Source organism: Centruroides sculpturatus, unplaced genomic scaffold (assembly GCF_000671375.1).
Source record: "Centruroides sculpturatus isolate CEXI.00-Female unplaced genomic scaffold, Cexi_2.0 scaffold1776, whole genome shotgun sequence".
NCBI classification, from domain to species: Eukaryota; Metazoa; Arthropoda; class Arachnida; order Scorpiones; family Buthidae; genus Centruroides; species Centruroides sculpturatus.
Genome location: NW_019386362.1, coordinates 43,947 through 110,493, shown reverse-complemented (window position 1 = coordinate 110,493; position 66,547 = coordinate 43,947). Strand labels below are relative to the sequence as shown.

The following is a 66,547-nucleotide window of genomic DNA, read 5'->3' as shown; positions in this document are numbered from 1 at the left end:
ATTAACAATGGAAGTGCTAAGTAACAATGGAAGTGCTAAGTAACAATGGAAGTGCTAAGTAACAATTGAACTGCTAAGTAACAATGGAAATGCTAAGTAACAATGGAAATGCTACGTAACAATGGAAATGCTACGTAACAATTGAAGTGTCAACAATGGAAATGCTACGTAACAATGGAATTCTTAAGAGAAAGCGACGTGCAAGACGCAGATGCAGTTTTTTCGTTTTTGCGGGAAATCGAACATATTTTTAGACCCATCTAAAAATTCTCTAATTAGTCTGGAAACAAGGGGACCCAATTCTTGCATTCTGTGAACACGGGTAAGGTATACTGTAACGTAATAATCTTTATCTTAGTTATCGTTACTTTTGCCCGAGCAACACTGGGCCCACCTGCTAGTTTATTATAATTAAGTTATAGTTTTAAGACCCAAATTGAGAAATACGCTCTTTATAATTGATTGTTGTTTTTGTACGTAATTAATGTAATTTGATGTTTGAATATTTGAAATATATTTATTACTGTTAACTTCTTGTTTTTAGATGTTTGAATATATGTCTGTTATTTATATATTGTTGTTGGACTTAATGAATAAATATTATCGTTAGTTTTGCTTGAATACCTGTCGTTTTCGATTTTTTGTACTTTTAATTTTTGAAAATAAAATAAAATAAAAAATGGTTGAAGGATTCGAAGAATATGGAATATGAGCTCATGGCTCCGATAACCCAGCTATATTGGACAACGTAATAATCCAGTTTCTTTGGATACAGTCTAATAACGGCCTTAGAATACAAAGGGACTTGGAGATGGACTTGGAGTCGGGGAAGAGAGCAGACACCTATATCGAACAAGCTATTGACAGGTGTTTCTGCATTACCATAAACGTAACAATTTAATTAATATTTATATATTATTAAAAGAATATATTACTGTACTAACTGTGCTAGAAAACAGCAAGTTTATTTTTAAAATACAGTAGAGCGTCGTTTTATTCGAAAGTCGGTTATCCGAAAGAATTCCAGTCGGCCTAAAGTATAATTTTTATTTGCTTTTATATTTTTCAATGTATTTATCTCGTTTGTAAAGCATAAAGAAATCATTTTTAACGATACAATAGCCACGATTATTATTTTAAAAAGTTTACGTTAGGCTTAACATCGACGAAAATTCAACGCAGAGCGACACGCAACAAAGAAAAATTTCAACACGGGATAGGTTAATATATTTTTTCGCACATAACCGGTTATCCGAAAAATAAGTTATCCGAACAACACCAGTCCCCAATTGATTCGGTTAAACGACGTTCTACTGTAATAAGTAAACTAAAAGCATTACTATTATTTGAAATGTAATTTAATGCAAGTATATATTGGATTTTATTAGAATAGATATTTTGAATGAAGATTACATCATCGCCATAACTATTTGATTTTCTTATTTATTGTTTTTAACATTTAACTCTATCTATATATATATATATAAACATGTATGTTTCTATATTTCACTTTTTCGCACTTTTTCGCTACACATCGCACGTGAATGGTGTTTGTATGTGGTGGTAGCCCCAAGTCTCCATTCGTGCATAGGGGTGGTTGCGTCTCGATAGCTATAGGGGTGCGGGAGATATGAGGCTGAAAGTGGTTGAAAGTGGCTGTCTATTTCGAATGTTTTGTTCGAATTTCTTCGAATTAAATTCGAACATAAAATTCGAATATTGGTTCGATTATAGAACGATTGTAAACGCTCCAGAAACGTTGAAAATAGTTCGTTTGACCGGACGTGAACAGGAGACGTTCAGAAATAGAATCGGGACCAGGTCGCTAATTAGTCTGGAAACGGGGGACTTAATTCTTGCATTCTGTGAAAACGGGTAAGATTGGCTATAATGTAATTATCTTAATCTTCACTATCGTTACTTTTTAAAAACCCAGCGAAGCGGGTCCTTGCAGCTAGATTCTAGATTACTTAGAAAAACAGTCTTTTATATATAAAAAAAAAACTATATTACATACAAATAAAAACCCAGCGAAGCGGGTCCTTGCAGCTAGTTCTAATATAAAATAACATTCCATCTTTATTTCTTATGGAGTTCGTATCATTGAATCATTTTCTCAAGATGAAAATGCAAATAATAAAGAGACTAATCTGTCAGTCGATTTGAAACTTTGATAACTGAATTAAGAGTGCGAGAAGAAGAGATAAGTTTATCAAAATACTTCTTGAAAAAACGTCAGTTTAATGTGTATTGTATTAAAATAGGTAGCAATATAAGGTGTTTTACCGGCTTTACTGAAGAATAGTTCTATTCTTTTATTTATTTTTTAAGTCTACAAAATGATTTTCGGTTGTTCTTTGTCATGATTAGATCAATTTTTTATACGTGATAAAAGTTAGAATTAACAGAGCTTATGAAATTATTGGCTTTTCTTTTAAATTTTCGTTTTACAGAACGTCGAACTTTCAACAAAGTAAATGAATAACGTTAGTTTGTAAAATATTGTCCAAATTGCCGTGCAATAATTGATTTTACAAAATTTCCTGTTCTCAAACCATCTAATCACACCGAACAATAAGTAATATTTATTTATTATAAAAACACAAATAATCATAAAGCATTAATTAGTTTTGGTCCTTCTGATGAAACTTGTTTTCTTTATGATTTATAGTATGATTATATTTCTGACAAGTAATTATTTATAAGGATTGAAATACTTGATTTAGTAAAATCTGAGGATACAGATACTAGTAGAACATTTTTAATTAAGAAAGATGTAGAGAAAAACATTGTAAACTGGTTATTTTATATTATATTAAATGTACAGTCGGGGATGATTCCCACACTGCTAGAAGAGAAGTTATGTGCAGTTCGGAAAACGGTGATTTTCATGGCAAGAAGCTCATCTTGGAAGATGTGCAGGTAGAATTTGCTGCAACGAAACTGTTGGAAGTGTGTTTCAGTTTCATAGACGTAAACAACGATGCTACAAACCATTGATATTTACAGACATCCGTCTGTAAATATCTCCACATCAGCAGAATGTAGCACGATATTGTCAATGTCTGTAAGGTCTATGTCAGCTTAGGAAACTTCATCTCAACTCAGTTATCTGTGGGGAATTTGCACCTTTGCACACGACGAAGAATGGACGATTTTAGTCAGTCGCCCTCCGTTCTTCAAGCTTTTAAGATTTATGCCTGCTGCCATTACCACTCGGTTCTGTTTGTCCGTTTCATTTGGATTTCTGTATCCTTTTGGTTTATTTTGTCATTCTAGTAATGTATCAATACTTTCCAATATTCGAAAGCTTCGCCTCAACGAGAAATGTTAGTCGATGTCAATTACTGATTTCCTGATCTTCTCGTGGTCGGATTACTACAACAGACTCAAAAGTACGAAAATTTGCAATGCCCAGGATGATAACATCCATAACTCCGAATTGTATATCTTATTAAATGTGTAAATACTGTACAAACTTTCATGGAGTCTAATAAATGTTTGGATGTAGTAGATTGTATCGAGCGACTCATTCCAATTAAATCTCGTCATCTCCTATTCCATCCTTTTATCTTTAGTCTCACGTACGAGACAGCGTTATCGCCTTCCAAAAAAACGCTAAAAACACTAGTAGGTGTGAACTACTTGGTGTCAAAAATTTCCGAGTGAAACGACTTACATTCGGCGATTAGAAGACTTTTCGAATCTTCTTATAATAGTAGAAATAGAAAAGTTCTTTTTATTCGTATTTCAATCAATCAAAACAATAAAAACAGACATTACCATTACTTGTAAAATATCATGAAAATCCTTTTACCAGTATGAATAAAAATAGAAAAAAAATCTTCTACTTGTGAGCAGGAGGAAAATGCTTTTGAATGAAGGCTTTGCTTTCGTAATAAGTATTTAAAAATAAAAGTAAGCATTTACTTAGAATTTCAAGTATATCCTTTAAAATACATGCATCTAATAGTGACTTTATACACTTTAACATTAATTTTATTTTTTCTTATTAAATTTTAAATTAGTATTTCTTATAAGTAGAAATGAAACGTACTCCAAGGTATATCAAGCCACTTCCTGATATTTTCAAATATGGCACCAAGAAAATTGATTTAGATAACACTATTCCCTATTGAGATAGACTCAACTGCAAGTGTGGTTTATTGTTAATTTTTTGTTTAAGTAGTTAATTTAAAAATGCTAAATATTATGAACGTCATAATTCCATACAAGTCAGTGATTACAATGCGTTATTCCTTCCTCCTAAAGATTTTCTGTAAAGAGTATATAATAAATTTCAAATAAATAGAATATCTAAGATTTTATTTACAAGATACGATATAAATAAATAAAATTTTAATTTTTACATAATTAATAAGTACAGCCAACAAACTGAAATATTGATGTTGCTGTATTAGATATTATGTGTTACTTCATGCAATTTCTAACAGTCACGTCGACTCGGTCGTTTGTTAGAATTTCATAATTTCTGTAATGTGATAAACGGCAGTGAAAGACAAATCAGACTTATATTAAACTAGCAGACCCCGCCATGCCTTGTTGTGGCTCAAAATGTATCTATTATAAATGTATAACACTTCCCCCATGGGAGAAAATTTTTCGAAAAATTTCTTCTTAGTGTACATTCTCTTGAGGTACCCTTTTAAAACGCAATCAAAAACGCAAAATCCGCATCTAAAATAATATAATAGAAGCCAAGTTTTTCACAGTAAGCCTTAATCCTGTCCCTCTCTTCCCAATGGGGTAATTTCGACATGTATTCGACAGCCTATGTCCACCCTGAGGTTCCATTCTAAATATTGGTGAAAGAATTTTTGAAATCGGATGAGTAGTTTTGGAGATTACCTGCTGCATACAAACTAACATACAAACATTACCTCTTTATTATATTAGTATAGATGAGTTAAACTAGTATACTTATAAACAATCTTCGTAACAAAGAAAAAACATATGAATATTTCCTTTGATTGTTCTGGATGTATTACAACTCGAATAGATAACGTGAAAGACTTTTCTTTAAATCTTACAAAGTTACAAATTTATTTTTTTACCACTAGCTTTATAAACTAACATTTAATCTAGACTGCAAGTTCGAAAGTAACAATTATTGTTACTGTTCCGGCTGTTGTAGATAACACAGGAAAAGTGTATTGATTAATCAAAAAATGAACCCACGAGATTTTTGCATTTTTGGACTCAGGATTCCTTGAATTTACACACATACAAATAATATGTGTAAATTTGTGCGTGGGAATACGATTTTGTTCTCTTTTCACGCTTAATATCTGTTGTGCTTCATCTGAAAAATTTCTGAAAGTTTGCAGGAAATATGTTTATTAAAACGATTGATAATATTAAATTTTGGTGGTTAAATGACGAGGGAGTGGTGAGATAACGACAAAACGTGTGTCCAGTTTCGAGTAAGGTCGGAATTGATGACAATTTTACTCCTTATAACCCAGAAAACTCCTAACACGTAGTTTCAAAAGGTGCCATAGAAGTGAAACTACTCTTTGCTAGCTTTTTAGTATGTTTCTGATGACAGATATTAACTGTCTGCAATTTCTAAATGTTTCCTCAATAGTTCAATAAGAAATAGATCAATGAATTGGTGTAGCGTAGATTCTAAAAGAGATACTTCTGTTTTTTCAGCTTTTTTGTTGATGTGGAGAGTGACTCGGTCTTATGATCCGATATCAAAGTATTAAAATATTACAAATATTACGATTTATAATTAATAATATATAATAGTAATAACTATATACAGTAAACTCCGTACGCATTGTTGAAAATTATTTTTTACTATAATATTTTTGTTATAATAAGAGACATTAAATGGCATTTACGATATCACCCGAGTATTCGCATAATGAGTCTGTTTAAATTAACCATTGTTTTAGAAAAAAAGACTTTCAAAGAATTTTAAAAAGCTTTATTATTAAATTTTATTTTACTTGAGATACCAAGTATGAACTCATCAACAATTGTTAAAATAGGGAGTACAGTAGAGCGTCGGTTATCCGAAAGAATTCCAGTTGGCAAATTTAAATTTTTGCTAGTGCTGTGGCGCTGCAATCTTTGGCTATGTGTTGGGCTACTCAAATATTTTACATTTTCGATACTAAATTAACTTCTGAAGTATATATTTTTATTGTTTTTATATTTTTCAATATATTTATTTTGTTTGTACAAAATAAAGAAATAATTTTTAACGATACAATAGCCACGATTATTATTCAAAAAAGTTTACGTTAGGCCTAACATCGACAAAAATTCAACGCGAAGCGACACGCAACGGAGAAAAATTTCAGGATGAGATAGGTTAATATATTTTTTCGCACATAATCGGTTATCCGAAAAATAAGTAATTCGAACAACCTCAGTCCCCAATTGATGCGGATAATCGACGCTCTACTGTATTTCAGATGTTGGTGAAGAAATATTGAAAACTTGGAAACCATTGCTGAAGAGTATGACATTCTTAGGACTGAATTACAGTCCTAAGAATGTCATATTCTTTGTGGGCTTCCTTTTGGCCAAAAACTCACGAGTTTTGAGGGACAAATGAGCCGACGCGTTGTCGTGATGAAAAAACCACTCGCTACTCCTCCAAAGTTCGGGTTGTTTTCGCCTGATTCTGTTTCATAACTTCCTGGTTGACTGTCTGGCCTTTTTGTAGGTATTAGTGATGCACAACCTCATTTGCATCGAAAAAACACTCAACATCACCTTAACATTTGAGCGAACTTGTTGAGCTTTCTTGGGGCGAAGGGGGTGTTCCAACCGCCCGTGGGAAGTCTCCGTGAAGGATTTCCCACGGACAACAATGCTACTCCTTCGAAGAGCTCATTTCCGCAGATCCGATTTCTCGCCGAATCCAACAAACACCCCTTCACATAAACGGCCGTAACTAATCACCATAACAAAATATCAACAAACAGTTTGAAGGAGGTTACCCGGGAGGTTTCCGATGACACAACGCATCCAACACAACGTTGGTTAGTTTTTAATGCGCTTGCATTAAAAAAATAACCAACAGGATGCGCGCTATTCAAAAAGTTATGTGAACTCACGTAGTTTTATTTATTCCTGCATAATATAAATAATTATAGAGAACTTGATGGTTTTTAACATCAAAATTACATAAGAATTAAATGAAGATAGAATATATACAAGTCTAGAATGTGCCAGTTTAAAGTATACAATAAGTAGTGTTTTATCCTACACTTAATATACTATCTATCAACGTAGAATATATGTTTTTATTTGTAATACGAAGTGTATAATAATATTTGTTTAATAAAAGAGCGTTAAATATTTCTGATATCTTAAAAGGTGTGCATAATTTCTCACGACATAGTCTTGTATAATGTTATAACAACGAAACCTTGAGACAGGAAGAAACCGAACGTCTGTAAGAAAAAAATATCAATATATAATGTACTTCTACATATATTTTACTTTGTAAGCTCGATATTTAAAAATACACTCACCTTCAGAATAAATATTTTTGTTATAGGAAAGTGATTGAGAAATTTCAGTGTTAATTCTGATCCTTGGCGTTGATTTAACATATTGTACAGCTGTAATATTTAAGACAATAGTTACTACTTGTTAATAATGTAAATTATGTATAAGTCAATTACTTACCATAATCAAATCCGTATTACTATAATAACAAAAATATAGTTTATATATTCTTGAATAAATATGCATTCCCTGCTCGAAGAAACAATGTGTTATTATTAATAATTAATTCAATAAAGATACTTTCTAAGTAAATATAAGACATTTTTATGATTACAATTCTTTATGAAATTCGTCCCTACCCTTAAATTAAGTTTTATGCCATTTTATAATGAGTAAATATGTAAAAAGCTTTTAAAATAAAATATAATAACAGATAGTGCTTGACACAGTATAATGGTGCCGGGAAAGTCAAGCAACTCTTTCCTGGATTTTTTACAAACGATTTATTTGTTATGCTCTATAAATTAATTAAACAATTTTACTTGATTGAATACAGTGAGAAATATTGTTTGAAAAAATATATTTTTGACTTATTGAATTATATATTTCTTAATATTCCCATTAATTAAATATGTATATTTTGATAGTTTATATGATATTCTGCCCAATTATAAACAGAGCAGAAACTCAAATTTATTCATTCCCTACATATATAGAACTTTAAATGATACAGGCATATATATAAATGATATATGTTTCCTGCACATATGACATTCTTCAGAAGACTGAATCGTGCAGAATGTTGTATACAGGAAAGCCACTTCTTTTCTTGGCCATCCCATTGGGTAATTCTTTGAGAGTATAGTCGGAGTAGTAGAAACTTGTGTGGTGATTGAATTATAATCGACAACAAAAAGACAATAGCCTTACGTAACGTCTTAATGGACATTTCTGTATGGGACATTACGTAAGGTTATTGCATGATTCAAAATGTTTTAAAACTTACTATGCACACAGTACGCTGTGTTCTTGTGAAAAATTTCTCAATTTTAGCGTGTTTCCAACAATGGAAGGCACCATATTGTGAAATCCGGAATTTTTACCGATTATTTTTTTATTAAAGTTCTTATTTTCCCAAAAGCCTCAATTAAATTTATCTTTAAACCTAAACAAAAACCTAACTTAGAAAAGGGAAAAATTCTGATCTTCCCTTCCGTTCAAAGTAAACGTTCGTCCACTTCGAAAATAATCTCACATTTTAACTCCAAAGTTAATAGTTAGCATGGTCCCAGGGACAACTTTGACTCATCCTCGTACCTTTTACCTCACAACAATTAATCACGTGACCATTCTCCTACCACGAAACTATAAAAGCCACTTGCTTCCCCTTCAATTACCTTTAATATTGTGTCCTATCCATATATTGTGTCCTTCCAATACTGTTTCCTGGTCTTACCGCGTTGAATAAAATAATATTTTCCTCAAGGATAACTACCGATATAAAGAGGTATGAAACAAATTTTTGTGAATAATCTCTTCGCGTTTTAGGGACTCAGAATTTTCCCTCGATAATAGTTATTGTACCGTCTATATAGATAGCTAATAAATCGTTGTTTCCTTGTTAAATTGGTGTCCTCTTTTACTCGTACATCGCCTGTCACCTTACCGACGGCACTCCTCCCTCCTACACTGGACCAGACCCGAAAATAATTAGTCCCGTACCCTCGGGTTAAAAAACGGTAGCACAAACTATCATAAAGAGTATTTCTGCATTACAAAAGAAGCTTAAAACTCTATAATTTGACGTTAGATTAGCGCTCCCACAAAGTGTTGCTGGTTGCACTTGGGTCTAAACGAATGGGTTTAGGTTAAGATACGAAAACGTTGCATATGTCAATAGACAAATATCGTCCATTATGTGAAAATTCAGGGGAGGGTCATTCTGAAGATTTACAAGGTCTTCGAAAAGATTAGAAAATTAATAGAAAAATACAGTAGAGCGTCGTTTATCCGAATCAATTGGGGAATATATCCGAATCAATACGTTAATATATTTTTTCGTACACAATCGGTTATCCGATTGTGTACGAAAAAATATATTAACCTATCCCGTGTTGAAATTTTTCTCCGTTGCGTGTCGCTTCGCGTTAAATTTTCGTCGATGTTAAGCCTAACGAAAACTTTCTAAAATAATAATCGTGGCTATTGTATCATTAAAAATTATTTTTTTTATTTTGTACAAGCAAAATAAATATATTGAAAAATATAAAAACCAAAAAAATATACTTTAGAAGTTGATCTAGTATCAAAAACGTTCGATTCAGCAGGACACACAGTCCTCAGAAAAAAACACCACACAAAAGTGCCAGTGCTGCCAGCTAAAACACACACACCAACAAAAAAAAAAAAAAAAACATTAGAGTAGTCCAAGATATAGCCAAATATTGCAGCGCCACAGCACTAGCGAAAATTTAAATTTGCCAAATGGAATGCTTTCGGATAACCGACTTTCGGATAAACGACGCTCTACTGTAATATTTTTCTAAGTCAACGTATTTTACAAAAAACGGATGAAACTTTCGATTTTGAAAGGAAGTTGATTTCCTTTCCCAGGCCCACTCACGATGAGTTTCTGCACACGTTACCGGAGATCAAGTAAAAGGGACTTTTTTCCGTTACTCGAGGCAGTCCGTCAAAGAAGGAATTGCCATACGTAGAAATCCGACATACGAAAGGCAGTCCGTTGGAAGAAGATATTGCCACACGAAGAGAGCTAGATATACGATAGAGGCAGTCCATCGAAAGAAGGTTTGCCATAGGAAGAAAGGTATCGTCATACAAGGCTAATTTACGAATCCAAAAAGAAATCATAAAAATATCATTATAGAGTACTACATTCGAAATATACAAGATTATTAACAGAGAAGATTTAAAAGAATTGTCCATAGAAATTATAAGAAGAGAAATAATCAAGAAAAAAAAGACCCTCATATAGATACAGAAAAAGATACGAAAGACCTAATTAAATTTCCTTCGCTCCTCCCACTCGCAAGTTAGAAATAAAGCGTGTTAATCCGCGTGTAAAATAACTGATTAACTGGTATTGGGAATCCTGACGAGGAAAAGGGTGATTACGCGATCATCTAATTCCCCTTTAAATTAACATTCAAACTGTAAGTCCCTCCGCACTCAATTTCTTCAAATAGAAAAACCATTCTTCTAGACAGACAGAGGGCTATTCGAAAGAATAGCTGCCGATTAAGTGATACTTAAGTCATAGTTACTACATATCCCCGGCTAGCTCCTCACAATTAGTTTCGTTTCTATATTCAGAATAAGCAAGAATTCATGAATTTTCTGTTGTTTAGAGCAATTTTGGGAATTGGAAATATGGGACAAACGAGAAAAAATGGAAACACATGCCAAATATCTTCTCGGTTTCCCCATTGCCCCATTCCAACTGCCCCAATGTACGTTCACCCCTACTCGTGCCCATTGAGAGTTGATCAGCTAATTAGATAAGAACTATAACTAAAATTTCAGCCAATTTTATTTTGAGTCTAAATTTATAAAGAACATTCAATGTAGTTCAAGAATGAAAATGCGAATTAAATTTTATTTTAAGCTTAATTTCGTGCAGAATAAAAATTCCGTTATTTTAAAATATATCAAGGAAAGGTATTACTCACCTTATCGACACTCGATAAGTAAACTAAATACATGAAAATTGAAAGAAAAATGACCATGAGACAAACTTTAATTACGATTGTTTCGTTCTCGTCCGATTTGGAATTTCTCAAAATACTTTTTCCTAAAGATATTTCGATGCAGATTACCAAAGTTAAAACAAAAACGGTTTGTCGATTCTGAATGAAATTGCAGAATTCCAAAATATCTTTCAAATTTTCTACGCATTTCCAGATACGTTTTAAAGGAAGGATTGTTCTTTGTGTACAATATTCGTGTAAACACGAAAGTTGCATTTTTATCAGTTCGCATATCGATATAAGAAGAAACATAGAAGAAGCATACACGGAACACAGAAAAAAAGTATTTATGCTGAAAGTGAGTAAACAAAAACTATCGGTAAGAGTCCATTTGTTTTCATTCAATGATAAGTAAAGTACGCCGTGTATATACGGGTTGATCACATTATTTCCCAAAATCAAAATTGTCCAAATCATTATAAGTATTTGTTGAAATTTTAGAAGTTTCGATAATTGAGTGTATCTGAACAATATATCATTGATTAAGTCTTTTAAGACAATCCCACACGTTTTGAATTTCTTTCTATAATCTTCAGAATTCCACATTCGTAGAAACTGCCAGTTAACTATATTAATTACAAATTGCATAAATGTCATGTTGCTAGCGTGTTGCTTAAAACACGCGGAGAAATCACAAAGAACCAATGCTATACGTTCATCTTCAGTGTGGAAACTTACGAAATAAGTCATGGCTTTAACGAGAAATAATATTTTCACCATAAAGATGTAGACAGATATAAATTTACTTTTCTTTGTTTTTGAAAAAGAAAGATCGCAACCAGAAATTCTTAACATCAACAATAAAGGAGAGAAAATGACGTCTGGTAAGATTTGCTCGTCGTCCATTTTTGTGTTTGTTCTTCGATCTCTTTTGAGAGAAATATACCTAATAAAAATAAAATCGATAAAATACATTAACTTCTAAGTGAAATTACTTCCACGTAAGAAGAAGAACGTAAACAATAAATGCAGGAAAGATCGATCAAATTTTCAATGATGACAAATATCTATTACATTATAAACTAATGGATTTTAAAAATTCCATTAGTTTCCATGGTAATACATATTTATAATTGAAAATTACTTATTATTGAGGTATATTCTGCAGAAATGTTTGTAATGGAAAATTCAGAAGGTTTGGTTGTTATCTTTCATATAATAGAAGTATATTGCTAATAATGTCTTCTATATTATATTTACGATAATCTTACCGTGTTTGGAAATTAACGGAAATAATTCTAAATATCTATTTTATATGAATTTATTTATTAAAAGCGTACACTCTGTTGATATTTTGACAATGTTTTTTTTACGTCGGTTAATTTCCTGTTTTTGTATTTTATTTTTTTCTTATGGTCCTTCTTATTTATTAGAGAAACGATCCGCTGTGTAGCGACATTCCTCACGTACTTGAAATAAATAAATAAATAACCTATTTTTATCAATATATAACTTGATTTCCGATGTATTCAATAGAATCAATAAATCAATCTAAAACTTTCTTTCGTGCTATCAATGCTAAACGTTTTTATTACTCATCGTTCGGCAACCAATGTGACGTAGTCAGGACCGTTTTTATTATCTCCCAGACTTTTGCAATAAATTTCATATCAAGTGAATTTTTTACTCAAATGAATATCACAATTTCTTTATCTAAATAGATTTCTTTCCTGCCTTGGAAGCGTGTAAGATGCTAGATCATGCAGGAGAAAACACTTGTCAAGGAAATATACAGAAGGAATTGTTATTATGTTATTTAATGTACGGATATCCTGGGCGTGCAAAGATAAATAAAATTATATCGTGGGACAACAGTTAACAGAGCCTCCGATATAATTTTAATATATATGATATTCAAGCCATTCGAGGTAAAATTTATATTTTTCAATAATATTAAAATTCTTTATATGATATATATTTATACTTAAAGTTATGTCTTCTCACAAGAAAGTATGCTGTTTGCAAGAAATCAATCCTGATAAACAGTAAAAAATTTTAAACTTATGGCAAATTTATTGACCTTGTGGAACTTTTCCTAATTTCCTGGCGCTAAGACGGTTTACAAACACACTACAGATTAAATTACGATTATATTAAAAACAGTAAAATAATGAGAGAGTATCTCACACATTATGTACGGAAGAATCGATAAAACCCGAAATGTTTCCTCGTGCATTTTAATGTATATCCAGTTTTTTTTTTCTTGTATTAATATTAGAATAAGATCTGATATTAGTAAGTAATGTTTAGAACACCTGTATGAGTTACCTCCTCTGATATCACACATTATCCAATTCAATTCATTTATACATAATGTAAGGAATAACTTCATTTATTATAATGTAGTTTAATACTCAACCATAAAAAATTAATTTATTACTATGTAATAAATTGTGCATAACCAAAAAGCAGTGTTTCTGAATGACAACATTTTTGCAGTAAGTTAATACTCTTCTTATATCTAAAGTTTTAAACTGCTCTTTCCAGTACTGATTCTACTATAAATCTTTTACAAAAGTAATGACAAGTAAGTAAACTTACAACTTTGTGAGATCTAAAAGAGAGACATTTATCTTACGTATTCAAATTGTAGTCATCCGGAACAAAGAAAGCGAAAAGAACTTTGAAACTGTCTTTTCCTTTGTCTGATTCCAAGAATTTAAAAAACTTTATTCATTCTTTTTAAGCTCATATTACAGTTCAGAGCTTTCATTTTTTTGTTGGATAACTTCTTTTTTTTATTCTTCAAAAAACATAGCTAACCACACACAAAAGAAACGACGAACGTCACACAAAATTTACATTCCAAAGGGGTGTCAGAGAAATTATGAAGGAAATGGCCAAACAAAAAGAAAAAAAAAACACAATAGTTATCTTCAGTAAAGCCCTAACATATACTTAGAAATAACAATAATTGATCCAATCGAACGTACTGTTACCAACCGCATCACATAGTTAACACGTGATATTAATTACTGCAACATCAATATTATATTTTGTTTACAAGTATTCTACTTATTAGATTTTTTATTAATTTTAATTATATAAAATATATGTGATGAATATTTAAATAAGAGAAGTGAATGGAAATTTATTTATGTATCTCCTATAGTTTAATTAAAATGATGAATAAATTGCTAATAAATATATTAGCAATTTATTTATTAGCAATATATTAGCAATTTATTAGCGAAATATTTTTTAAAATTATACTATTGTTTTATAACATAATAATTACCTGATATTTTCAACGAAAATTTGTCTGCTATCTTATAGTACTGCGAAATAACATCACGTTTACGTATGTTTATATGATTGGAAGTAAAATAGAAACAAATTTCTACTGTATTGTTGTTACAGACAAACTGCGAGAAAACAAGGAGATTTACGCGGGTCGTCGGTATTATTGCAATAGTGTTAAAAGTTACCGTGTCTTCAAACTGTAAACCTATGTTTAAATTTATTCTATTATTTAAGGGCATTTTTATTAATTTTAGATTGTTTTTAAGATTTTTACATTATTTATTAGTTGTTCACGCAGTCGCGTGTTATCGATTTTTATTATAAATACAGATAGAGCCCTTTTGATTACACACGACGATAAGTAAATTCTTTCAAATTATATCTATTATTTTGAAATAATGTTTTGACATTTGTATTATTATTATGGTATATATTAGTATTGATTTAAGTACAATTTCAGCAACATTCCTATTCATAATCCACTTAAGGAGTGCAATCGTCTTTAGGTACGACCATAGTCGTAATTAATCGCCTTAATAAAAAATTCCCGTGCAAAATTTCTGTAACTGTTGAGAAAAGACACTGTAGATATTAAGCTTCAAAAAAAAAAAAACAAAACCTACTCCCACGCAAACATACTCTACATACACAAATTAACACCGATTTTTTTTTAATTTCTCGATTTTTCAAGGAATTCTGAATCCAAAAATGCAAAACTCTTGTGGTGTCATTTTCTGACCGATTGATATAGTTTTCATGTGTTTTGTAGAACAGCCGGAAAAAGTGACGATAATTGTTGGTTCCTAATTTTCAGTCTAGATTAAATGTTATTTTATAAACCTAATGATAAAAAAAGATAAAGTTACAATTTATATCCAAAGCAAAGTTTTACACCTTATCTAGTCGAATCGTAATAAAACCAGAACAAACAAAGAGAATATTCAAATGTTCTGTTTGTGTTACGAAAATTATTTATAAGTAAGTATATTTATCTCATGTAATCATTCGGTTAATAGCAGCATCTTCGGAGAAAGGTATCCGAGAACTGGTACTAACTCTAGAGAGGGTAAACTGTGACGGACGAACTCTCATTCGTCATAAAACTTTGTCCTTTATTTGGGTGTCTTTCCCTGTCTCTTCTATTGCCCGTTTTTCGTAAAGTAAATCTCCATGTCCAATATTCATTTATTCGTTAGGTTCGTTGTGACACATTCGATATATCATTTCGAAAAAAGCATCACACAGTACTTCATATCATTAAATTTTAATTCAAATTTTAAATACAAGTAACTGAACTAATAAAGCTTTAAATTTAATTAATCCTCAGTCATAATTAAAACGAAAAGTGGCAAAAACACTGACAATTTCGTGAAATTTGAGTCAGCGGTTTAGAAGAAAAGGGTAAACCCCTATCTATTTTGTGATAAACGATTGAAAAGGTTAACTTTATCCATTCTGCAGTTTCGTGGTAGAAGAAGAAGGTATGTGATACACCTTTAACGTATAAAAAAAATGTTTGAACTGACATTTCTCAACATCTTCATTATGCTAGTTACCTTCTTTTCCCTTTATGCCATTCAATTATTTAACTTTTTATACTAGTGTCAATTATGTAACTTAACAAATTATAACCTATTTAATTATAACGTAACAAATTATATTGTACAATATAATATTACATATGCTGTAGAAGAAAAACAAACTTACCTGTTAAGATACAATAATTCTGGGAAACAATGCTTTCATATTCCCGGTTATCTTGCTTTAATTCAACAAGCCGTGCTTTCAATTCTATATTTCCTTACCTTTTAAAATGCCAGTAATTTTGTGTGAAACACATGTTATAGCTGATGTTTGAACATAAATGCATAAATATGTATTAAATGATTCTGTCGATTAGTATCGGTAAATCTACGTGTCTCGCTTACAAAAGTTGCTTTCCTTCTATAAAATTTTTGACAAACAACTAAAAGGGCATTTATTGTCATAACAGACAGTAACATTAGCTTAATTTTACCAGTGGCCAAGATGAAGTTTTTTTGAAAACACGTACATATATACAAGAAATACTTCGGCCAAACACGAGGTGTTTCGCCGGCGGAAAAGAGGTTAAAAGTGGAGGGGAAGAAGGAGGAAGAGAAGTTAGATAGTAAGGAAAGGAAGGATCCCACTGATCGGAGTACGTATGGCAACAGTACCCTTTCTGTTTGATGTTGGGGTGCAGTTTTTAGGCAGCAAGATTGTAATCCACCGAAGGGTCTAAAAGAAAACCTGAGTGTAGCGAACACCACTGATTCAATGCCGCCACAAATAGCTAAGTGTAGAAGTTAGTGCCAAGTGGCTGTTAGTAGGAAAACTTATAACTACTTAATTAATGTTAATGAAACTGAACGAGAGTACGAATCTTAATTAAATTAACAGCTATACAGACTAGACAGACAGCGCAAAAAAAAACGAACACAACGACAAACTATACGAAACGGAAGGACAAAAATCAAACATGCAAGACCCCAATTGGTTTTACTTTTTATTATTGTTTTACTTTATTTTTAGAAATTATTATAGTTCAATTAAGACATATTAAGAAGCTTTTTGAAACTCTTGCACTGTTGGCATTAAAAAAGACTTTTTCTGTACACGTTGTTATGTCGTGTCGTGTATTGTTCCAAAAACCGGTTACAAATGTAATCAGTTACCATATTTAATCTGGGATGAATTACAAGGAAGGTAACAAGGAATTTTCCAGCCTACACCGAATTGCTGTAAGCGAACAGCAAAGCAATTAAATAATACACTTGTAAACATATCAAGTATATAACGTGGCATATATTATTCTTGCGGTCTTACTGAAATATTTTAAGAAATCTTTCATTTTTTACTTTCCAACTGTAAAATAAATCTTATTATAAACATTTATAAAAGCATACATTTGTATATGATTATACTATGAAAATACTATTATACTTTTTAGTTTTCCTGATATTGCCATACGAATCTTGGAAAGTCATTCAAAGAGTCCGTTATACGACGAAGTCCGTCATAAGAAGAGTTATCCATACAAGAAAATGCCATAGAAAATATAGGAAGAAGCATATCCATAAGTAAAGAAGATCCTCATACATTGAAATATTCGAAAGACCTGGAGAAGGTAATATGATAACGGTTAGATCGATGTGATAATGTGTCAATACCAACACAGAAATTTCAGATGGGTTGATAATGATAATAATGATAATAATAATAAGCGCAAAGCCCAAACGGTTAGGAGTTGAAAGTTGAAATTTGGTACACAGTTAGGGTACGTCACGAAAATGCACACTAAAAAGGGATGTTTCGAAATTACTCCCCAAGGGGGAAAGAGACAGGATTAAGGCTTAACACTTGCATCAACAATGGAAGTGTCAAGTAACAATGGAAGTGCCGAGTAACAATGGAAGTGTCAAGTAACAATGAAATTGTTAAGAGAAAGCGACGTGCAAGACGTAGATGCAGTTTTTTCGTTTCTGCGGGAAATCAAACACCCATCTAAAAATTCTCTAATTAGTCTGGAAACAGCGGGATCCAATTCTTGCATTCTTTGAAAACGGGTAAGATTGGCTGTAACGTAATAATCTTAATCTTAGCTATCGTTACTTTTTGCCTGAGCCATGCCGGGCCTACCTGCTACTTGCTTATAATTCTAAACATAAATGCATTATCTTTATATTTCTATACTGAATACTTTTCAAAATAAAACTCGACATTGTAGATAATGTAAAAATTTCCATGGAAACGAATTGCTTAATTACAGTTTTAAGATTCCGTACACTTAAAGATCATTTTATAATGATTAATATTCCACGCGATTAAAATTTTTAAATTAATTTTATCTATTAATTAATTTGTAAATTCTTCCTCCATTTATATAACACTTTAGATTTTCATTAAGTGAAAATCAATAGAAGCAGCAGTCACTCCAAAATGGACGAAGAACAAATTTTTCCGGAAATTGTTTTCTTTCCCTTATTGTTAATTTTACGAATTTCGGGATTGGACATTTCATTCACTTACAGAAAAAGAAGACTAATGACAATGTACATCTTTCTTCTGAAAGTATATTCTTTCATCAAAGGCACAATCTACGCAATGTCTCTTTATTTCAAAAACGAAAATATGGCTCTTGGCCTTTGCGATTTTTTCGGAGCCTTCAAACAACACGCAAACGGTATGAGATTTACATTGCTCGTATTGAATCTGGTCAATCTGCAATGCCTGAAAATGTGGAATTCTGAAAAATATAAAAATATTTTTGAGAAAATGGAATTAGTTCTCACAGATGTAATTAACGATCGCGTGTTTAGACAAACTCAGTTGTCGAAACTCATTAAGATTCAGCATTTACTTATCATTATTTGGGTCAGTTTAATTACACTTATAAATATAGTTTTCGTAATTGTAAATGGATTCTTATTTTTATCAATTAATTACCATAAATGGTCAATTAGAGAATCTCTATGTTTAGCATCAAGTAGCATAAATTCAATTTACATTACAACAAGTATCATCTCTCAGATGTTGTTTGTAGTCTTATTATGCGAGCTGTTGAAGATGCAATCTTATTGTTTATGTGAATACATTAAATTTGGAGGTGCTGCACTTTCTTTAAGAAAGATATGGAAATGCTTACAAAATTCAAGAGAAATTTTGAAATTTGGCAATTTCGTTCAAAGTCGATGTACCATTCTAGCATCAGCCATTGTGATCAGCACGGAATTTTCTATAGGGATAAGTATTTTGAGCTATTCTGAGATAGAAGAAAAAGTGAAAATTGCGGTTGGTTTTTGTATTGCGAATGTTTTGGTGTTATTTTTTGCATATTTGTTTTATTTATCGAGTCTCGATAATAGAGTAAGTAGCCCATACTTATACCTTAAGTGTTACATTGTTTATTTTAAAGGATATATAGGGTAATCGTAATTAAACTAACAAATTTTATCGTATCTGATTTACTTATCTGAGTATGCGGTTTTTCGACCTTCAGAGATAAATTTTACTTTAAATTTCTACCTATACGGCGAAATCTTGCGCTATTGTCACTTTAATGTGCATATAAGATATGTTTTCTAATTGTATTAAGAAACAACGTGCATAATTTGATTGCAAAACGTGATTAGAAAACTCGTATATATAATTGACCTGTTCTTTAATTATGACTACCCGGTACATTTCCATGTGTTACTGTTAGTAATGTTAAAAACATTATTAAATTTGCTATATTATTTTCAGTGAAAAGAAGAAATTTATTAATATGATATATGTTAAGTAAGCTTACTTTTGAACACTTAATTAAAAGTCTAGATTAGTGGTTCTCAACTGGGATCCATGTAACATTACTCGTGCTTCACAGAAAAAACTACTGAATTGGGGGTTCACGGTGATATTTTAGTAGTCTATAGAGTAATTATACTTTAGAACAATTGTTTTATTAATAATTAAAATTCTACAGTATATATCTTGTCAATTTCTTTATTATTCATTTCTTGCATAATGGTTAAAATATAAACTATTTAAAATATTGAATAAGTATACGACATACGTATCTCATTGAGAAAGGCCAAAGAGCGATTATAAAGCCGGGGTTTGTTAGGAGAATCTTATATCATCAGCATCATGTCATTTGACAATGACATTTCTGTTTTGTGCAATGTCTATCGGGGTCCACAAAATAAAAGGTAATTAGGTCTATGGGGAATAAAGATTGAGAACCACTGGTCTAGACTATTACTAAAAAGTGAAGAGGAAGTTTTGTTTAGTTCATTTGTTTAGACCAATGTGACAGGTGTCGAACTGCCTTGGGGTCAACCGGGAACGATTTTATATGGGAAACTAAACCCTATTTAGGTGTTACAAACATGGAAGTAACCCGCATACTTTACATTGCCAGCCCATCTGCGAAACAGGAACCCGTAACTAACTAACTACGAATGTTCAGTGGACGTAGAAAGGAAAACTTTTTGAAATGATGTCCCTTATGCTTATCTTTTTCTTAATTAATTATTCCGCATTCATTTAACAATATATGACACACTAATAAACAGTTAGCACTAGTGATAAAAATTGAAATTACATACATTAAATAATTTAATTAAACTTATGAAAAAAACAGACACGAATTGTTAGGTACTCCATTATAAGAACTTAACTTTGGTTCTATGTAGTTTCATGTTTACAGTGAAAATTGAGCATGAAACTTTAGAACAAACCATTAGAAACATATCTGATAGTTTATGATCTTAATTCTCATGCTTCAAACATTATTATTTGAAACAGAATTTAATCTCAATCTCTTATAAAATCGTAATTCTTATCAGGAATGCGGTTTGCTCGTAATAATTTCTACGTGGCACAAGGATGATTTTTACCCTCTGAAATCTTAATTTTAACCGTGATAATATATCACAGTAGTTCTAGTGGGACGTTGCCGCCTTCTTCCATCGAACTGTCCTATCTGATTTCTTTGCTGTATTATCTTTAATGGATATGGGTATTAATAAATTAAACTATTTNTCTACAGTATATATCTTGTCAATTTCTTTATTATTCATTTCTTGCATAATGGTTAAAATATAAACTATTTAAAATATTGAATAAGTATACGACATACGTATCTCATTGAGAAAGGCCAAAGAGCGATTATAAAGCCGGGGTTTGTTAGGAGAATCTTATATCATCAGCATCATGTCATTTGACAATGACATTTCTGTTTTGTGCAATGTCTATCGGGGTCCACAAAATAAAAGGTAATTAGGTCTATGGGGAATAAAGATTGAGAACCACTGGTCTAGACTATTACTAAAAAGTGAAGAGGAAGTTTTGTTTAGTTCATTTGTTTAGACCAATGTGACAGGTGTCGAACTGCCTTGGGGTCAACCGGGAACGATTTTATATGGGAAACTAAACCCTATTTAGGTGTTACAAACATGGAAGTAACCCGCATACTTTACATTGCCAGCCCATCTGCGAAACAGGAACCCGTAACTAACTAACTACGAATGTTCAGTGGACGTAGAAAGGAAAACTTTTTGAAATGATGTCCCTTATGCTTATCTTTTTCTTAATTAATTATTCCGCATTCATTTAACAATATATGACACACTAATAAACAGTTAGCACTAGTGATAAAAATTGAAATTACATACATTAAATAATTTAATTAAACTTATGAAAAAAACAGACACGAATTGTTAGGTACTCCATTATAAGAACTTAACTTTGGTTCTATGTAGTTTCATGTTTACAGTGAAAATTGAGCATGAAACTTTAGAACAAACCATTAGAAACATATCTGATAGTTTATGATCTTAATTCTCATGCTTCAAACATTATTATTTGAAACAGAATTTAATCTCAATCTCTTATAAAATCGTAATTCTTATCAGGAATGCGGTTTGCTCGTAATAATTTCTACGTGGCACAAGGATGATTTTTACCCTCTGAAATCTTAATTTTAACCGTGATAATATATCACAGTAGTTCTAGTGGGACGTTGCCGCCTTCTTCCATCGAACTGTCCTATCTGATTTCTTTGCTGTATTATCTTTAATGGATATGGGTATTAATAAATTAAACTATTTTATTAATATACTCATAATTATATTTTAACTGCATAAATCTACTAACACAATTAGTAATTATCGTTTCTTGTTGAATAGGATCTAAATATATACTCGAAAATATATAATTTGCATGACAACTATGAAAGTTATGCAGATATCAATATGGTAAGTTCACAAATTTCACGATATTAATGCATTTAATTAATTATTAAGGAGTAAAATACTTGATAATTTTTTTGTAATTCATTTCAGTTATATAATATGTTGAGCCAATGCCACGAATTAGAATTAACATTTAATGTTTTCTATTGTTTTCCTATTACACGGATATCTATACTTAAGGTAAGCATCTGTTTTATGTATTACGTTTATAAACACTAAATTATACATAGATACACATAAATTAGCATGTCTTGCATTTGTTTTGACAGGCGTTTTGCTACTTCATCACTCAAGTTCTTGTGATTAAGAAATTATATGATAGTTATATGTAAGAGTGTTTGATAAGTATAAAAATGCAAATGTTTTAAGATGTCAAATTTTTATGTAGATGTGTTATATACATGGCTATGGAGTCGTGTATAGATGCAGTTTTTTCACATTCGCTCCGTCCTTGTTTTTCAGCTATTGTCGAATTCAGGTATAGCTATTTTTTACCATTGTCTTCAAACAGCGCGATGGATAAAACAAATTTTCATTTGCTTTCGTCTTCTGAGATAGAGGAGATGATATAAGATGACGATAGTGTTTTTCTTCGGAGGAAGAGGATGATATTTTGCAGCAGCGAAAATCTGACAGTGAATTTGAACAATCTTGCTCAGACATAAACGAGGTTACTACTTCTGGTTCCTTTTTATGAGTAATCATATTGTAATTACGTGAAATAAGGAAATGGCCCTTCAAACTCATAGGAAAGGAAAAGAATATATTATAATTCATTTGCCTTGCCCAAATGGGAACGGCAGGGCCAATATTTTTAATTAAGTAATTCTACTAAAGATGCAGTGTTAAGGTTATGTAAATCTGTAGCAGGCTCTGGAAGAAATATAATATTTGATAATTTGTTTCCAAGTTACGAATTTTCATTACAATTATTAGATATTAAGCTGACGTCAGTTAGCACTTTAAAAAACATAAGAAAAATATATGAGTTGTTTAGTTCGAGAAACAGAATTCAGTAGCATCATTAGATTCCAAAAAAGTGTACTTTATTTTCATACTTTTCCAAAAAATAAAGTAACTCTCTTACTGTCAACTTTACACCACAACAATAGCATTGATACTTCAACCTACGAAAACCCATGAAACACGAAATTGTAACGTTTTACAACCTTACAAAGGGAGACGTCAACGTTGTTGATGAACCGGCGATACATTAAAATTGCGCAAGTTACTGCCTACGCTGGCCCTTTGTAATTTTTTATAGTTTGCAAAATATTTCGACCGTAAATTCCCATGTCATTTATTATCTGAACAATAATCTTCCACAGAACCAAAGCAGAAAATACTTCACGAAACGACTACAATCGAACTAATTACTCCACAACTGGCACAAAAGTCCTTGCACAACGTGCACAAATTTTCTTTTCGTGCACTATGTGTACAAAAAGAATATTTACCAAGAAACATAAGGACGGCAGTTCTTTAATTTTCTAAATTGCAACGTTAATTAAACATCCAAACAACAACAGCATCAACATCATCAACATCACGGAAGCGATCATTATGTTTTGATCGCAGTTATAAAAAGTCTAGGAAGACGACAAATCGGGTTTTCCGATGTAGTAAATGCATTTTTGGTGAGCAATCATGTACTTTATGTAAGTCGTGTATAGAAAGTTTAGAAAATACAATAGAATTAAAAACTTAACACTATATAAACGTATTCATTTTGTATGTTACCTCTTTTTCTGTATTACTTCTATTCTCTGTGTTAAGCATAAGGGGTTGCTTTCACGGATTTAGCAAACAGGACGATTTGAATGCATTATCTAACAAATGAACAACATTTATTAATAGGCCTATATATATCAGTAAATTCCGTTTATTTGTTGGATACCGTATCCAAAAGTTTCTGTCTGGTTAATCAATGAAAGCAACTCCTTACGCTTAATAGAGAAAATAAAAATTAATTTCTTGCATACCCAATTTATAACTCTTGCAATACAAGATGTACATAAAATTTTAGCATTTTATAATGTTGAATGTATAAACGAATAATATAAATTAATAATGTATAATAAATTTTTTGTATTGCAAATTTACGCTCTTTATCTTAATTATTATTTATATAAATCTTGTATTATAAATACAATTGAAGTCGAACATTTTAGTATAAACATATTTTTTTAATTACATTTTTGTTCTGTTTTGTTTTTTTTTATTTTTTAAAGTCTGTCATATATACTATTCTTATATAGATTTATTAATTATAATTGTAGGAATAATTATTCAAATAGTGAACTAGAACTATATCCTCGCCATCGTAATGTTTTTTGTCCTTTCTTACTTTCTCGCCGTCACCAACTGTCGTCTTTTTCACTTCTCCCATTACTCGTTTCTCACTCTCGTTCTCCTCGTCTCCCCCACAACTCCTCGTACATTTACACACATACATTAATCAAATTAATAATAATAATTTAATACATTAATAAACATACATTAAGTATAAAATTACATTAAAATAACACTTTATAATTAACGTCTAATATGAAGAAGTGATTGAATCTAGTCCCCCCTCCATATTAATTAACGCGCCACAGTAAGTAATCGATTCTGAATGGGTCGTATTGCATCAAATTAATAAGCGCTAATTAAAAACAATTCACCAATTTCTTTTCTTGACATTAGACATTTTATGTATAACATCGAATACTAAAACTTATGAGGAAGATAAACGTCGATTGTAATAGAAACTAATTGATATTTAATAATTCAAAGACACCATTATCATAAAGCGTATTTTACGATAATGCAACTGTGACATTAAATGCTTTGTATAAAACGAAATGTTTCGCTGGTTGCGTATTCATAAAAGCTCATTTTAATAGTGAGTATTTGAAAAATAACAAAAGAAAACATTTAGTAAAATGGGCGAGAGAAACTCTCACCAAACTTATTTTCTCTCCATTATTAACAATTTTGAGAATTTCTGGTTGACATTCATCTTTTTCCAATAGAAAAAAATAAATAAATTTATGTCCATTTACTTCTTCATAAAGAAAATGTTATACAATATCGAGGGTATAATCTATGCTATCAATTTCCACATTGGAGTTGAAAATATTGCTGTGAAACTTTGAGATTTTACTGCAAGTTATAAACAACATGCCAGCAGCATACGATTTCTGTCGTTTATGCTGAATGTGCTGTCCATGATAAAAAATGTAAAATTCTAAAATGTACAGATATATTTTCAAAATATAAGATTTATCCCTCGGAGACTTAATAAACGATTCTATCTTTAGATTTCTGCTAATGACAAAATTGTTAAGAACTGAAACTCTATTTACTGTATCACAGCGTGCATAAGATTCTTTATTGGGCTGCAATTTAAAAAAAAAAAATTTGTAGACCTATAAATTCCGGCTGGTTTCTGTCCTTCCTTAATTTCGAGAAAGTAGATAGATAAATGTCGAGACCTGATGTGGAAAGCTTCGTGGGCAAGAAGCCCGTGTTAACTATATACGAACTTTCGATTTCGTCCGGAAGTCACGTTATTTAGATTCAAGTTTTTCTCTTGAACGGAGTTATATAGATGGCCGACATGATTCCATTGCTAATAGGACAAGCGTGATGAGCTGGGGCAAGACCAACACTAAAACAATTGAAGAAATTGTGACGAAAGTTGAAACCCAGCATTGTGACGATGTCGCAATAAATAGCCGCTTGTTAACACTAGTTTATTCTTTATATGCCTTAATCCAGGAATCACCAAACTTTTTTCACAGCCGACCAGCTAGCTGACACAATGAAAAGCGCGAAGCGTATAACCATTTTGTTCAATATATTATACTGAATATCAGGGCTGTCGAGTCGTTTAAAAATCTACCGACCCCGCTCCGAACAGGGACGGACTTGTTACCAAAATAGACACGGAAATTCTGATGTCATCACGTCCACACAGAATAAAATCTTCAGTAAATAAGAGTTCTAATTAGGATACAACGTAAAAATGTTTTTATTCCAAAGTTAAAAGATTCCTCTAAGTAATGACACAGTCAATATATAGGCCTACATATATATAAACTTTACTTACGTGGCTCTTATATAGACCTATAACAAAGGGAAAGTGTAACGATCAGTCAAAAAATGACCCCTCCCAAATATTTAACATTTTTGGACTCGAAACACCTTGAATTATCGAAATATGCAAAATATTTGGATTTTTTCTGTGTGTATAGATGTTAGAGTGTGTGGGGGAATGATTTTGTTCACCCTGTTTGAACATAAAAACTTCTGTGCTTTTTGAATCGGAAGTGAATGGTTTAACAGAGAAGTTATCTGGTTTAACACAGGAGAAGCTTCAAAGTGGTTGAACTAAATCCTGCCCCATGGACATTCTAACATCTTAGGTGAGAACATCTCAACGGGTTTTACTGTACTATTATAAAATGACAAAAAACTTAATTTTGAAGGTAGAGACGAGTTTTATTTTTTATTTTTTAAATTATGAACGCAAATAACTACTAAAATATTCATTAAGTTCAACGAATATAATTATGACAATACGTGTGCATTGCCATAGAAACTAATGGATTTTTGAAAGCTTATCGATAACTTATTATAATTCGTCCTTTACGATCACGCAGTTATTACATAAATGTAAATTTTTCGAAAAATTTATGTACTTAATTTATTTAAAGACGTATTCTTGTCGAAAAGGTCAAAATAAAAAGATTCAAAATGGATAACAGGGAACTTTTACTCGACGTCATTTTCTCGCCTTTATTATTAATGTTCAGAATTTCTAGATCCAATCTCTCCTTTTCCAACCAAAAAAAAGGAAATAAATTCATGTCGATTTACGTGTTAATGGTAAAAATAGAAAGAATTTTAAAAAATGTTTCTCAACTGGGCCACTCGTTTTCTGTGCCTCAAAAGTAGGATACATCATCTTTTTATTTTCTTTACGGATATGTCACTCTTTTCGCCTGCGGCCATACTTTCAACTGTTTATCTCTGAACTATCATCTATAACTTTCTTTTTTTCTACTCAACCGGCAAGTATCTGATCTCCAAATCCTCTACAACAGGGGTCCCCTAAATGTGCGCCGCTGCGCCCATGGACACCGTAAAGAGTAAACGGGGAAACCGGGAGGGCTTCGAAACTACTGAAACTTTTTTTATCTAGGCTAGATCGTTTTCGTAATTTGTAGAACTTCCTAGAAGACTTATATAGCATACTATCAGACATTTTCGAAGTTTCGCGAAAGTTCTAAGTGTGTGGCGCGGCTAACATAAACGGCACCACTTGGTCGAACAAGCTCAGTTCCTAAATAATAGAGAGGTTGCGGCCGACGTTTTCATAGCGAAAACCTATGAAAACGTGTCCGACGTACACGTTTTCATAGCGAAAACGTGTACGTCGGACGTTCAGCGCCGCCTTTCTGTAAGTCTAGAAGTTTGACAATGGCGTTAGGTACGTCGAGTATTATCCCACTGACGTTCCAAATGCCATTGTCAAACAGGAATGTCCGACGTACACGTTTTCGCGATGAAAACGTCGGCCGCAACCTCTCAGATAATCGAAAAGTAAACACCTGAAAAGAAAAGTAAACAGTTTTCAGGCGCCCACTACCAGAGGAGCGCCCACTTTGTTTTAGTGTATCGCTTTGTATTTTCGTGTAGTAGTAGGAAAATGGAAAGGTTTTTATTAAGTAAGCAAGTCAACAGTTTAAGTGAGAGTTTTCAGCATCGGCAAGTGGTCGGTTAGAAAGAAACGAAAATATCGTCAATACGATGATAACTATTTAAATTTTTGCTTTATTTCAGTAGAAGTAAACAATGAAGAGAGTCCGCAGTGTATGCTATGAAGAGGATGCTGTTGACATGGTTAATATTATGCTGGGAGAATCGGCGGGAAAATTAATTTAATTTCAAGGGTACCTTTGTCAAACAACAATATTAGTCGACGAACCCATAATAAAGCTCTGGATCTCAATGACCAATTAATAGAGAAAATGAAAAGAAGAGAATTTGATCCGCAACTTGATGAGGCTACTGACAGTAACAAAGACGCACACCTTGTTTGTGATGTACGCTTCCTGGATGATAATATTATCGTTGAAGACCTGTTCTGCAAAAGCATCATTGGAAGCGCAAAGGTTCAAGATTTTTTTCAGATGCTTGACAAGAGTTCATCGGTATATGTACTGATGGAGCTCGATCAATGTCTGCTCGCTATGAAGGATTGCAGGCACTTATTCTCAGCAAAAAACCACACGCTATGTGGACCCATTGCATCATCCATAGGAAAGCACTTGCTACAAAGTCGATGAGCTCTTAATTGAATTTCGTATTAGAACGTGTGGTAGACGTTGTAACTGCATAAAAACTTAGGCAACTCAAAGCCAGAATTTTCAAAAAGCTATGCATGGACATGGGAGCTGAACACACGTCGTTGCTATATTATTGCAATTTACGAAGTCTTTCGCGTGCCAACGTCTTATCCCGAGCATTAGAGCTACCTCAAGAAATTCATACTTTTTTACAAGAGGAAGGTAATGAAAACTCCAAGTACTTTGCCGAACCCGACGGTTTGCTGAAACTAGCGTATTTCTGTGATATATTTGACAAGCTGAATGCCTTCAATCTGTCTTTACAAGGCAATAACATGCAGACTTTAAACTTTTGGAGAAAGTTGCAGCGTTTAAAAAAGAGCTCCAGTAGCAAATAAGGAAATTCAATGAGGAAAGAGGTCAACATTGTTTCTCTAAATTGCAAAACGTGGTCTGTAATAAAGTAGTTGTTTCATAGGACTTGCTGTCCCTTTTCAAGGAATACCTCTCAAAGCTCAGTGACTGATTTTCAAAATACTTTGAAAAAGACAATTTCGAGAAATTTACGTGGATCCAAAATTCTTTCCATGCTCATTCTCCACCAGAATTCACTTCAAAGAAAGCAGAAAGTTTAATCGAACTCTCTTGCGACAACAGTCTGAAAACAAAATTTGCTTTTTCCGATTTAGTAAATATCAATCAAAACTAAATATGTAGCTCAAAAGCTCAGTTTCAAAAGAGTTCAAAAGCTGTAAGGAGCCTCATTCCCCTTACGGCAACGTATTATGCGAAGCCGTATTTTCAGCTCTAGCTTTAATAAATAGCAAATATCGCTCAAAAATTGATGTAGAGCGAGAAATGAGAGTTACATTGTCAAACCTTATTCAGCGATTTAACCCGTCAGATTATCTTACTTGTCGTTAAAGGTTTTTACCATTTATTTCATTTTTTTTGTATTTTCATAGTTTAGTTTGATGGTTCTCGTGATTCAATTTTAATAATGTGAGGTTTATCTTAAGAATTGTTTCCATTTCTGTGCCTGATTTATGTCATTGTATACATAATTGTATACATAATACAATAACAAGGCCGCTGGGACAAAATACTAAACTGTAAGTGCGTTGCGGAATGATAAAATTTCGGAACCACTGCTCTACGATGTATTTATCCTCTCTCTCTCGTGACCACATCTGTATACCGGTAGTTATTTCGATTATATGTATCATGAAACTTTTTTCTTTTTTTTAAAAAACGGTTATTTGTTTTGTTAACTGGAAATCGAGTGATTCACTTCTAACCGCTGTCTGACGGTCTCAATCCTGAATTTGATCGCCCGCGTGTCCTACTTCGCCATCTCGGCTTCTGGTCAGGTCTGACAAGGCACCAAAGAGGTACTGACCATCCGCTCACATATATATAAAATGGTGTGTCGGTTTGTTTGTCTTCTGCACGCTTCTAAACCATTCGACCGATACGCAATTGTACGTATTTTGCCAATCTTCCGCAAAAAATTGAATGTCCGTTCAAATCGAATAAAGCAAATATATTTGACTTATTCTAAAATAAACATTTCAAATGTTGGTAAAAAAATCATATAAGTTATGAATAAATGAAAATATACAGATACTTATTAGATAATACGGGCCGAGGGACTGAGTCGAGTTGGTAAAACTCGCCCGCTTTGTCTTTGGAATGGCGTTTTTTCGAGTGGCGAGGGGGTTGTGAAAGTCTACAGGTGATCGTGTTGTGGAGTGACAGGAGACAGGTTTATAACAGACAACAACAAGAATTTATTATATTACTAAACCTATAATACATATAACTAAGCCTAAGATTAGATGCGGTTAAATGAGGTTACATATACACTCTTCTGGAGAGGATTGACAAAAGTTTTTAATCAGCTTGCATGCTGATCTAATGCCCTAGCTCTGTCGCTACTTCCGTTGAGAGTCTGTTTGTGCAAGTCCGCTGAACTTGACACCTAGTCGTTGATTACTCCGGGAACTAAATAATCTATTCACCTTCCATTGGACTTCGCATGGGACGACCGCTCGAAACTTCGGTGTCTCCACCTTTTGTGCTTGATACTTGGGAAAATGATCGTGTGATCGATTATTGAGACGTCGAAGGTTCATTCTCAGGTGCGGGCATATACAATGCGCCAGTTACAAAAACATTGTGCTATCGTAGATTTAAAACACTATTTGAAAATGTGACTTTTAAGTATGTTTTTATCTGTAATGCGTATTATATAATTTTCTTTCTATTATAAAACGGTGTTATTAGTTCTTAAATGTTTCGAACATATTAAAAGCGTTAACAGTTTATCAGGCCATAGTCTTATATAAAGATACAACAACTAAACCTTGTGACAGAAAGAAACAGAAAGACTGAAATAACAAAAATATCGAAATTTAATTGATGTGAGCACGTACAGTGAAACCTCGCTTAACGAGCACTTCGCATAACGAGTAATTTTCATAACGAGCATACCAAATTGTAAAAATGACTGGCTTAACTAGCGACGTTTCGTATAACGAGGGACGAGGAAGTCCTGGATTGTGTGCATGCTCCATCAGTTACGATAGCATCTTAGTGTCGCTCGTGATTATATATTTTTCCAAACTTGTGTTCACAATTATTACGTTTAAACTTCAATGACCATAGCACGATATATAATAAACACGCCAAACGATATGCCAAATTCTTGAGCTATGTAAAAGCTATAATTAAATATTAGAAATTAATTAATTTGACTAGTGGTAGGCAGTTATTCTGTCATCTCGTATTATATTTAATGACCAATTCTAGTTTAAATTTTATAAATGTCCATATTAAAAATTAATTATATATAATTATTAAATTTAATTCGAAATGGCAGCATAATTGCCTACCTCTAGTCAAATTAATTGATTTATAATACAGTGGTTGTGGCCGAAGTTTTCATCTCTGACGTGAACGTCGAACGTTGATCGCCACCATCTTGTAAGCCTAGAAGTTTAACAATGGCGTTCGAAACGTCATCGGAATCGACGTTCAAAACGCCATTGTCAAACTTTTAGGCTTTACATAGCCCAAGAATTTCGCAAATCCTTTGGCATGTTTATCAGACATATTATCTGTAATTTTGTTTTGTTTTTTGCAAATCGAATTCGCATTTCATGTTGGTTCATTCCGTGCTAGAAGTAAAAATGAAGATGATTCACACTTCTTAACAATGCATTTTCTTTGAATAAATGTTACACATAAAATATTTGAATATTTTTTCGGCATAGAATGCATTATCGTATATTACATTAATTTATCTGAGATGAACTGTTTCGCTTAACGAATATTTCGCATTACGAGTGAGATTCTGGAACGAATTATGCTCGTTAAGCGAGGTACCACTGTATCTATATATGTTTGTAGGATCAATATATAAAAATATACTCACTTTGATTATAGATATTTGTGTTATAGGAAAATGGTCGAGAAATTTAAATGTTAATTTTGATCCGTGGCATTGATTTAACATATTATACAGCTGTAATATATAAAGTCTTACTTATTAACTGTTAATAGTTAAATTATATAAAAGTTAACTACTCACCAAGTTCAAATCCGTGTTACTTTCGTAAGAAAAGGAAAGTTCGTATATTCTTGAATAAATGTTCATTCCCTGCTTGATAAAACAATGTATTGTTAGCAGTAATTAATTTCATATAGCTATTTTCTACATTTACAGTAGATTTCCCTATAAGACTGGTTCCTATAATTACGATTCCTATAAGATGGCGAAAAAATTGTGGCGGTATCCGTACACAACGGTAAAAAAAACTCCTGTAATTACGTAAAACGTCATTGGGCAGCCGAACTACTTTCCCGCCGTCCGTAGCGCCACGCTACGGATGTTTAGGCAGGTAAATTGAGTTTAGTGTCGTCTGTACATATAATTATATATAAATTAAGTACTGTACATATAATTATATATTAATTATATATAAATTAGGTACTGTATATATAATTATATATTAACTTATTTTAACTTTGTTATAATTAAATATATAATTTCCGCCGTCTAGCGTGGCGCCACGCTACGGAGATTTTTACGCTAACTATCGTCTGTCAGTATGTAAATTAGGTACCGTAAGTCTAATACAGTACTGTAATTTTATACATTTCTTGTGAAAGAAACATTTCTTATTCAACGGCGATTAAAATTATTTATATTAATGATGTCTCCGAAGTTCAACGAAGTTTTCGCAGAAAAATAAGTTATCAGAAATCGGCCGTGGTTTGGTGTGCTGCTTCGCGACGAAAACAAGCTTTAGCAATGGGGTTGTCGAATGGTGCATACTCGGTAAGTAATCCTACAATTTTTTGTTTATAGCGTAGTTTATACGGATTATTCTAAAAAAATTATACGTATTTTGGAAATGTTGAGTCGGATTAGTCTAGAATCGATTAATTTTATGGAAGAAAACCTTTCAAACAGCCGTAGTCCGTAAACTTCACACGTGTCGGGCTGTGATTGGCTGTGATTCCTACAAAATGGGATTCATATAGAACGGAACGTATCTACCGTCTTATAGGAGGATCTACTGTATATCAATCTTTTTTTATACTGAATTTATTTAGAATAATATATTCTATTTCAGATCATCCTGTAAAGACCGAATATAATCTGATACATTTTGGACGGGAAAAACTAGTACGGTACGTTGTATAATTAATATACCGTACACACAAATGAAACAGTTTTAAACAAGAGACCAACATAAATTTCACCACTAAAAGTTTAAATTATATCGACAAAAATAAATTAATACAAAATTTTCTGAATGCTTTCACATTATACAGAATTATTTCAATCCTTCTCGTGTCTGTTGCTAATGGAGAACGATACTTCCGAAAATTAAAGTAGATTGAAATGATTTAAGTTGAAGAAAGAAACATAATGCAGCCGATCTCTTCAGTCGATAATACCAGTTACTTATGTCGACCGAAAAAGTCCATATAAATAGCTGTATTATCGACTGTACTATAAGTAGCAAATATATAAATTACGTTTCGTTTAAGGTTAATCTCTGACAAAATATTAGAAATTTTAGTATAAAAAGTAGTGAATAAAGCTACTTCTTACCTTATCGAGACTGCATAAGTAAATTAAATACACGAAAAATGTAAGAAATAGGAGTGTGACACACACTTCGATCAGGCTTGTCAGTACTTTATCAGCGCTGGGATTTCTCAAAATACTTATTCCTAAAGAAAATTCAATACAAATTACATAAATAATAAGAAAAACGGTTTGTCCATTCTGAACGAAATCGCAGAAATAAAAAATAGCTTTCGAGTTCTGTAAGCATTTCCAAATACGTTTTAAAGGAAAAATGGTTCCTCGTCTGATATATTCATCTAAACATAAAAATTGCATTTTCATTACTTCGCACATTGTGAATAAAACAAACATATAAGAAAGGTACATTGAACAAATATAAAACATGTTTATGTTGAATAAGAATAAACATAAACTATCTCTAATGGTCCATTTGTGTTTTCTCAACGATAAGTAAAGTGAACCATGCACATACAGAAAAAGCATACTAATTCCCAGGATCAGACTAATCCAAATCTTTGTAACTTTATGTTGAATTTTCAGAAGTTTAGATAGCTGAGTGTATCTGAATAATAAATCATTGATTAAGTCTCTCAAGTCAGACTCAGACGTCGTTAATTTATTTCTGTAACTTTCAGAATTGCACATTCGTAGATATTGCCAGTTAACTATGTTTACTATAACGAACATAAATCTCATGCTGCTGGCATGTTGTTTATAACATGCAGAGAAATCACAAAGAGCCAATGCAATACTTTCGTCTTCCGTGTAAAAAATTACCATATAAGTTATGGCTTTCACAAATAATAATATTTTTACCAATAACACGTAAATTGACACGAATTTGCTATTTTTCTTGTCGGAGAAAGAAAGATCGTAACCAGAAATTTTCAACATTAATAATAAAGGCGAGAAAATGACGTCCGGTAAAAGTTGCATCTCGTCCATTTTGGCTGTTACTTCCTCAATCACTTTTGACTGGAGTGAGCTTTTAAGGTAATAAAATCGATAGAACACGCTTTTCAAATATAATTTCGAAATTCGCTGTATAATAACTGCGTGATCTTAAATCGTATATTATGATACGGAATCGATAAACTTTTAAAATCAATTTGTTTCTATGGCAATAAATATTCATCAAACGTTATCATAATTGCTCTTAACGTTCATTATCAAGCTACATTCTGAGGAATAATTAAAAAGAGAAAGCAGCGTATATTGCTTAGAATTTACTAATTAATATGCGTAAATTATCATTTAAATTTTATTCAATAATTACTTTCTCATCTGCAATGTATGACGTATAACAGAGAAAAATATGGTGATCCATCAAAAAATAACTCCACTCCCGAGATTTTATTGTCGCATCGTCACAACGCCGGGCTGCAATTTTTAATCGTATTTTTAATTTATTTAATTTAAAATGTGAGAGTAGCCGGGGTTACGGAGTAGGTAGTACTCGTGTAACACTTAATCGGCACTATTCCGCGAGAATAGTTCTCCGAGTTTCGGATCGAGAGATCCGATCTTATGTCAAGATTCGTTTGACCGGGAGGGCTTTTAATAATGATCCAAATCGCGAGATTCGGATCTACGTCAGGACTGACACCAGTTAATCAATTGTTTTTACACGCGGATTAACACGCGTATGCGATCTGATTCGGTCACGCAATTAAGAGGCATCTTAGTTGAAACGAAACAATAAATTTAATAAAACAAGAAAATAAACTCATACAAAATGTGGATAAACGAGAGACAGAACTACTACAACTAAATATACAAATCAGGAGATAATTAAACTTATATTATATCCTATTCGCTATCGAGAGAGAGAGCTCACAAAACGTTATAAAACATACGACCTGTTTAGTTGTCATTCGTCTTCTTCTCTGTAGGCAAGGGACACTTTGGAGATAAAGTTCATTTACTTCTTCGTATGGGAGATCACTATGTGCACAAATATAAAAGTATCACTTCTATTTGCAGACCCTAGACTTATTCTGTATGTGACTCGTCTAAGGACATTAGTCATCAGGAGGGAAACGTATGTGGTGTTTGGACGCTTTCGGATCTGTCGCTGAACTCTTCGAATTCGGACACGTTCCCTGTATATCTTCGGAATACCGACCAATCATCGGCCAGTAACTCTTTCATGAGAACGGATGAAAGGGGAATGAATGAGGGGTAACCATTTCCCATCGGAGCAGGATTTTAACCAGATAAGGGAAAGTCAGAGGATGTTCTCTTCTGTGGAAGGAAGTAACATCTGTTATCTGTGTTTTTCCCACGTTAAAACAGTATTTTTCTCACCAAAAATAAAGTAATATTTGGTGACATTATTTTAACATTATTAATAAAATATTAATTTAGACCCAGGGGCCTTTCGGGTCTCACAAAAATATACGCCCTCCACCTCAAAATAGTAGTAGCTCGCTGTTGTACATAATAATTTTCCTTTAAAATCCTTACGGTTGAGATTTAAACACCTGCCATTAAAGCATTGGAGTGAACTTATTAACATAAATGTGAAGTTAGCAAAGTAAACTTTGTGTTTTTTCTAATTATATATAATTCTTTTCCTTTAGTAAATTGCTTGTTAGTTATTCTTAAACGCTCAGTTAATGAATTGTTACAAGTACTTTAATTTTTAAATACTTTCTGCGCATAAAGGAATAAGCTGTTTTATTTTTTACGAATATTCTTCGATTTTTGCTCGTAAACAACTTGACAAAAGAAAGGGATAATTGAACGCTGATATTTTACAGAAATGGTTTCAAATATCAGAACAGAAACGCAGTCTTCGCCACCGTCTATTCTTCATACAGCAATAAAGTATAGCATCACAATAGTGCAGTATTTTATTCCTTGGATTTGTTATACGCTGTATAACTCAGGTAAGGTATAATCCTCGAGATCTGTTAATTTTTGAATTTATGAGACTATGAAACGTTCAGAAATGCAAAAGCTTCGGTGGTTTTTTTTCTGTATGTTCGAATGTTTCTTTGTATGTGTTTGTGTGTGGAAGTACGATTTTGTTTACGCGATTTGAAGATTAATAACTCGTGTGCTTTTTATCGAATATTTCTGAAATTTCGCACAGGAGTTTCTATATAAGGGTAGTGAATGATGTTAAATTTTGGTAGATAAAGGTCAAGTGGTTGGAGAGATAAAGAGGGTCGTGTGTCATATCTTCAGTAAGGTCGGACTTAATGTAGATTTTGCTTTTTATTAGCATTTGCGATTTTTATAAAACCCATTTCTACTTTTAAAATTAAGCTTTATGTCATTTTATAATAATAAAAAATAAAACAATTTTTACTAATAAAATGTTATAACACATTGCGCCACACACGCAGTTTTAAAAGTTGCCAGGAAAGTTAAGCAACTCGTTGCTGGATTTTTTAATTAAAGAAGGGACACACAAAATGAATGCGACGGGCATTGTTCAATTGTGAAACAAAACCAAGCATTAACTGAAACGTTGTCGTGTAACCTCTCTTGATGCATTGTTCGTTGCCACGATTCACTCGTAGCTAAACACTTTCATCATACTATTTTTAGAATCATTTTCAAAAGTGATTGTTTATTTTTCAGTCGTCATAGATTGGAAGATTGCCAATCCAAGAGTCTCTTCGTCTACGTTACTTATCGTCGCAACGATTCGATAATATGAATTCTATTCTAAGTAAGGGAAATTTCAGCAAAGAAAAAGCCTTTTCTAGCTGAGGCGAAAAGCACAAACATACTATCGCACAAAACTTAAAAACAAATAAGAAATAACTTGCAATGCAAGCATTTGCAGAAACTACAATATTAAAGTCAGCACATTATCATGCTTCATTTTACGACTATTCAATTGTTTCCTTGTAATTCAGAGAATTTTGGCGAAAACGTCTTTAATGTTTATAAAAAAAAAATTGTGAAACTAACTATAAAACAAAGATTTTCATTAAAAGAAGCAAAATTTAAAACCTTGTATCTCTACCATAAATCACAAACAATTAAAATCATTGTCCCTTATACACGCTACCATACCAAATTACGTTTCTTTATCTTTATTCCATTCTTAAATATTAAACGAAATAAACACAAACAAGCATACAGTACATAGATATTTTTTACATTTTTATGTTTTCGTCTCGAAACATTAAAAATTTCCAAAAAACCGAGGGTCAAATTTAACATGAATTCAATACTATCCCTTGTGTATGTATATCAATTGGAAAAGAAAATAAATCTATCAACGAGTTGAGTAACCTTACCAATTTTTATAAAATTCTATTTAAAAAATATCTTTTACATTATTAACCATAATAAATAAATTTGTTTGTGGCGCCATCTGTTATAATATTTCGTTATAAAGATTTCCTATACTTTACTTTCCTGGCTCATATATATATATACCGAGAAAAATAATTAAAATCGTCTCAAATTCGTTCCTTTGAATGTTTTGCTAATCTCCATGTTTTGAGATTCTCTAAATCCAAAAAAGTGAGAAAAGGGCAAAATACAGTCAACCCCTCTATAACACTGTAGATAATTCCGTGTTATATGAATTCCATGTTGTACGAGTAACTTAGATTTTACAAATACGTGATCCGTTCACAGCCCGACACACATATTTGTGAAATCTAAGTGACTCGTACAACATGAAATTCATATAACACGGAATTATCTACAGTGTTATAGAGGGGTCTACTGTAAATAAATCGATATGAATGGGTTTACTACAATATTTATATTATTGGATATCCACGAGCCATACTACAAATACATTCCACAGACAGTATTAAAAAACAACACACAGAAAATATATTACGACAAAGTAATAATCACAGATAAAACAATTTACCACAACACTAATCACACTCACTGACAAACACGATAAAATCACATACATTATAGACATATCCATTCCAAACACTCACAATATACAAAAGACATTCACCGAAAAATTAGCAAGTACACAAAACTCGCCCAGGAAATAAGGCATCTGTGGAAGATGGATAGAATGCTTATTGTACCTGTTGTACTTATCTCTACATGTGTGATACCACATAGACTGCACAAAAGCCCGGAAACATTACAATTAAATAGAAATACATACATCATACTACACAAAGCAACTATATTGAATACATGCCATATTATTAAAAAATTTCTGAATACAGCAACTGACAGACTTATTTAATTTTAATTCTATTTTAGTTGTTGTGCATTGACACTGGTCTGGCATATTACACAGCAACCGGTATAAACCGATTTTCATCTAAATACGTAGAGTTCAGTTTATTTTAAAGGCAATTCCTCTAACGATTTAAATGAAAAGCTACAAGAATATTTTTCAATATACCCACTAAACACAACATAATAATAATAATAAGCGCAAAGCTTATGTAATAATAACTTTGAATATTTTCATACGTATTAATCTCTTCGGGTGCTCGACATGCCGGTGTCATAAACACCACGGTGGTGCTCAGACATCTGGCATCTTCATCTTCTATACTTATCTATTTCTGGTATAGGCCTACAAGTTTTTTCAAAATGTACAGATTTATCTATGCAATTTTAGTGTTCTAATTTTAGAATTATCATTTTCTCGGCTGCAATTTTTAAAAATCGCAAACCTATAAATTCCCATTGGCATCTGTCTACTGACCGTTCTTCCTTAATGTCGAGAACGAAGATAAACGGATACAATCATTTAGATAAGATATAGAAACAATTTCGAGTATCCATGTAAAAATAACAATATTACTACAAATATATTCACAGAAAGTAATTTAATTTCCATACATATTGTTACAAATATTAGTGTATTGTTTTCAAAATTGTTACATTATATCAGTTTTTTGATTATAACCATATATTGTGTATAATTTTAATATATTTTGAATATATAACGGTTTTAATAATATAATACTAGTCTTTATGTTCATAATTTATATACATGAATACAGTGAAAGCAAATTGTTAACAGTTAAATTTATATTTTAGTGACAATTACATCATAAAGAAGCGTTATTATAGAACAACTAGTGTAATATTTATATTTCTCATAAAACTAAGTTCATATTGTTGTGTTATAAAATCTAAAATTTATATGTTTGATATTGTGAAACACGACAAGAATAACCTCATTATTTTCTTATTAGTTTCAGCAAAAATTCTGAAAAATTAACTGTATTGACTAACAATAGCTGTGTAAGTAACAGCTGCACTGACAATGGTTAAGATTAGAGTTCGGTTTATTTTAAAGGCGTTACAAGCAGAAAACGAAGGCAATTCATCTAAGCATTTAGATGAAAATCTGCAAGCATATTCTTCAATATGTCTGTCGTTGCAAGACAGTGACATTTTATAGATAACGGAGGAAAATTTCACAGCTGACTCTGTTACTTTCGAAGCACCAATGCAAAGATCAACGAATAAAAGAAAGGAAAAACTAAACAATATAAATAAGGAATTTGATTGAACTCTATCAGTATTGAATGAAAGTGCAAAATTGCAGAGGATTATAGTTGAGAAAATACCATAAAAAGATGTCCAAAGAAACATAATGGAAGAATATCTTCTTTCAATATCTTCAACTATTTCTTTTATTTTCATGTAAATATTTGGAATCGAATGTATTTCTTTTGAGAATTCCTCACACCTAAATGTCCTATGCGACAATTCATTAACACAGCTTTCTATTAATTTATATGTCGAAGAAAAGTAAACAAGTAAAAAGTTCAATGGCAAATAAAAACAAAACAAACTGACGATTTCATATATAAAGAAAATTACAAGAGACAAAGATTTTGGTATATTAAAACCAAATAACATTTTTATATTCAGTGGATTTGCCTCCCCGCCGTTGAATATATTAAAAGTTAGATAGTATATTAAACTAGCTATAGCCTGAATCCACACAATTACTATTTTAGTATAGAAAATTCTGTATTCCCGTGTGGAAAAAAATTTAAAGTTTGAAGTAAATGGAAGCATTTTAATATTACGAATATGTTCTTTCTTATTCATATGAAAATTATAAATAGATGCGACAGCCATCAAGTCACAAACCACAAAACTAAATTGCCTTCCAAGTATGAAAAAGTTCGAAATTGTATTAATATTCTGAATGAAAATATAAAAGTCATACAAAGTGAAGATCTTCATTACAATCAAAATAATAATAGTGTAAAGTGTAAAAGTCTTCTTATTGTAATTCAATCCCAAGAGTTTCATGCTCTTTAGTAATGGTTTCCAAGACTCCAATATCTCTTCTTCGACATTTTTTGAATTTCTAGGGATGTTCACAACTGTAGTTAATCTCATACCTTGTGTCTGAAATATAAATATTTAACATTAGTATTATATTCGTATTATAAGAATTAACATTCATCGGAATATTTTATTTTTTATTGTTTTTTTCTCTTGTGGACTTTAACCGCATGGCCAATGTGGATTGAAAGAATCTTTTCTGTTTAGCCATTGTTTATGTATATTACATTGGGGTAAATAAGTGAAGAATAATAAAATAAATAATAAAGACCTGCCCAGACGGCCACATTCTATGAGAAACTGAGTTTTTGCTGATAGAGCCATGCTAAAAGCTTGTAAACCACCAAGAGTCCGTTAATCAGGTGAGGGTTCGTACATGACTACCCAATTAAGTGGTTTAAACAAGCCAATGGTGGAACAATCGAGGCTATAAGTATTTGATTATAAAGCAATACGATTTTTGATATTTTAAGATAACATTATATAGGTTTCAATTGAAAAGTTCTGTACTCACCTCAAACATAGTTTCAGTTTCTGTTTTAACTCTTTGTAGAAGATTTTAAGCACTGAGTTGACGTGTGTTTCTAATTCCTTTTCTTTGATGATGACGTGGTGTTCACAAGTATGTTAATTTCATACGTATTAAAATAGATCTTATGAGTATCTAACGATAAATGTTACTGCAACTGATGGTTGTATTGATTCCACAGTGGGAATTACTGTATTCGTGATAAAATATAGACGTGACAATCAATTCTAAATGTCAACAATGAAATCACTTTAAATAAATTGAAAATGCATCGATTTCTATGTCAAATTTTAATCGCTGTTGAATGTTTTTTATTACATCAACAAGTTTTTAATGTTTTTTGTTTAGGAAAATTTTTTCTCCATACTTTTTTCTCGGTCCCCTCGTAATTTAATAGCATAAAAATCGAAAACATTGTGTTATATTTGAACAGATGCGGTAAGTTAGCTCTCCTCCAGCTTTATACCAACATTCCCCTCAAGCGTACATGAGAACTACCCGGGAAAGCTGACTCCAGCTGTTCTCAAGGTCAACCGGTTTGTTTATAATGTAAACTGCACGTGTGAAATTTCACGCCTCGTTAAATGAAGGAATAACAATTCGTGCAGCCATATTTTTCAAATAAAAGCATTCATTTTAAATTATTTTTAACTTTTTATATAGTTTTTCTGTGAAAACACTTTTTCTGGGTGTTTTTTTTAGGCGCAAGTATTTCCCAGCCATTTTTTACTGTCAGATTCGCATTTGATTGGAATTAATTATTTAATATAAAATATAAATTACTTAGAAGATTCTCAAGTGCCATTAGGCGTTAAAGAATTGAGCATAAGGAGTTAAATATATATTGCTTCTGCTGGACTGTACTATGTAAATATTAGATGAGTTTGTATCTGTCATGCAAACAAAAGTAAATTAAAATTTACTGACTTGAACATGTACCGAATATTTACTCAACACAAATTCTAAACTATATTTTTCCTTATAAATTTAGACTATTGTTATCATTTTGTGTACGTGTAATAACATCATTTCTTGGAAAAATCGAAATTGGTAAAAATACTATTTCAAACATGGTAGACACTTATGCTGGTTTCTTGTTGTTTGTTAAGTTATGGCAACGCAACATAACATATGTGCGATCTTCTTAGGGGTATGCCTTCCGGAAGGTGTTTATAAGGGAAAAGCCCCTATTTAGGCACTACAGACGTAGAGAAAACCCGGAAAACTCCACGTGGTCAGCTCGTCCGAACGAACTCCCAGTGTTCAGGGTACAATGACCGCTTGGCCAATGGTGGGCCAATGATGGTTTCTACGTTTCTTTGTAGGATAAACATTTTGCGGAAAAAATAAACTCATATTGAAGCTAATTTAAAACGTTTTAAAAATTGAAAATTAGATTGTTTTCAATATAATAATCACAATAAATGGTTTCGCCAATTTTCTATTTGTCTTTGCATTACAAACTCAAAAGCTACCATCAAAACATAATTTGATCTTTCAATATTATAGAAAACTAATATGAAAAAAATAATGTCTTAAGCTAATTTTGGTGTCAGGACACAGAATAATACAGTCGAAACTTTATTTGCTAATCTTAACACCGTTGCTTGTACTATTGTCTGACATGAATTCATGTTTAAATGCATAATATTAAACGAAGAAAATGAAATATTTTACTCATTTCGTGAGTATGAACTTAAATGTTTAGTATTAAATTTACGAAATAAATTTTTAAAACTCGCCTTGAGTAAATATTCGATACGAATTTCAAGGCACGACATTTCATTTTTATACCACGAGATAATTAAAATTCGTAAAACAAAAGTAAGTCATTCCTCCTGCTTATTGTAAAAAGCTGGAGGAATGACATACTTTTCTTTTAACGAATTTATGCATTGACTTAACAAGTGCTCTAACTTTATATCTTTTAATTAATTAATTAACAGATGACAATTTATTTTATTTTCAATTCATAATTATTTATATGATTTTCGTAAGTTTCAAACAACGTATGTTAATGTTACTTCTCGTTGTTATGTTATATAACTACAGTACGTTTAGTTCTACTTATAATATATCGTGATGACGATATTGTATTGATTCTGAAGGTCAACAAATACCACTATAGATAAAACTTCATCGATTATGTAACGAATTTTAATTATCTCGTGGTATAAAAATGAAATGTCGTGCCTTGAAATTCGTATCGAATATTTACTCAAGGCGAGTTTTAAAATTAATTTCGTAAGTTAAATACTAAACATTTAAGTTCATACTCACGAAATGATAAAATGTTTCATTATGTTCGTTTAATATTATGCATTCAAACATGAATTCATGTCAGACAATAGTACAAGCAACGGTGTTAAGATTAGCAAATAAAGTTTCGACTGTATTATTCTCTAGCCTGACACCAAAATTATCTTAATACATTATTTTTTTCATATTACTTTTCTATAATATTAAAAGATCAAATTATGTTTTGATGGTAGCTTTTGAGTTTGTAATGCAAAGACAAATAGAAAATTGGCGAAACCATTTATTGTGATTATTATATTGAAAACAATCTGATTTTCAATTTTTAAAACGTTTTTAATTAGCTTCAATTTGAGTTTACTTTTTCCACAAAATGTTTACCCTACAAAGAAAGATAGAAACCATCATTGGCCCACCATTGGCCAAGCGGTCATTGTACCCTGAACACTGGGAGTTCGTTCGGAGGGGCTGACCACGTGGAGTTTTCCGGGTTTTCTCCACGTCTGTAGCGCCTAAATAGGGGCTTTCCCTTATAAACACCTTCCGGAAGGCATACCCCTAAAAAGATCGCCCATATGTTATGTTGCGTTGCCATAACTTAACAAACAACAGGAAACCAGCATAAGTGTCTACAATGTTTGAAATAGTATTTTGACCAATTTCGATTTTTCCAAGAATTGATGTTATTACACGTACACAAAATGATAGCAATAGTCTAAATTTATAACGAAAAATTTAATTTAGAATTTGTGTTGAGTAAATATTCGGTACATGTTCAAGTCAGTAAAATTTAATTTACATTTGTTTGCATGACAGATACAAACTTATCTAATATTTACTTAGTACAGCCCATCAGATACAATATTTATTTAAGAAAATTAAATTTCGAAAGAAATAAATAGAGTTTTAATCAGAAGGCCTACTTTGTTGACATTTACTTTTCTGGTTCTTGTCAACCATCATATGATTACAAAGACTTATCATCAATGAAACCTTCTTATACATCATAAACTTCGTTTTGGCAAATGAATATACAGTATTTAATTGCACTTGTAGCGAAAACCTCTTTTAAAAATCAAAATTAATTAGTTTAGGAATTCATTTTTTGTTAGGATCATTTTAACTTGATATCAGAGGAGAGGAATAAAATAGCACTCGTCACATTCTAATTGGCAAAAGAACGACTCGTTACATTACGCTTTCTCAATTTGTTTTCTAAGGTATCTATTTCAGAAATTACTTTTTCACTTTGGAGTAATTTCCTGCATTTCAAAAATTCTTCAATCTTCATTTCTATTTAACAATTCACTTCTTAAACTCAATTATTTAACGCCTAATGGCTTTGGGAATCTCCTAAGTAATTTTTATTATATATTAAATAATTATTTTCTATCAAATGCGAATCTGACAGCAAAAATTGAAAAAAATAAATACACCTAAAAAGTGTATTTACAGAAAAACTATATAAAAAATTAAAAATAATTTAATATGAATACTTTTATTTGAAAAATATAGCTGCACCTACTGTTATTTTTTTCATTTAACAAGGCATGAAATTTCACACGTACCGTACAATCTAAATTGTAAACAAACCAGTTAACCTTGAGAACAGCTGGAGTCAGCTTTCCCGGGTAGTTCTCATGTACGCTTCTGGGGAATGTTGGTATAAAGCTGGAGGAGAGCTAACTTACCGCATCTGTTCAAATGTAACACAATATTTTCGAATTTTATGCTATTAATTACGAGGGGACCGAGAAAAAAGTATGAGGAAAAATTTTCCTGAACAAAAAACATAAAAAAACCCTGCTGATGTCATAAAAAACATCCAATAGCAATTAAAATTTGACATAGAAATCGATGCATTTTCAATTTAATAAAGTGGTTTTGTTGTTGACATTTAGAATCGATTGTCACATCTATATTTTATCCACAATACAGTAATTTGCACTATGGAACCAATACAACCGTCAGTTGCAGTAACATCCATCGTTAGATACTCATAAGATCTATTTAATACGTATGAAATTAACATACTTGTGAACACCACGTTGTCATCAAAGAAAATGAATTAGAAACACACGTCAACTCAGTGCTTAAAATCTTCTACAAAGAGTTAAAACATAAACTGAAAGTATGTTTGAGGTGAGTACAGAAAATTTAAATTGAAACCTTTATACATGTTATCTTAAAATATCAAAAATCGTACTGCTTTATGATTAACAGATTTCTTGGTAGGTCTTGATCATTTATTTTATCCTTCTTCATTTATTTACCCCAATGTAATATACATAAACAATGGCTAAACAGAAAAGATTCTTTCAGTCCACATTGACCATGTGGTTAAAGCCCACAAGAGAAAAAAACAATAAAAATAAAATATTCCGATGAATGTTAATTCTTATAATACGAAGATAATACTAATGCTAAATATTTATATTTCAGACACAAGGTACGAGATTAACCACAGTTGTGAACATTCCTAGAAATTCAAAAAACGTCGAAGAGATATTGGAATCTTGGAAACCATTACTAAAGAGCATGAAACTCTTGGGATTGAATTACAATAAGAACACTTTTACACTTTACTCTATTATCATTTTGATTGTAATGAAGATCTTCACTTTGTATAACTTTTACCTTTTCATTCAGCATATTAATACAATTTTGAACTTTTTCATACTTGGAAGGCAATTTAGTTTTGTGGTTTGTGACTTGATGGCTGTCGCATCTATTTATTATTTTCATATGAATAAGAAAGAACATATTCGTAATATTAAAATGCTTCCATTTACTTCAAACTTTAAATTTTTTTCTAGACGGGAATACAGAATTTTTTTTATTAAAATAGTAATTGTATGGATTTATGCTATATCAACTTTAATATACTATCTAACTTTTAATATATTTAACGACGGTGAGGCAAATCCACTGAATATAAAAATGTTATTTGGTTTTAATATACCAAAATCTTTGTCTCTTGTAATTTTCTTTATATATGAAATAGTTAGTTTGTTTTGTTTTTATTTGCCATTGAACTTTTTACTTGTTTACTTTTCTTCGACATATAAATTAATAGAAAGCTGTGTTAATGAATTGTCGCATAGGACATTTAGGTGTGAGGAATTCTCAAAAGAAATACATTCGATTCCAAATATTTACATGAAAATAAAAGAAATAGTTGAAGATATTGAAAGAAGATATTCTTCCATTATGTTTCTTTGGACATCTTTTTATGGTATTTTCTCAACTATAATCCTCTGCAATTTTGCACTTTCATTCAATACCGATAGAGTTCAATCAAATTCCTTATTTATATTGTTTAGTTTTTCCTTTCTTTTATTCGTTGATCTTTGCATTGGTGCTTCGAAAGTAACAGAGTCAGCTGTGAAATTTTCCTCCATAATCTATAAAATGTCACTGTCTTGCAACGACAGACATATTGAAGAATATGCTTGCAGATTTTCATCTAAATGCTTAGATGAATTGCCTTCGTTTTCTGCTTGTAATGCCTTTAAAATAAACCGAACTCTAATCTTAACCATTGTTAGTGCAGCTGTTACTTACACAGCTATTGTCAGTCAATACAGTTAATTTTTCAGAATTTTTGCTAAAACTAATAAGAAAATAATGAGGTTAGTCTTGTCGTGTTTCACAATATCAAACGTATAAACTTCGCACTTTAAAACACAACAATATGAATTTAATTTTATGAGAAATATAAATGTAATTACACTAGTTGTTCTATAATAACATTTGTTTTTGATTTTGTAATTGTCACTGAAATATAAATTTAACTGCTAACAATTTGCTTTCACTGTATTCACGTATAAAAATTATAAACATAAAAACTAGTATTATATTATTAGCAACTGTTATATTATTCAAAATATATTAAAATTATACACAATATATTGTAGTTAATCGGTTATAATCAAAAAAGTTATATATAATGTTACAATTGTGAAAATAATACACTAATATCTGTAACAATTTGTATGGAAATTAAATTACTTTTTGTGAATATATTTGTAGTAATATTGTTATTTTTACATGGCTACTCTAAATTGTTTCATTTATATTTTAATTACACTCTGTTTGTGTTTAAGTACATGAAGATTTAGATAAATTACGAGCTTGTAACGTTTTCTGCTTGTAACGCCTTTAAAATAAACCGAATTCTACATATTTAGATAAAAATCGGTTTACACCGGTGACTATTTACTATGCCTGACTAGAGTCAAGGTATAGCAACCAAACCAAAAATTACAGAAGTGTATCAGTGTACGTTTCTGTATTCAAAAATTTCTTCACAATATGACATGTATTCAATATAGTTTCCTTCTGTAGTGTGATATATGTATTTCTATTCAATTGTAGTGTGTTCAAGCTTTTGTGTGTGGAAACCTGTATAAAAGAGAACAATAGGTACAATAAGCACCCTATTCATCTACCACAGATGACTTATTTCCTGGGCAACTTCTGTGTACTTGCTAATTTTTTCAGTAAATGCCTTTTGTACATTGTGAGTGTTTGGAATGGCTATGTCTATAATGTATGTGATTTTATTCTGTTTGTCAATGAGTGTGATGTCTGATCAGTTGTGGCAAATTGTTTTATCTATGATTATTACTCTGTCGTAGCACATTTTGTGCGTGTTGTTTTCCAATACTGTTTGTGGAATGTGTTTGTTGTATGGCTCGTGGATGTCCAATAATATAAATATTGTAGTAAACCTATACATATCGATCGATTAATTTTGCCCTTTTTTGACTTTTTTGGATTTAGGGGTAACATAACATAGTGATTAGCAAAATATTCTAAGGAACGAATTTGACACGATTGCAATTATTTTCCTCGGTATATATGAGCCAGGAAAGTAAAGTATAGGAAATCTTTATAACGAAATCTCATAACAGATGGCTCCACAAACAAATTTATTTATTATGGTTAATAATGTATAAGATATTTTTTGAATAGAATTTTATGAAAACTGAAAAAGTTCCTCAACAAGTTGCTAAATTTATTTCTTTTCCGGTTGTTATACATACACAACAAAGGATAGTATTGAAAACATATCAAATTTGACCCTCGACATTTTTTGGAAATCTTCAATGTTTTCAGACCTATACATAAAAGAAAGTCAAAATATCTACGTACTGTATGCTTGTTTCTGTTTATTTCGTTTAATATCTGAACATGGGGTAAAGAAAAAGAAACGTGATTTGGCATGGTAGCGTGTGTATGAGGGAAAATGATACTAGTAAATTTCGAAGGGGAACGATAACGTATTGTCACGTATGATAGCTCAGAAGAAATCCGACTTCATGCAGATTTTACTCGTTATTTGTATTTACAGATTTATTTTATAAATCTAATGTACACAGCATTTATAACACTACATTGTATCATGAAAGCTGTATTTGAAGGTACAAGGAAAAACATTTTGTGATGTAAAATTAATTTTAATGTCCTTTATATATTTAGAATAAGGAGAACAAAAAACATATTTTAAGTATTTTTAATCCTTTTACATTCTACAATATATACTACACACATACAAACGACAGCTTCAATGACGTAAAAATTATAAATTTAAGCTTTCAGTCTCCATCATATCATTGTGTTTAGAAACAGTAGAAAATTCCTTTCTTTTTTCAAGATAAGAGCTAATAACAACCAACAAAACAGGAATCACAAACATTGAGTGAAATGCAGTTTCCACAGATATAATAGTCACTATTTTAACAAATGCAACGTATCCATACATATTGTTATAAAGTAGTACGAGTATCCCTATAACTGTTGATAACGATCCCTGAAAAATGGGAAAACCTACATGATACAAAGACCTTTTCAATTTTTCTTTACCATTTTTATCGCAAGTCAGAAATGAATAACACATGTGTGTTGGATAGTTAACACAGAACCCGATGCAAAGAATCAAGATGATCACAGAAACAATGTCAAGATTTATTTTCCAAAATGCCATGTATCCTACTGTTTCAGCAATGGCTGATACAATCGACAACGCCACAATAATCGCGCAAACAAAATCAGGAATAAATAAGAAAAATACAATAAGTATTACTAAGGCAGTTTGCCAGAACAGTTGAAAAGTAAGACTTCTAATGACAATTCCTTGTTCTATAATTGGAGAAATTACAGTATGTGCGACGAGTCGAAATTCTGATTCGTCTGCCATATTCCATATATTTTTTATTAATTTGTATTCAATTTCATTGCTAGTGACATCTTTTGCCACCATAAAGAATCTGCTACATATTATCTCGGTGAAGTTTTTATTAAATGCAACATCATTAGACAATTCTCTAGCATTACCAATTTTGAAAAAAACATAGCGTAAACCATCAATGAAATCTTGTTTGCGCGACACGTCATATCCCATCAAGGAATACCTTGACACGGGGTGATTTTGAAAAACTTTATAATATCTTAACCAGGATAACGCCAGGTCACCCCCAGCAATATTGGGATGAGATTGAAATTTTGACAATACCTTTTCAATGGATTTCTGAACTCGCCAGTCTGAATAATCTAACGTTTCGTTAATTACAATGTGTATGGGAAAACTGTATTCCGTAAAATATTGATAATGCAAGCGATAACTTTCGTATATTAAAGACCCTTTTGGGTAAATGTGGAGAAAATTTAAGCCTTCCCTTAAAGAAAATATACCCAAAATTCCTATTGACAGGTTAATGAAATATAAAAGTATAATAAGAATTTTTGTCGAAGAACGAGAAATAAATGCAGAAATTTTATTTGAAAAGACTTTCATAAAATAGAAGTCGTGTTCTTTGCTGTTAGGTTCTTTATACAAATCTGTAAACGAGAAAAAAAGACACTGATTAATCATTCAGGCATATGAAATTCAAATACAGTAGAGCGTCGTTTATCCGAAAGCTGGTTATCCGAAACGTCCGTTATCCGAAAGCATTTCAGTCAGCAAATTTAATTTTCGCTAGTGCTGTGGCGCTGCAATCTTCGGCTATTTTTCGGGATACTCAAATATTTTACGTTTTTGATACTAAATTAACATCTGCAGTATATTTTTTTATTGTTTTTATATTTTTCAATAAATTTATTTTGTTTGTACAAAATAAAAAAATAATTTTTAACGATACAATAGTCTTCGTTAGGCTTAACATCGACGAAAATTCAACGCGAAGCGACACGTAACGGAGAGTAATTTCAACATGGGATAAATTAATGTATTTTTTCGTACATGATTCGTTATCCGAAAAATAAGTTATCCGAACCACTCCAGTCCACAATTGTTTCGGATAAACGACGCTCTACTGTATAATGGCAAACAGCAAATTAAATGATAAATAACTTTAATTACAAGTTGATTACATAGCATATATAGACTATATACGAACGTTGCATAACATATGTTATATGTGTGCATATGTACCATCTGCATATTATATATGAATTCTATATAGAGAGAGTATGACATACAGTTTGCAAAATCCCATCAGTTGCCCAATGGTTCTCAGATCTATGAAATACACTAGTGGTCGCAAATGTACTCTTCATCGACAGCTTGCCTTGTGGTTTCAGATTTTCTCACACCGAAAAAAAGGCCAACTTTCATTAAAACAGCTATCAGGAGACATCATCCTTCGACAACTGCCGATGTAGCATGTTGTCGTATCTTGTTTAACTCGACTATAATTTAAAGGACATTTACAACACCAGACACAATATTTATGTAAGAGTTTTACGCTCTATTCAAACATTTTTGTTTGTATTTTTAATACAAGACTAATTTACAATTATACACTAATTATGTAATATATTATTAATGATAATTTTCAATAAAGTTAATACAGAAACGCTCAACAACTTACCTGATGTTCTGAAAGTAAATGGATGAAGGCCCTTTTCTTCTCTGTATCCACTTAATGCCAGACATCCTCCAAAGAAAGTTATTTGGTAAAGGTAAGTAAAGCCCACACATGTTGCAGCATACGAACAGAATAATCTTACAATAGGAAAAGGTGCAGTCATAGCAATACAATAGGAGGCTACATTGGTCAGCGAAGTGATAGTGATAGATACTGCAGCGTTGGAATAAGTATCCTTCATACGTTTGGCAACAACTTTTTTCGAATCAGTGATCCTCCAGCAAGCTATCATCACAAAGGCGTCATCGATTTCTGTAGCTAAATATACAATATATTAGCTCAAGTTAAAGTTAATTTGTTAGTATTATTACTTACCCAAAATGATAAAAGGTATGGCAACGTTGGTACTCGGATTGTCAACTCCTGCTGCACTCAACAGACCAAAAGACGAAACTGTTGCTAAACCAGCAGAAACGACAGCAGCTATTCCCATCCACGGTTTGCTCTTAACCCAGTCGTTTGTCATGTACATCAGGACACATAAGATAGTAATTACTGTTACTGAAACTCCTATTAGAGGAGTTATGTTACCAGCAAGAACTGGAATTTCTAATTCAACGGACGTAACTGGACATGGAAATATTTTTATATAATTAAATTTAAATTTATTTATTCGCGAATAAAACGTTTTTCGCCATTGTGCTATCAATTCTTTTTTAGTGATATCGCTCTCGTCCGTTGGGTATAACAAACGGACGGCAGCCATTTCCTGTATATTTCCATCATTGTCGGTTTTTACTCCACCAGTATTCAGAGACATTACTTTGTAAGTGGCTGACAATTTGTCAATCTGAACGGGATATTTGAACTTTATTTTTCTAGAAATAACTTCATTGATGTGATTCACCATTGATAATATGGGATTCTCAAAACATTTATTGTTAACGATCCCGCAAATTTCTTGATACTGTATAAGCTTTCCATTAACTATAATAGATATATTTTTTGCCAGCTTGTCGAATTGTTCGATTTCCATTAAAATTTCTTTCTTTAACATATTATTTTCTTCTGTGCTAGTAATATAAACAACTGCAGTCATTTCAGGCCTTTCAGTCATTCTCAGAATATCAAAAAACTGTGAGGTGTTCATCGGGAACGTTTTATCTATAAAGCTTTTGTCTGAAAAGACCCTTCCTTTGTCAGAAGAAAACAGGTAGTTGATATCGTCCCTAAAGTTAATATTAATAAACCCAACAGAAAGCAACAATGACACGACCACAGGCAGGATGATGAAGGATAAGGGATGAAGAGCAATAAATTCTCCTAATTTTCCAAAGAGTCGTGCTAACGTATTTCTGAGAATCATAATCTTTCTGTCCATATTTCCGGTTTTGTTTTCCATATCTGAAAGTAAATGTAATATCTTATAGAAAGTTTAATCTGAAAGCGAATAATGTTAATTTATGAAATATAAAGTTATACTGGTGTATTTTATTTTAATCTGGAAAGTTATTGGTGCCATTTCAAGTTTGTCAGTAAACCCCATAAAGTTGAAGTGCAATAACATGGCATGTTATTTTATGCTTACTGATGAAATTCATTGCCGTATATTAACAGCCATAATCGTTAGCCATAAAAACCAAAATTATTGTAACATAATCACAATGTCGCACTGAAATGGTTCCTCACAACTCTCTCAACTTTAGTAGTTTCTTGCCCCTGTACATTGTACTCTTTCTGTTGACAATGGAGTCATGTTCATCAAATTGCTGTCGCTGTTTAGGAGAAAATTTTGTATTGAAATAACCTGAATTCCAGTTTGAATCGGAAGTTTTCGTATCTCGGGGTACCCATATGTATCTATATTTCGTCTCGACTTTAATCTATGAAATTCCGTTCTCGTGATTAAGTCTCCCTATCTGCCGCAGCCCCTGGGCCCATCTCCGAGTGACGATAGATAAACATCCACGACGTCCAAACAGTCGATTGTATCTAGACAATATTTGTTCCTAGGTGTAAGTTTAATTTCATGTTTAAAATAAACGGGTTTTTGTGAGATTCTTGTCATCCGTGTCTCCTCCACAACACCCACACGCGTTCGACCCTAGATCATTCTGACGCGGGATTAACGATTCCCCCCCCGGAAGTCGGCGAACTTACACTAAATAAATTATGCAACCAATTTCGCACTAAAGGAAAGCCTTAGGCGCCATCTCTTAATAACTTTAATTGAATAATTACAATTATTAATTAACTAATTTAAATAATTTAGAACTACTGGAAAAAAAAAGTAGAGACTGAGCGGAACCGAACCCACAACTCCTAGCTCACCCTGCAGATGCGTTGCCATTTACATTATCTGTATCGTCAGTCTGATCTCTTCCAGTATATACCGCTTAAGCTTACGTTATAACTATTGACGGTTATAATTATAACGTAAGCTTATATATACCGGAAGAGGAGATCAGATAGCATAACTGGCAACGCATCTGCACGGTAAGATAGGAGTTGTGGGTTCGAGTTCCGCTTACTAACGATTTGTTCTGCCAGTAGTTTTAAATTATTTCAGTTAGTTAATTAAAAATTATAATTATTAAAGTTATTAAGAGAGGGCGCCTAACACTATCCTCTAGAGCCAGATTGGTTGCATAATTTATTTAGTAATATAGCCGTGTCTAGCCTGATAGAATTCGGCATTGGTTGAAGATTTGGCTTGATAAGTTTTATTACATTCAAATACAAGTTCGTATTTTTCTTTCAGCGTAAGCGTTGTTAGGTTTCGGTACTCGTTTTCATCAGAAATGTGACACACTTGCCGCAGGAATGAAAGGTGAGAAAATGCAAAATCGGATTCTGCTGTGACGTTAAGCTGTATGACGTGAACTCCTTTTTTTTGGAGGGAGTCGACTTATCAGACGTCTAAACGTTAAAAGGTATGACAACGTTGGTACTCGGATTGTCAACTCCTGCTGCACTCAACAGACCAAAAGACGAAACTGTTGCTAAACCAACAGAAACGACAGCAGCTATTCCCATCCACGGTTTGCTCTTAACCCAGTCGTTAGTCATGTACATCAGAACACATAAGATAGTAATTACTGTTACTGAAACTCCTATCAGAAGAGTTATGTTACCAGCAAGAATTGGAATTTCTAATTCAACGGACGTCACTGGACATGGAGATATTTTTATGTAGTTAAATTTAAATTCTTTTATTCGCGAATAAAACGTTTTTCGCCATTGTGCTATCAATTCTTTTTTAGTGATATCGCTCTCGTCCGTTGGGTATAACAAACAGACGGCAGCCATTTCCTGTATATTTCCATTATTGTCAGTTTTTACTCCACCAGCATTCAGAGACATTAGTTTGTAAGTGACTGACAATTTGTCAATCTGAACGGGATATTTGAATTTTATTTTTCTAGAAATGACTTNGTTTTGAAAATATCTATTTTTCGTTCATTTAGGAATTGTTCGTAAGATAGAATATCGCAAAGAGAACAATGCTTTTTAAACTATTTGTGGTAATAACAATATTTTAATATTATCTGATCTTGGACACTCAAGAAGATTGATGTCAAATGTAAACTTTTAAATAAAATTACTTACTTTCTGAAGACATGTTTGTCAGATGACGTATAAGAGGTTATGGTAAAAAGAAGTACTAGGCGATATATCAACCAGTCTTTTATACGGAGTATTTATACCATCGCTTGACACAAAAATAACAGGATATTCGAAAATGAATCGAAAACACACGGATAGATAATTATATCAAACAGATATATAAAAATGACCAACTGTGAAAAACAAAGGCTATATTAATATATTAACACAAAAAATGAAATTGTTTTATTTTAAAGATTATTATAGGAAATTAACTGTTTTCGATTCATTTTTAAATATCCTGTTATTTTTTTGTGTCAAGCGATGGTATAAATACTGCGTATAAAAGACTGGTTGATACATCGCAAAATGAACATAATAAACGTAACATAGAGGTCATGAATCTGTTTAAAAATGTATTATTAATTAATTTATACCGTGACAGAGAGTTTACAAAAATATAAATATACATTACTACCTCTATAAATAATTCATTCTTGCGTTACGTTTGTTTATATATTAGGCTGAAGTAATAAGGAGACCAGGCACAAATTTAAAGTATTGATGAACCGACTCTATATTGCTAATCCTCCCAGAGTTTGTCGCTTATAATATTGACTTATTATCAATAATATTATTATTTTAATCAATTTTTATACATTTAAACTTATATTACATGGCATTTATTTAGATATAATTAAGAAAGAATTTAAGATATTAAACTCCCAGAAAACGGACCTCTGTTTGCAATTCGTAGAATTTTTGTTTCTCATATGATAGATATAGCCTAAATGGTACAAATAATTGATGAAATTTTATGTCTAACTGTTAAATTTTTAAAAATAATAGATGCATTATAAAATAAACTTTGCTGAACTCTTTAAAATGCTTTGCCACAAACCCAAGCTGTACAGCGCGTTAAACGAGAGACTTTCATCGTGAAGCGGAAACTCTTATACATCATCTGAGAAACACGTCTTCACTGGCAGTGATGGACGGTCAGAGAGATACATTGCATATACTGTACTGTATATAGCACTACGGTATTTACCTAATTGCCGTTTTGTGGATTTTTTCAACTTCATTTTAGTCGTCATATCGGATAACTCGACACAATACCACTTCCCCTTGGGATGTGGACTTGTGTGGATTCGACTGTAATTATTATATAAACAAACAACAACGCTAAACCCGATATACTATAAAGCAAGACATCAACCAATGCCGAATTCTGTCGTGCTAGACAGGACTATATTACTAAATAAATTATGCAATCAATCTGGCTCTTGGGGAAGGCGTTAGTCGCCCTCTCTTACCGTGCAGATGCGTTATCTGACATCCTCTTTCAGTATATATAAGCTTACGTTATAACCATTGACGGTTATTACAACTCCTGTTGGTGACTCATCCAGCGCCCACGTCCCAACCAATTTATGTTCAGTGACACCACTATATCTCATTCTCTCGACCAGTAACCATTAAAAGTTAGTATCATTAACGCTTCTCATATACAAGCTACCGGATCAAATTTCGTCTGTTAATCTTTACTCTATCATGACATATTAATCGAAAATCCCACACCTAACACCTACTTACACTAAACTTTTTGCCTATTTTTTAGTTTTTGGATTCAGGAAATTTCAAAACGTGTGGATTTGCAATATACTCGAAAGGACAAATTTGACACGATTTCAATAGCTTTCCTTATTATGTATTCTTAACAGCCAGGAAAGTAACAAGTTATATCGAATTGCCTTACAATAGAAAACATGGTTTGAATACAGACATAGTTTCTTCGTTAAGTGCTAAACTATTTCGATGGGTCGTTTTCTCGGAACTGCTTAGTCTGTTGGACTATTCGGACAGCAACTACTAACCTCTAACTCTGGAACGTTCGATATCAGAATCGTTGAAAGTAGAAGGTACCTGTACCATTGAATAGTTGTCCCTTATTCGAATTTTGAAAAAAAATTAATGCAGGGTGTTTCAAAAAAAATCATTCGATTTAAAAAATCAAAACTATTCAGCTTATAATTCGGTTTGATTGAACGAAGTACTGTTTGAAAAAGGAAATTCTCGAGTTATACGCGGTTGCTGATTGGCAGAACTCGCGTGCTTCGTTTACCTGTCACTTCCGTATTTTCAAGATGGCGACTGGACAACAGAAATCATTTCGTGTTCAACGCTTTGCGAAGTATTGGTCCGTAACAACTATTTAGCATGATTTTCGACGATTATATAGTGTTAAACCACCTACTGACCAGAGCATTAGACGATAATATGAACAATTCCGAGACACGTATTGTCTGTATAAACTGAAATCTATTGGTCATCCCTCTGTCAGATTAACGACTTCTTTGAGACGTGATTATGTACTGTTTGCACCGTAACAATTCTGTTCTTTAGAGTCTACAGCGGATCAGGGGTGGTAAAAATAAACGATTTATAACTTTATGTAGAAAAGATGAATCATTTCCAAATTTTTTGCTTACCATTGCGTTATACATCAACAAGTTTTGTGTACTAAAGTTCTTTCATTTAACCACGTTTTAGACTTCATAACAAAAATTATAAATTCTATAAAAGCTGCTCCATTACAGCACAGATTTTTTAAAAAAGCTGTTGGAAAATGATGATGCTGAGTTCTCAGATTTAATAACTTACACAGAAGTAAGTGGCTTAGCAAAGGCAAAGTATTAGACAGGTTTCTTAATTTTATTACTGAAATAAAAGAATTTCTTGAGCAAAAAAGGGGAAATTTATAACAAACTTCAAGATCCTAATTGGCTAGATGACTTAGTTTTTTTAGCAGACATTTTTCAGAAATTAAATTAGTTAAATCTTGAACTACAAGGTAAAAATAAAGATTTAGTAGATATGGTAAAAATACGTTTAGATCACGTCTTACGCATGAAAATTTGAATGACAGTTTAAGAGTACAGTATCAAATTACTCTCTTGATTTTGAACTGAAATATCTGAACTGAAATAACATGACTTCTGTTATAAACCGGAATTTTTTCTACAATTAATCGGGGCTTACTGTCCCTGCTCTTTCCACATCTGGTATCTGTTTTTAACTATCTAACACCTTTCTCAAGATTGAGGAAGGATAGATACTTAGAGACAACAGTGGTAATTAATCGGTCTTTAATTTTTTTTGAATCTCAGCCCAATAAATATTTTATGAGTTGAAAAAATATATCTAATCAGGTAGAAAGAAATGACATATACATTCATAACAAACTACTAAACGAAATAATAAGATATCAATAATCAAATAGTTTTATTGTTAAAATTTTTCGAAGTCATTCTTTTCTTGCAATGTTTGCAATTTCTATTTTTATACTTGGATTGTTATTTCAAGAAACTTTGACGAAATCTCTACCTGCTGCGAGAAGAACACGACATTTAGGACTGTGGACATATCGAAATAACAAACACTATAGATTTTCTAGAATCCGAAAAGAACAGGATTTACTCAAAGGTGTAATTTCTTCTAACAGACAACTGATCGAAAAAAATGAAAATATACTCTATAGAAGACTGAAACGTAATCAACGATTCGTAAATAATCAAAACTATCGAAACGTGCTATCATATATTTTCAAGGAGGAACCCGTATCTCATACGGGATTAGACTATAATCCCAACTACTCTGGATTAGTTATCAAACGTAACCATTTGACAAATAGAAAGAAAAATGTAATAACAAATAGAGTAACATCTGCAAATGGCATCTCTCGAAAATTGGTGCGTAATTCATATAAACGATCATTGCTACCATCAACTACAAGTATGAGTTGGCTCGAATCTAAAATAATAGAATTAAGGAACATGAAAATGAAGGAATTAGATCATCTCATTGTGAAGGAACCATCAGTTACAAAAATACCACAAAACTCGTTCATCAGCGATCGGATGAAACGGCGATATTTAATATTAATAATGTCGCTGTCGATTCTATTCTTTATAACAATGATAATATTTTGTGGAATGTTGATTCAACGGCAATGGCTAAATGCGTCTAACAATATGAAACGTCGAACTCTCAGAAATAAAGAAGAGAACAAGATCCAGAAATGGAAATCGGATGTGATTCTCTCCCCAAAACTCGACGAAGAACCATTGTTAAAACAAGAGGAAATTGACGAAAAAAATCAATCTGTTCGATCTTTACGAATTGATACTCGATCATCATTTCAGAAAGTCATTAGACTCATAGAAGATTTAGACAAGGATGAAATTGAATTACTCAACTCGACTTTAACATACTTACTAACATACCGGCATTCATACTAATCTGTAATGTTTAATGAAGATTTTTCTTGTTGTTAGAATTTGTATTTTTTATGAATCTCATCTCTATGCTTAAAATAATACTTTTCTCGTGTTATAATAATCATAAGGCTGACTGGGAGCAAGCGGTCAACTAAGCGAGCCAACAAATGAAAGGCTTAATAAAGCGAACCTTACTGTATGGAATTACAATACTTTCTGTTTATCGGAATTTACATTTTATTAAAATTCTCTCTTTCAATAAAAAATAATTGAGTGCTGCGAAATGTTCGCTAGGTTTGTGCTTATCGTTTGTTTGACATTTTAATTCTAATTAGTTTTGACAAAAATTGAAATATTATAACACAATATTGAACTTATTCAAATCATATTAGTCTATGTTAATGTAATGTTCGAAGTCTGAATTAGATGTGGGAAAATTCAGTTCTGCCACTGGAACTGTATCTGTTGGAACTAATTTAATTTTATTAGTTTGGAATGATATTAAATTTTGATTTTTAAAGGCCGACAGGGCCCGTGGCATATGTCAATAAAGATTTCACTTACTGTTAGCCTTAATAGTTGTGTTTTTTAATATATAATACGCATTTCTATCTTTAAAATTAAGCCTTTTCTTATATTATAATAATATAATATAAACAGATTTTAAGAAAATATATCCTAAAAGATGGCGCCACACGAAATTATAAACATTTTCGCCGGAAAAGTTAGGCAACTCGCTGCTAGATTCATTTCCTAAAGTACCATTTTTTAAATGTGAAAAATTTACATTGGTATTTACTAGATGAATATACTTTACGCGATTTCCAATGCAAAATGGCGACTTACGTGATTTCTATGAAATAGAACTTGCCAATTCTATTAAATATTCTACTATAACATTCTAACTGTTGGCTATATATATAAAAGTGATAAATAAATTAATTGATTTACTGATACATTACGATGTACAAAATAACACATTCTCTCACAGTAGTAGTCCAATACTCAACACTATAGCACTTTTAGCGCTGCAAGCAACAAATGTTTTAATTTGTCAAGACTTTCACGGTTCGGAAAATACTGCTCTGTGTAATTTTTTTCCTTAAGGTGAAATAATATGAATTTAATTAACGACTGAACTTAACCGTGTGTGATACTTCTCACATTTAATGTGATGTATGTGACAATGCAGTATTGAAAAACTAATTTCTTTCAATCTTACTGTGGTACTGTATTTCAATATTGAAAGAGTACTGTTTTCTAATTGGACCCAACAAAATATACACAAAACACACACATGCACATCGCAAGTATCAGTTTTCTTACTCAAGTTCAAGGAATTTCAAGGCAAAGAGATTCCAAAACTCCAAGTGTCAAATGTCACATAATTACAGAGTGAAGCTCACTATTTCCACCAACGTTGTCCACCATCAACCAACGTTGTAAAGGAATTTCGTCTATTTTTCCAATTTTAGGAACCCTCGTTTTTAAATTTATAGTAATACCGGTTAAAGATAATTCAAAAAAAGATATTAGAATAAACATATTAATTAATTGTTATAAATTTCACAACACGTGAAGGAAAAGACGAAAAGAATGTCCGCCGTTTTCCCCATTTTCAAGGGTGTTAGATAACAAATGTTACTGTATTCGTGTCAAGTGGATGTATAAAAATCTCAATAGACAAGAGTAAAAGAGGACTGCTAGATGACCAATCATCCTATCACAAAACAAAAAATAAAATAAAAGGGAATGATGAAAATCAGATTTAGTGAGAGACATAGTAAAGGACTAAGAGAGGGACTGAGTAGAGGAGAAAGAAAAAACAGGGCAAAAAAGAAAGTGAGAGAAAGTGAAGGAAAAGAAGAGAGGAGGAGAAGAAAATCAACGCAACGTCTAGAAAAGAAGACAATTCTTTCCCTGGTATGTTGTAACTCGTGCAGTTCGGATACCTCTCACTATATACACTTGTTTTACGAATAGAAATGGGATAACTCATTATAAAATTTCTACTTATTGATACCATTAATCTAAACTAAGTTCAAACGTTAAGTTTCGTTTTTCCGTAATAAATTTTGTCTTTTATTCATAAATTAGGTTACTTCACATTGCATTCATCCTGCTGAGAGGCTCATTCCTAAAATATGAAACTCCCGTTCTCACGCTTTAACCATCTACCTTTTGTTCTTTCTTGTCTAAATACGAGGTGTGTCCAACAACACATATACTTGGTGGAAGGATTTTACTCTAAACTCTCGTAATCCAATATTAGATGGTACCCTAGTCCCTACAACAGTACCACAAACTAACAGCCGTAAGTACAAAAAGTAACTCTTGTTACTCATAACAGCCAAAAAAATAACACTAAAGCAGGAAATACTAAAAACAGACACAGACTCAAACCTTGTACCGTTACAAGATTTCTGAAAACGTTGCTAAAGAGAGAGGAGAGACATTTGCAAAAGGTAAATGCTGTATATGAAATAAAAGACTTAGCGACTTATTAGCATATATACTAATTGTTTCAAAAGATATATGAAAATATATACACACCTTTTAATATTTCTGACATCCAGCTTGTAAGTATATTTACAAATAAATATAATTTTAAAAAGTATCAATTATATAGCTTATCTATTCATTTAAAATATGTTATCGTCGGTTAATGATACGTTCTGACCTTGTGGTAACAATTAGCAATTGTCTTTGGTGAATATTTATTGCATTCTCGAGGAAAGTCCATTGTCTTATTAAACAGGTAACTTTCCTGGAAAATATTTTAAGTTAAAAGTAAGAGGAAGTTTTTAACAAAATTTCTTATTATTTTCCTGGATGATAAAGTAACAAAGATGAAATATTCCATAGTTCCAATTACTTCGATATTAAATTTTACTATAGATATAGTGCCCAACAATGGCCGAGCAGTTCGGTCGAGTGTTTGGGCCTGGAATTTCTTGAGTTTTCTCCACGTCTGCATCACCTGAATAGGGACCAGTTATTCTTAAAAAGCCCTTCCGGAAGGCATTTTCCCCCGTAACATCGCGTATCCAGAGAAGAAAACGAGAACCCATTCTAGTACTAATTTTCTCTAGGACGTCACTCGGAGCACAAACTAATCTGTGCTAAAATGGGCCGAGAAGTACTTACCCACCAACCTTTGGTTGAAAAGAGAAAAAAGTAGATATCTTATAATAAAATATAGCAGCCGGAAAAGTAAATAATAAATTTTATTCTTTACTATTCCAGCTGTTATATATAACAGAGGGGAAGTATGACAATCGATAAACAAGTGGACTCACATTTTTCACCTTTTATGGGCTACAATTTGAAAAAAATTGTAGACCTATAAATTTCCACTGTCCGCCTGTCTTCTCTTAGTCTCAAGAACATAGAAAGATAAAAGACGAGATGGAAACCTTAGGGGCAGGAGGCCCCGATTTACTATAGAGAAACATAATGGAAACGAACTGACTGATTCTTTGGCCAAAACTGCTGGTACGACTGAAGACACAGGATACATCTAACAGTTTACCAAGATCAACTCTGAAAAATTCCTTACACGAATGGGCACTAATTGAACGGCAGGAAAATTGAAATATTGATAATTCAACAACGGGGAGACTTTTCCACCAGTTTATTCCCTCTATTACTAAACTCGTCAAGACTAATTACTACGAACTAGGTTCGTAGTAATTAGTCGAAACCAACCAATGTTTAACGGGGCACGGTAATTTTATGGCTTACCTCTACCACTTTAAGAAGTTTTTGTTTTTTTTATTATTTATTTATTTACAAACGTTATTTTATGTTTTGTACTGTAATCTGTTTGGCGAATTACAGTCTAATGTCGGCAGTTTTCGATATCATATGCCAGTAAAACTGTAAAAGACATTTATCAACATTTCTATATTCTAGTTACTGTAATTAGAATGACATATTCATTTTGTTGTCAGTTATATATGTTAGGCATGTTAATTAACTTATCAATTGTAAGGGAATTTGTAAATAACTTAAATCACTTACCTTCTCTGCAAATAGAAATTGTAATCACTTTTATTATATCATTGTAAACTAATATTTACACTTCGCGTATTAAAATTGTAATGAGTTTTTAACCTTTCAGTGATCAAGGTTGTTAATTTCCTACTTATAAATGATTGGTTGTAGTACATACTACTTGTAGCCAGATCTTTTTTTGTAATTGATAATATTGTATAACGGTTTTGTCAACTGTTGTAATTTTGGTTATTAGTAATTTCCGATGCGGCGCTCTGAAGTCGTAAGAAGTTTTTCACCTTTACTTTTCCCGCCTTTCCCCTTTATATTTCTCCCTTCGAAACGCTTCCTTCAACCTTTTCTTCACCCCCTTTTCTTCCTAGTTGGCTAAGTTTGCAAGAGCAGGCAGATCCTCTTTCTTTATTAATTAACTAGCTAGCAGACCCCTCCACGCATTGTTGTGGCTCAAAATGTATCAATTATAAATGTATAACACTGACCCCGTGGAAAGGGGAAATTTTCGAAAAATCCCTTCTTAGTGTACATTCTCTTGACGTACCCTATTAAAACGCAATCAAAAACGCAAAATACTGCATTTAAAATAGTATAAATAGAAGCAGAGTTCTTTACGGTAAGCCTTAATCCTGTCCATCTCCCCCCGGGGGAATTTCGACACGTATATTATATAAAAACACGTGCGTATTCGAATGCAGCGTTGTGTCAAAATTTGAAAGGAATCGGTAGGAACAAACATTACATTTTTATTTATATAGATAGATAGAAGATGATCCGCTTTAGTTCGTCCTCAGTGAAGAGCATAATGCCTCACAGAAAAGCAAACTTAGATCGTCGTACTCGTAGCGCAATCTTTTGAAAACAAAAGCCTTAAACCTAGATGATATTTTTTAATTTATATGAATGTATACCGGAATAATATACAGCCCATGTCCACCCTGAAGTTCCATTCTAAATATTGGTGAAAGAATTTTTGAAATCGAATGAGTAGTTTTAGAGACTACCTGCTACATCCAAACTTACAAACATTACCTCTTTATAATATTAGTATAGATAAGAAGGTTTCTTGGTTGCTTATTGTGCTCTTTTGCTTTCACGGTAAGATATTTTATAAATAAATAAAAAAAATCTTGCAACGAGTTGAGTAACTTTCCTGATTTTTATGAGATTTTATTTTAAAAATAACATTTTATTATTAATCAAAATAAGTAAAATTGTATGTGGTGCCATCCGTTATCAGTTTTTGTAATAAAAAGCGTTTTATATTTTTAATTATAATCAAATAGCAAAAGACTTAAATTTGAAAATACAGATAAGTTTTATTAAACACTGTAAATACAGTACTAATAAGTATAACATTTTAAACTGATCCCTCGCAACATATGACACGTGACCTTACTGTATACCTTACCATTCCCTGGACCTTTCACAACCAAAATTTAATTAATAGCATCAATGCCTCTTATATAAAAGATATCAGACCAAATTTCGTTTACATATCCACATATATATTTACGTAAAGTTTTCGCAGTTTTTTGACATTTTCGGTTGCGTGAAGATTTGCAAAAACTTGGAAAGTAACATTTGACATGCTTCCCATACTTTTCCTTATGTATAGATAACAGGTGGGAGGGAAAGTAATAATTGTTAATTTATAATAACCTTTTTAAAAAAAGCAAACGTATTCATTTTATAGCTCTAATTCTGTATTTTTCAGAAGCAGAATATGTTTCAAAATATCAGAAAATTTGCAATATGCCATTGGAACAGATACTAAAAGTGTTTGATGTGAATAAGTAAGTTACTCTACTGATATATGTTTAGAATTTATCTGATGAATTTTTCTTTTTCAGGTATATTTTGGATTATATGAGTCGATTCAGCAAAATTCAAGTCTGAAAATCGATGGTTTCTACTACGTTGACAAAAGAATCCCTTCAGTGTAAGTGTGTTGACAATTTATTCATGTTTTACAACAGATAATATTTATATTAAAACTCTTCTATTTTAAGATGATGAGTACTTTGCATTCTGTATTGACATGACTCATTAAACTCAAAAATATGTCAAATTACAGAGAAATTTGCTAGAACGTTTCGATTCAGATGTTGTACAATGCAACAATAGGAAGTAATAATATATTTGAGTTTTCTGCATGAGAATATAACTAAATACTGTTGAAAATAGGATTATTTCGAAATTCTGAATATACCGTGTTTGTATACCAACCAGCAACAACATTTTAACAATCTACTTAATATGATATTGATCTTCATAGGTCGCGAGATTCCACAAAACGTTAACTAAAAATATTTTTCAAATAGTCCAAAAGTAGTAAGTTGTCCATGTGTAGTATCCTAGAGCCCTACAAATATTTCAATTCAGTACTTGTAGCCCAATCTTGCAACCGTCTTTAATGGTTAACCCTGTTATAGTTCGGGGGATTTCCGACACTTTAACGTTTTAAAAGTTGCACTATACATACATTTTGCGACTAATATCTGTTTCCCCTTCAGTAACTTCGTGATTTTATGTATACAGCATGCTCAGAATTTACTACGGTGTTGCGGCAACTGCTGTAAGAGAAAGACGTCATTTCTTAGCGAGATTTTTAAATTTCGGACAGTATTAATCACTTTTTTTGGATTTAACAATATTTATGTAGTTTATTTTTATTTTTATAACTAGCTGCAAGGTCCCGCTTCGCTGGGCAAAAATTAATGATAGTGAAGATTAAGATAATTACATTATAGCTAATCTTACCCGTTATCACAGAATGCAAGAATTAGGTCCCCCGTTTCCAGACTAATTAGAAAATTTTTACGTTTAGTCAAACAAACTATTTTTAACGTTTCTGTAACGTTTACAATCGTTCTATAATCGAACCAATATTCGAATTTTATGTTCAAATTTAATTCGAACAAATTCGAACAAAACATTCGAAATAGAAAGCCACTTTCAACTACTTTTAGTCTCATATCTCCCGCACCCTTATAGCTATCGAGACGCAACCACCCCTATG

General features: G+C 31.9%; 2 protein-coding genes across 2 annotated transcripts; both read right to left on the bottom strand.

The window, feature by feature from the left end:
- Positions 1-49,338: 49,338 nt before the first annotated feature.
- Positions 49,339-53,154, bottom strand: LOC111614681 (patched domain-containing protein 3-like). The gene is made up of 3 exons (XM_023356048.1): positions 52,004-53,154; positions 51,632-51,946; positions 49,339-50,597 (listed from the first exon to the last, which is right to left on the bottom strand). Exons 1-3 carry the CDS (start codon positions 53,028-53,030, stop codon positions 49,339-49,341), a joined length of 2,601 nt encoding a protein of 866 aa, XP_023211816.1. The 5' UTR covers positions 53,031-53,154.
- A 1,393-nt stretch (positions 53,155-54,547) lies between these two features.
- Positions 54,548-54,991, bottom strand: LOC111614680. The gene has a single exon (XM_023356047.1). It carries the CDS (start codon positions 54,989-54,991, stop codon positions 54,548-54,550), a length of 444 nt encoding a protein of 147 aa, XP_023211815.1.
- Positions 54,992-66,547: the final 11,556 nt, after the last annotated feature.

Bases quoted from the DNA above. Each gene is read 5' to 3' on its own strand.
- LOC111614681 (XM_023356048.1), bottom strand. From the start codon at position 53,030: ATGGAAAACAAAACCGGAAATATGGACAGAAAGATTATGATTCTCAGA. The intron at 51,947-52,003 runs GTAAGTAATAAT...TTGTATATTTAG, and splicing joins CATACCTTTTATCATTTTGG to CTACAGAAATCGATGACGCC. The intron at 50,598-51,631 runs GTAAGTTGTTGA...TCTCGTTTACAG, and splicing joins ATTTACTTTCAGAACATCAG to ATTTGTATAAAGAACCTAAC.
- LOC111614680 (XM_023356047.1), bottom strand. From the start codon at position 54,991: ATGTCTCTGAATGCTGGTGGAGTAAAAACTGACAATAATGGAAATATA.